Source organism: Phoenix dactylifera, chromosome 17, assembly GCF_009389715.1.
Source record: "Phoenix dactylifera cultivar Barhee BC4 chromosome 17, palm_55x_up_171113_PBpolish2nd_filt_p, whole genome shotgun sequence".
NCBI lineage: Eukaryota > Viridiplantae > Streptophyta > Magnoliopsida > Arecales > Arecaceae > Phoenix > Phoenix dactylifera.
In genome coordinates this window covers 6,278,097-6,349,993 of record NC_052408.1, presented here as the reverse complement: position 1 = coordinate 6,349,993, position 71,897 = coordinate 6,278,097, and the positions used below count along the sequence as shown (strand labels likewise).

At 39.0% G+C, this 71,897-nt stretch overlaps 3 protein-coding genes across 4 annotated transcripts in view; 2 read left to right on the top strand and 1 right to left on the bottom strand.

Moving 5' to 3' along the window:
- Nucleotides 1-12,920: 12,920 nt before the first annotated feature.
- On the top strand, nucleotides 12,921-43,540 carry LOC103704337 (B-box zinc finger protein 19-like). 2 transcript variants are annotated; one of them, XM_008787579.4, is made up of 5 exons: nucleotides 12,921-13,379; nucleotides 42,278-42,374; nucleotides 42,454-42,569; nucleotides 42,690-42,932; nucleotides 43,085-43,540. In XM_008787579.4, exons 1-5 carry the CDS (start codon nucleotides 13,287-13,289, stop codon nucleotides 43,169-43,171), a joined length of 636 nt encoding a protein of 211 aa, XP_008785801.1. In that variant the 5' UTR covers nucleotides 12,921-13,286; the 3' UTR covers nucleotides 43,172-43,540. The 2 variants fall into 2 exon arrangements, with proteins under 2 accessions (XP_008785801.1, XP_038970742.1); XM_039114814.1 differs by lacking the exon at nucleotides 12,921-13,379 and adding an exon at nucleotides 26,521-26,626.
- Nucleotides 32,507-36,500, bottom strand: LOC113462546. Its single transcript, XM_039114815.1, has 2 exons — nucleotides 33,937-36,500; nucleotides 32,507-33,838 (listed from the first exon to the last, which is right to left on the bottom strand). The coding sequence occupies exons 1-2, from the start codon at nucleotides 33,944-33,946 to the stop codon at nucleotides 33,213-33,215; spliced, it is 636 nt and encodes a 211-aa protein (XP_038970743.1). The 5' UTR covers nucleotides 33,947-36,500; the 3' UTR covers nucleotides 32,507-33,212.
- Nucleotides 43,541-68,907: 25,367 nt separating the features above from the next.
- LOC103704338 (endoglucanase 23-like) overlaps nucleotides 68,908-71,897 on the top strand; it is a 3,996-nt gene continuing 1,006 nt past the window's right edge. Inside the window, exons 1-4 of the mRNA XM_008787584.4 lie at nucleotides 68,908-69,366; nucleotides 69,472-69,771; nucleotides 71,441-71,602; nucleotides 71,757-71,897. The exon at nucleotides 71,757-71,897 is cut by the window's right edge and continues 135 nt beyond it. Coding sequence (XP_008785806.1) covers nucleotides 68,959-69,366; nucleotides 69,472-69,771; nucleotides 71,441-71,602; nucleotides 71,757-71,897 — 1,011 coding nt within the window. The 5' untranslated portion in view covers nucleotides 68,908-68,958. The remainder of the gene's footprint in view (nucleotides 69,367-69,471; nucleotides 69,772-71,440; nucleotides 71,603-71,756) is intronic.

Here is a 71,897-nt window from a genome sequence, read left to right as displayed (position 1 = left end):
CAAAACAAGAAATATGATAACTGAACCATTTGCCCATTTATAAATGCAAGGTTCCTCTTCATTCTTAATGAAGCCATATGATTTGATCACCTTATCAAATCATATGTTCCAACTCCGTGAAGCTTGCTTTAATCCATAAATGGACCTTTGTAGCTTGCACACCTTAGACTCATCTGTAGATGTAAAACCTTCAGGTTGTATCACATATACCTCCTCTTCTAAATCTCCATTTAGAAATGCGGTCTTTACATCCATTTGCCAGATTTCATAGTCTAAATGTGCTGCTATCGCAAGCACAATCCGAATGGACTTGAGCATTGCCACAGGAGAAAATGTCTCGTCATAGTCAATACCGTAACGTTGACGATATCCCTTGGCAACCAGACGGGCTTTATAGGTCTCTACCTTTCCGTCTGCACCCCGTTTCCTTTTGAATATCCACTTACATCCTATGGGTTTAATCCCTTCGGGTGGGTCAACTAATGTCCATACATCATTGACCTTCATGGATTCCATTTCGGATTGCATGGCTCCAAGCCATTTATCAGAGTCATACCTCTGCATTGCATCCATATATGTGATCGGATCCTCATCGTTTTCATCAAGTTCGATAGGATCCCTGTCCCGGACCAAGAAACCGTAGTATCTGTCCGGCTGACGTGGTACTCTACCCGATCGCCTTAATGGTGCATCTAATATGGATTTTGGATCTGATCTAATCAAATCCGACTCAACTAGTTCAGTAGATGGTGTCGAATCTTCTATATGTTGAACTTCCCTAAGCTCAACATTAGAGCTTTTAGTTCCTTCACTAAGGAATTCTTTCTCTAAGAAAACAGCTCTATTGCTTACGAACAACTTTTGTTCTTTAGCAAAGTCGAAGTAATATCCTTTAGTTTCTTTAGGATAACCAACAAAGAAATATTTGTCAGACTTGGGTTCAAGTTTGTCTGTCTTCAAACGTTTGACGTACGCTGGACATCCCCAAACCCTAAGGTGAGAGAGCATCGGCTTACGTCCAGTCCACATCTCATGTGGTGTTTTATTTGCAGACTTACTTGGAACCTTATTTAGAATGTAGCAGGCTGACTCAAGAGCATATCCCCAAGAGGATATGGGCAGATCAGCAAACCCCATCATGGATCGAACCATGTCTAACAGAGTTCGATTTCTCCTTTCTGATACACCGTTATACTGTGGTGTACCAGGAGGAGTCCATTGAGAGAGAATCCCATTTTCTCCTAGATATGTCAAAAACTCACTGGTGAGGTATTCACCTCCTCGATCTGATCGAAGAGTTTTAATACTCTTTTCAGTTTGTTTTTCTACTTCATTACGATATAATTTGAACATTTCAAATGATTCAGATTTATGTCTCATTAAATAGACATAACCATACCTAGAAAGGTCGTCTGTAAACGTAATGAAATATGAATACCCACCTCTAGCATTTGTGCTCATTGGCCCACATACATCAGAATGTACAAGGGTCAATAAGTCACTGGCTCGTTCCCCTTTTCCGGTAAAAGGTGATTTGGTCATTTTATCAAGAAGGCATGATTCACAGGTTGTCAATGATTCATAATCGTTAACATCGAGGATTCCCTCTTTACTTAACCTGTTCATCCTGTTCTTGTTAATATATCCTAGCCTATGATGCCAAAGGTAGACATCCGTGACATTATCTATTCTAGGGCGCTTATTGGACTTGTACATTACATGAACAGGCTGTGACAAAATGTAAATGCCATTTCTCGGAGTTCCATTCATTACAGCAGCACCATTCCAAATGATATTGCAATAATCCTTTTTTATTGATATTTCATAACCATTTTTGGCCAAAAGGCCTACAGAAATGACATTCAATAAAAAACTTGGACAATAGTGGCAATCACTAAGGACATTTCCAAGAGAGCTAAATTCAAGTTTAAGAATTTCTAAAGCTAGAACTGGAACTGATCTTCCATCTCCAACATTCAGGAACCTTTCTCCTTCTTCAAACCTCTCACTGACTTGTAGCCCCTGCAACGAATTGCAAATATTAAAAGGACTACCGGTATCCAATACCCAGGTCGAATTATCACAAATAGAAAAATTGCAAGGTGTTATCATATAAGTACCTTGATTGGCAACTGATTGCCCACTTTTCTTAAGCCGGTTCGGATCGAGAGATGCAATGTAAAGAGGACAGTTCCTCTTCCAATGTCCTTGCTTCTTGCAGAAGAAGCACTCCGCCTTGCTCTGATCAGCCTTTTTATTCTTTTTCTGACTAGGCTGAGCATGGTGCACTTGTTTCTTTTGGATTTTATTTTTCTTTTTTTCTTTCTTAAAGGGGCGACCCTTGGATGAACCTCCCACAAAGTTCACCGTCTTCTTAAGAAGTTGGTGATCATTCTCAAACATCTGTAGTAACCCCAACAATTGGTGATAATTCATTACAGGTTTCGTCATATGAAAATGAGTGAGAAAAGGACGGTATGATCCAGGCAATGAGTTTAGTATGGCATCCTTCCCCAATTAATCATGAAGGGGAAAACCAAGAGAGCTTAGACGCTCGATCAACTCAATCATGTACAGTACATGATCAGTTACCGAGGTCCCATCTTTTATTCGGACGCTGAAGATGACACAACTAGTTTTGTGCCTCTCAACATCGTCAGGAACACCGAATGATTTATTCAACACTTGAATAATATCTTCCGGCTGCGTATTCTCAAACGCCTACTAAACTCATCACTCATTGCTGCCAACATGATGCATCGAACAGTGATCCGGTCACTAAGCCACTTCTGATAAGTGTCTCTGGCCGATCTTGATGCATTAGCAGCAGGTTGCTCAGGTGCTGGATCCGTTATCACATAAAGGATCCTTTCATGCTCTAGCACTATTTTCAGTTTCCTATGCCAATTATTAAAATTTGGACCAGTCAACTTGTCATTGTCCAACAATGAGCGAAGTGACAAATTAGTGGCCATTTTTGCATAAAAAGAAAATTTGGCTATTAGTATATGAATTGACTAAACTCAATAGACTTGGACTTTAGTCTAAAAGTACTCTCACTATTTTATACAAATTGGTAGCCTCTATCTTCAATTCGAAAAATTACTCTTAATTCTTTAGTGAGCACTAGAACCCAATAGATCGCATATAGGCCCGAGTGTGGCTCGGCTAACCCATATGCACCTATTGGTAGGTTCTTAACCAATTGCTTCACCAAGCAACTTCTAGTGATAATTTTGCCCTAGGTTCTTCGACAGGCGTGTGGCGCCTCCACCGAATACCTTAGTCAGGTCCAACCATTAAAGGATAGGATTAAGTCTAATCAACTAATAGACGACCAAATCCGAGTGTGGCTCGGCTCACCTGACCGCCTATTGAAGGTATACTTAACTCATCATATATTGAATGACAATTCCAATGTTTGATAAGTACCAGGCGTGTCGCGCCTCCAATAATTATCAAAATATTGGACCCATTATCACCCAACTTAATGGGAGGCTATGACCTAGTTATCCCCATAACCATTTCATTTTAAGGACCTAATAATTTTAGAGGATTTCTTAATTAGAATAGATAAGAAGATCCGGTTAGTCTAATTTCTCCCACTGACTTCACCAAATCAGATTAGACTCAAACCGATTAAGGAGGCACCTAAATCAGTCAAACTGATTTTCTTTATAGGCATGGGCTAACTCGAATCATTAAGTGATCCAATCAAAATGTGATTGACCATGTCGGCCAGGTAAGTGAGATCGATGGAAGGGATATGCCATTAACTCGACAAAGACGAATCGGTGTGAGTAGCTCCCAATTAAAAACCACCGGTCAAAACTGCCAAACTTACCTTAGACACCGACTGGTTAATCAATTTCGATTTGATTACTCAAATGACTCGGGCTACACCTCTGAGCCTAAATCAAGTTTCATCTTGGTCTAATCAAAGATATGGACTTGATCCATCTACAACTATTGTAAATTGACCTAGAATTTTCTTGACTTAATCTAGTTACTACTTAATTAGATTTGATCAATTAATTCTATTTGTCCATGTATGATTCTAACCTTAGGTCTGACCCAATCCTAGGAACTTGATTCAAGCTAACCCATATGCCCAAATAATTATGCAATGTCAATTAATTGAGTTACAATTCTATTTCATAACACTTAATTCTCAATTAAGTTTAGACTTATGAAAGTTTTGATTATTGCATATTTCTTTTTAATTATATATTAATTACAATCTTTCAGTTCTTAAAATATATTTTAGATCTGAGTTTTTGTAATTAATCACATGTAATCAGATTTAATTCATGTTTAAGTCATTATGTTTTATGTTCATGCATCACATATAGACAACAACATGAATTAATTCAAATAACATACATCTTATGTATTTATTTTTTTACTTTTATTTTCAGATCTGATTTGTTCATTAAAATCAGAGATCATATAAATCATAAACTTTATTTAGATCTAATCTAAATAATATTATAATTTCAGATTTATTCATGTTACTAATCCTAACACAAACATGCATCATATGCATCCAAAATTTCAGATCTACTTAATCATGCATAATCAGCAATTAAATCAATCATAAAAAATACTTTAGATCTAATCTAAATATGTTAATGATTTTAGATTTAATTACAAGAATTAAAACATAAAAGTTTAAACATGAACCTGGCTCTGATACCTCTGAAAGTGAATCCTAGATTCTTCGGTGTTAAGCATGCTGATTTTTTTTTTTTTAAACTATGGCTGAACCTGATCGGGTTGCCTACGTACCCCTTCATAAGGGGAATCAAGCCATATATAGTTCTTTTTAAGTTTTAAAATGCAGCGAAAAAATCGAATTAAACAATTTAATTCATGCATGCTTACAAGATCAAATCTAGAAATCAGCACCTTAAGAACACATAGGATTATGCCGGAATCGTTTAAACAATTATGCTAAAACTTTCATGCATGATTAACTATCAGATCTGAAACTTAAGAACTCTATTCCGATTAATCTCCGAATATCCATCGAATGGATTCTAGAGATAACTCCGTGAGGAGCTCCAAAGGAGGGTTAAACCTCGGAGAATCAGACCTAGACCCTGACTCCAAAATAAAATATTGATGTGGGATTAATACCTTTTATGATGGAAGAAACTTATGGATCTAATCCTTGACTTCGCATCCACGCACACGAATGGCCTCTATGAGAAGTACATGCAAAGTCCTAGGTAGATCGTCTTCCGCGGGAGTGCTAGCTCGCGCAGGAACGCAGCAATGGCTGAAGCTTTCTCCTTCTAAATACTCAACCTTTGATTGTTCTTCAAGGAGATGGAAGATGGACGTGAGGAAGAAGGAAAAGAAGGGATGGAGGCCCTCAGAGAATTTTTTCAGAATTTTTTGAAACATCTGAATATGGTATCTCTTGAACCCAAGGCATGGGGGTCTTTTATAGCCAAAAGACCACCCCACGCCTCACACCTATTTTAGCCAACTAATTTGGCTGATAAAATTCCCAAAAAATTCTGGTGGTTTGGCAGCTAAGAGGAGATAAACATATCCAAATTTTGTGCATTTTAAATCCTAAAAGATAGGAATTCATGCATCCAAAGTTCAGCCGCAGACCACCCTATTTCATGCACCATGCAATCCCTACAAATTAGGAAATTCATCTAAATCTTTCTAGAAAGATTTAAGGCGCCATTTTTATAGAAAATATAGCCCCACGCCTCCTCTCTTCTCAGCCAATTTTTGGCCAAAAATAAAGAGGATAGGCATAGAAAATATTGGGAATAAATTAAGGTGTCATTCTTCTCCAAGAAGATAAGGATGGGTTCCTAAAATTTAGGGATTCTTCTCCTTATCCAATTCTAATTATTTGGACTCATAATCCTCATCAAATAAGGTCTTCTAATTGATTTGGATCAAGCCAAATCCAATTGGGTCAAGTCCCATCAATTGGGTCAAGCTCATCTACTTGGGTTAAACCCAATCCAATTAGGTCAAACCCTGATGCAGCCCAAATTGAATCCTATTCAATTTGGCTCAACCTAAGCTTAGTTACTCAATCAAATTGAGTTCATTAGCAATCTAATTGCTAATTAATCCTCAAATAATTCAATAATTATTTTAATGCAACTTTTGCTTAGGATAATTTATCAATCGAATTGACCAAATTATTCCTGAATGATTCTTAATCATCAATCAGCCATTTGATCAACCTAGAAACTTCTATGCATGTGACCTTATAGGTTCGAACCTAAGCCGGCAGTATAGAAATTGTTAGATGTATGCCTTAGAAGCCAATCTGGCTGACACATTGTTAATTCTAGGGATATAATTTTGTACTTGACTATTTATTATTGAATAAATAAAAGGCATCTTTTCATTCATATTATTTATGTGTCTATGAATCGTCCAAGAAATTAATAAGATGATGATGCATATTCTCAAAAGTTGAGAATTTGAGCCATATATCATTGGTGATAAATATCTAAATGCTCCTGATCAATGGATCATCACGAGGACGGTGATCGATCCGATCAGTGCACAGATCACTTTCCTTCTGGATGTACGAGACTTGAGTCCACAGTGTAGGGACACTGAAGTGATAGTGCAGGTGCTTGTTAGAGAACAAGGGTACTGAGCGTGACCAAGACAAGAAGTCACTTGGATGTCTATCCACTCGTCAGTGACTTGCTTGATGTTGCAGTAGTATGATTGGTCCTTTGACATGCGGTGCTTCAGCTACTCACAGTGAGGTTATTGTAGTTTGACTACACGTATACATGGTCTCTAGTCATATGGGTCCTTGTAGTATAGATTGGCTGCAGTAAGTTCACTGTAGGAGTAGGGTATGCACTTACATGGAATCTATCAACCTTGATAGAAGAGGAGTGATCCTATGTGATTTGTTAGACTGAGTTCTAAGACCTTGGCTAGGGCAGTAATATAAAGTGGAGAAAGAGTTTTCCACTATCGAACTCGAGTCAAATAAATCTTGACATATGACAGACGAAGGGGTTTGACGAGTTATCCATGACCTCCGTCCTTTAGGGATCCACGATAGTAGGACTGTATCACACGATAACTGCACCTAGAGGTTCATCATTCTATTCTGCTGGGTAGTCACTACATGCTGCTAGGTGTCACTGGTGGATGGTGGGACTCATAGGGATTATCTCGATGATCGATAAGCCTAATGAGTAGAGTTGGAATCATTCCGACCCATTGAAAGGAGTTTTCAATGATATTGTGATAGAGATCACAATATATCTCACTACCAGTCAGAGTAGAACCTATGGGGTCACACACACTAGAGGCATTGACCGATCCGATGGTTGAATCGTGATTAGGAATCACAAGTAATCAATTCGATTGATAATAAGCTGAAGAAGGAACAAAGAGAATTAATTAATTGGACTTAAAACAAGAGTCCTACTTGGAGTAGGATTCCTAGAGTCCTAATTGGATTAGGACTAGGAATCCTACTTGGACTGAGATTCCTACTTGGACTGGGATTCCTACTTGGACTGGGAATCCTATTTGGAGTAGGACTAGTATTCCTACTTGGAGTAGGATTCCTACAATCCTAATTAGATTAGGAGTTTTGAATTAAATTTGGATTCCTACTTGGAGTAGGATTCCTAGAGTCCTAATCGGATTAGGACTTCGAATTCAAATTAGAGTCCTAATTGGATTAGGACTAGAATTAAACAAGTCCTAATTGGATTAGGATTTCTTAAGTCCTAATTAATTATTAATCTAATGAATCAACATGACTCCTAATTGGATTAGGATTGAAGAGTTCAATTGAGTCATGGTTCATTCAAGTTCTAATTGGATTAGGACTAGCATAGATTGAACCCAATTGATTCATGATTTGGACTAAACCAAATAGGAGCCCTAGATGCCTTTATAAGGCTTTGAAAGGAGGTGCCCTAATGATAAGTGAAGCCCTCCTCCTCTCCATCACGTGGCCACCCTCCTCTCCTCTCTTTTCAGCCACCAACAACAAAGGGAAGAAAAGGATCTTGGTGGCCTCCTTCTTCCTCCACCGTTTGGTTCCAACGCAAGGAAGAAAAAGAAGGCTGCAGGGCTTCGTTCCTCTTCTTCTCTTCATCCTTCTTCTTCCTCCTCCCAAGCACAATCAAGGATTGATTGAAAGGGAGGATATCAGCCATCAAAGTTATCTCTGTAAGGGAGCTAGCACCCCGGGGAGATAGAAAGCTTGGATCGGTTTTCTGCTTCGTGTGGATACCCGTAGAGGCCGGGCACTTGAACGGCTTCAAGCGAACCTTCATCCTAAACCACGAACTTCAGTTTGCGGTGATCATCTACCCGCACAAGGTGAAGATCTGATCTTCTAATGTTTTAAAAAGTTTTTAATCCTTATCTATCTACGAACGGTTCATGAAACAACGTTCATGAGATGAACGTCGATCCCGTTTATGTCGATTCCGCTGCCATCTGAATTTTTTTGAAATTTTCTGCGGCATAGGCAGGTTTCCAACAGGAATGTCTTCCTATACTAATCGATGTGACCATCTAGCAATGGTATCCGACGTCCGGATAGGCCGAATATATGCGAAGCAAATATTCTGGAACCCTGGACTATGGTTACTATATAATTCAATCCCTTTGACTCCTAATGCCAGGATGACTTAGAGCTCACTAACAACCCTATAATTAGTACATCCATTATGTGATTAACTTTAGATATCCCGTGACTCCTCACTGGGATTACCCTGGCCAAGGTTTTGCTAAATTAATCACAAGACATTATCTTCTATTTTCAGGAGGCGTCAATTCCATCTCGACTCACAACTGACTACGCAAGTACTTGACTGCACCCAATGACCTTCCGTCACTGAACTAGAAATTCAGGTAGTCCGGTACCAAAGTACAGTGAGTTGCTTGCTAGTCACAGGTTGCGATCTCAGGTCAGAGGGCCAAACTTATACCCATATCCACTCGGAACATCTCTCGACAGTAGAGCATTCCGAAATTGGTCACGTTCAGTGAAATGTACTCCTACACTTCACCTGTATGGCATACCAGTGTCTCCACACTCCTTGGTTAAGAGGACAATCAACGTATATGTCACACAACGACCTAATCTCGATAATGTTGTCGTCCTAGTAACAACATATCATTTGGTCGCGAACAAGTTTAAGGACTCAAAGATAAATTCTCCTTTATCATAACATAAGTCCTGAGGACTTCATCAGATGAAATGATGAATAATGCCAAATAATACTTTATTAATTTGTCAATTCATTTAATCATCAACATGCTGACGATTGACATTTAGGATACAATTCCCAACAAGGTGTTCCTCTCTTCCCTCCTTCTTCTTCCGTGGTAAAGAAAAGAAGAAAGCGTTTCTCCTTCTCCTTCTTCCTCCTCTTTGAAGCAATCAAGAGTTGATTGCTTAGAAGAGTTCCAACCATCAAAAGGAATCTCTACAAAGAAGCTAGCACCCCGGTGAGATCACAACCTTGATCGAGCAAGATCTTCGTATGGATACTCGTACAAGCCGGACGCTTGTGCGGCTTCAAACGAACCCAATTTCCACGATCATTAGATAGCGGTGAAGATCTACCCGCTCAAAGATAAAGATTTAATCTTTACAATTATTTTTGTAGATTTGAAAATTAATCAAGTAATTAATTTTAATCTATCCTTTAGATTTTATAATCTTCTGAGTTAGAGAACTCAGAATTTTTTTGAAATCTACATTTCTAGGGACATTCATGAGATGAACGATCCCGCGCGTGTCTTTCTACTGTGATCGTCGCAACGCGTTCGGGGGTAACCTGACAGATCCTTGGTCTCTGAGCCTTTAGACCTCTTTCCTCGCCATCTCCCAGGAAAAAAAAACTCAAAAACAAGCTCGACTAGCTCATCAATAGTTTGCAGGAGGAGTAGAGTGATAAGCGAAAATTGGAGATTGCTCGTTCGCTAAAGTCCTATCTGCCTGTTGATTTAGTATGTTCCTATCCCCTTGGGAAGTTTGGGACACCCCTAATGGTTAGTATTGAGCAGCTAGGTCGGGCAGCTGTAAAATCCTTACTCTTCTTCTTTTTCTTAGCCTGTTACAAATCAGTTGCGAGTCTGGTTATGAATTATTATACACACTGGTCCCATCCTTCTTTGTGCTTGCTGCGCTTCTTATTATGGAGCTGTCCAGCAGGGGATGCTATCATTAGCAACATCAAAATCAGAAAATGAGCACTCCGTGATTTCATGATTAGGTGATTAATGCTCTATATGCCTAAGCAGTCTTTGGTTACCAATCCGCTTCTTTGATCCTTTCTGATAACAGTAAGGTTGAGTTCAGAAAGAAGATATTCGTGTACAGAGTTGGCTAGTTTTTTAGCTAGCTAAAAACAAAAGGGTTGTTTTTGGGCTCATGGAAGGATGCTTGCTTGAGCCGAGTTTATTGGTTTCGAGTGAGAGTTTCCATGCCATGACATAAGAAGAACAAGCATGTGATTGTTAGTCCTTCCTCACTCGGTAGTTTCCACTGCCTGTCCAGGGTTGAGCCCTAGTATTTGACGATGAACTTGAAAAGCCACCTACAATCTACCGATGCTTTATGCCCAATCATGTCAGATATCTGATTATTCCGTGTTTAGGAGGGGGAGTCTTTTCTAAAGAGTGAAGCTCCTCATTCATATAGGGCTTGGTAGTTATCGAGGTTTGCAAAGTCTAAAACTTCAGCATGCTGGAAGCAACCAAACCCCTCATTGAATGTGCCACATTGTTGGTTAGAGCATGCCACTTGAAGTTGGAAATTAAGTGTTACTAATTTTTCTAGGAGCCAAACACTTGAAATCGTGGAGTATTATTTACCTTTTTCTTTCTAGGCCTCCCACTTTTAGCACCTGAACTATCGGTTGCCTTGGCTTTTTGTCTAGAGGAAACTTCCCTCTTTTGGGCCACTTGTTTCCTAGGAGGTCTATCCTTTTTAGGACATTTATATGTTTTGGCATTGCGGCCCCACTCCAAGCAATTGCTATATATGAGAGGAGCCGCTTCTTTTGATTCTGTGTTGGTCCTGAATGTCATCCTCCTTCCTTCTACACTTCTTTGGCCTACTAGGAGATCTCCCTAGTGGGGGTGCATCTATTGGATCAAACTATAAGGGCTCCCAAAACTGAATACTAGGCACAGATGTAATAACTAACTCATAGGCTTTGAACAACATATCCTTGAAGTACCAATGGTCTACAATATCCTCTACCTCTTTCCTTGAAAACATGATAGCTGCAGCTACATGACAATAGGGGATTCTGATGAGATCAAACTTCCAACACCCATAGATTCTCCTCTCTAAGTCAACTGCAAACATGTCATTTGGATGATTAACCTTGAAACTGTCCCCACCGCCCCATGTAACATGGCAATCCATGTTATGCAGAACACCTAACTCTACCTTCTTCTAGATTTTATGACATCTGGTACCCCCATTTCTCTGCATAGCTTGTCTTTTAACCTAAAACTATTGCATAAGAAGCCTTCTTATAATCTCTAGCAAACTTATATGGATAAAGAGAAAGATAGTAGCTGGGGCTATAAGCCTATGCTAACAACTATGGGCTAGAGATAAACTAGGACAAAACAAAGTAATAGAGTAGATAAATAAAAATAAATACAAGGTAAAAAATAAGAATAAAGATAAATAAAATGATAGATATTTGATCGGTCAAAAAGTTTTTTTTTACAATTATATTCCAATATTTATATACAACATTTTAAAGATCAAGTAACGTCGGCTCCCAATATCAATAACTGTTTGGGTCTGTCCTTCACGTACCTCCAACAGTTCCCACAGTGATGTTCCATGATTTTCCCATTTTCTTATTTTGGCAACTCCTCATGTACTTCCCCATATCATCACAATTGTTATTAGGCCGAAGATTTTGTTTCCACACGTCATTAGACTGAGTTGACCTTAGGCCTATGATCTCCGTTCCTTTATTACAATCGAGAAAAAAAATAGTTAATTTAACAACAACTATGTAAATAGACCTATTGAGAATGATGTAAAATTTATCATGGATGTGTGTGCATTTTTGTTTTATTATTTTCTTTTTGAAATCTTCAAGATTTTTATCAAAATTGTTTGTTATATAATCCACTATTATTCTACAGTATTTTGCCAAGCATATTAGGACTCTTTCAATTTTCTTTTTCTTTCTTCTAGAAACACAAAAATATAAAATCCATCAACTATAAAATATATGCAAAAAAACTATGAAAACGACAGATATTGACTCATTCTCTTGACATATAGCCACGCCCGACTAATTTAGATTCGATCATCATGCAACTAAACTATATGTCAGACATGACAGCTCGGCTTTTTTAATGTCAGTTTCATTATATTTTTTTTACAAAATCTTCATAATTTTATCAAAATTACTAGTTATAAATCTACTATTATTCTATAGTTTTTGGCCAGCATATTTTCAATTTTTCTTTTTTTTTTTACTGAGTAAACAGAAATACAAAAATCATCTACTACAAAATACATGCAAAAAATTATGAAAACTATAATTATTGCCATGGTCTCTTTAATCTACAGGTCAGCCGTGACAGCTAGTTTTTTTTTTTTTTTGGAGCTTGTTTCTGGTGAAATAAGCTCCTAAAACGCATCCTCTCCCCGGTAATTATAATAAGACATATCAAGCGGAAAATTTTCAAACATGTCTACGAAGTCGCCACTCACCACCGGCATGAACCAGTAAGAAATATTATGATCTTCCAATGAGAGAATTTTGACCAGCCAGACTTAATAGATTTATTCGAGGCCACTCCCTTTTCTCCGCCCCAGACATTCTTCCTATTTTAGGTTGTGGCTGAGAGCGAAGCCTTCCTCCAAAATCCAAATCTAAATGGCATCCTCGCCCGGCGCCGCCAGTTAGCGCGCGCCACGCAACCGCGTGCAGGGACTCTTCTCGAAGCCCTTCTCCGGGCTTCGCCCCACCACCCCCTTCCTCCGGGCCCCACCATACCCGGCCCGAGGCCTCGAAATCTTATAAAACTGGCCGCCAAAGGCCGCCGCCGTACCACCACTGGACACCGCACCTGTCGCCAGTCGCCACTGACGTCTCCTCCTCTTCTCGCCGTCGTCGAGCTCTTGTTCTCTCGCCGCTGCTCCCGTGGGACGAGCACCGGTTGGTTCTACGAGGAGGAGGAGGAGGAGGAGGGAATCGGGGAGGGAGTAGATGGGTGGGGGAGGACAGTAGTGGTGAGAGGGGAATGAAAGGGAGGGCAACATGCGAACCATCTGCGACGTCTGCGAGAGTGCCCCCGCCGTCCTCTTCTGCGCCGCCGATGAGGCCTCCCTCTGTCGACCATGCGACGAAAAGGTCTCCCTTCTCGAACTCCCTCCCGCCTTCCTCTTTCTCTTTCTTAAACTGAATTCTTTGGGATTTTGTCGTTGTTGGAGCCATCAGTTTTGCTGATATGATAACTCGAGCAATTGGCTCTGTCACGATGGTAATTAACAGATTTTTTTTACATTATCTTCTTTGGCCGCTATTTCGAGTGTTTGAATGGATGCCAGTGGTTTGGTTATAAGAGAGAGAGAGGGAGGGCTTCGAAGGTGCGGGAGGGGATCTGAATGTGGCTATTTTGTTGCATGCTTGTTTATTTCCTGGTCTTCTATTCCATAACATCCTTCATTATATATATATATATATATATATATATATATCTGTGTGTGTGTGCGCGCGCGCGCGCCCCTCTTATAGGACACTTAATTATGTCAATGGATTGAATGAAAATCTTGTGGCCAGTTACTTGTGCAGTGCTCACCTTCTGGAATGTCAATCTTTCTCCCTTTACCGACTAAAATGAAGTTGTGAAACTTTATAGTGTAAACTTAATTCTTGTTCCTAGCAGTTAGTTAATTATTCTCTGCAGATTTTTGGAAGTAGAGGAACAAATTATATTCCTGATGGCCCATTATTTGTATTTTGCTCATAAGGTGTCGGTTATATTCAGTTGTGCATCAGATGTTTAAAAAGTTGGTACTTTTTAATTTTTTGAGGGATTAAGAACAATTTGAGGTTGCAACTAAAGGTTCTGATTCAAGTCCTGGGTGATGCATCCCAAGTATTTGAACTTGGTAATTATAGTGGGCTTGGTCTCCCTACCTCCCTTGAGAAAAAAAAGGAAAAAAAACAACAATTTGAGAATGCTATCAATGTTAAATTGTTTAACTTGTATGATACGTTTATTTAAATTATTTTACTATCTAAAGTAGTAATTGCTATTTATCAGGGATATAGTTCATTGACAATGCCTATAGACTAGGCTATTTTTCCACTTTAGGTGTTAATGTATAATTAAATTTTGTGTACGCTTACACTGTAAGCTCATTTCCTGTAGGTGATTGTTATATATCTGAGGCTGCTGCTTTCTAGAATATGTTTTACCATTGAACTTTCTCCTGGTTGTCTTGATTGTTTTTATGTAGCAGTCCAATGCGTCTTAAGTGAATAGGTATCTCAGTGGTTGTTGTATTCCAGCATACTAAGCAGCTTTGGATGTCTACTGTGAGAGATCGGCTTCTTCAAAGTGGATTGCAAAGATTGGCTTGGTCTTACTTTCACAAAGTAGGAATACAGTAAGAGTGGAATAGGGATTAAAATGGGGAATGTGATACTGGAACCAGAAATATTTAATCTTTTTTCAAGACAAGGTTTTAAAACTTGATTTCAGTTTTGATCATTCAGGTGGAGTTTTGGTTTTAGTAGTTTTGGTGGTTTGATGGTTTCACTTAAAGTTTTGGAAGGTTAAAAAATGTTTGTACAAAATTCAAAAAAAAGTGGAAAATAGAGATAATCATGGCAAGTTGTTTCACATCATTTTTGTTGGATTTCGAGTAATCTAGGACCATAACCTGTGTAGCTTAATTGATGAACTTCCATCCTCCTTTTCACTTTATCAATTCGATGGTTTGACACCCACCACACGTGCCTCAAACTAGTAAGTCATAAATTGAGCAACAGATAGAACATGTACAAGATTTTTTCTCCATTTTTGAATGCTTGGAAGAGTTGACAATGAAGAGAATGACTAGATGCTTCCTTGATAAGTATTTAGCACTTATTCTGAAGCATGGCCTTGATGGGTTCATGTTACTTTTTTGACCATCATCGATGAGTCATTAGAACCGAACTGATGTGGCCCTTCCTTTAGATCTGGTTATCAAAATGCAGTTGAAGCAGTTTCATTCACCATTAGTCTCCATTATGATGTGACACTATGTCCAACTTCCATAGGTTACTACATGCACTTAACCATATCAGTTATGCTGATCCTTTATTCAAATATTCTAACTTTCCTGTTCTCTTAGGGATTAATACCTAAAAACTCAGGACAGCAACATATTTGATCTTCTCAGTAGATATGAGACAACATGCTTACTGTTACTGATGTCCTAGACCAGTAAGACATAGATTAGAGGTTGCCCTTAATTTATGCATAGTACTCAGTTTTTTCAAAAGATTAGGGGTGCAAATGGGTTAGGTCGGATCGGGTCATGAATGACTCTGACCTAATTCGGTTTCTTGTTCGGGTCCTAATGTTCGACCCAAGGTTCGCGGTACCGACGTACCGACGTACCGGTCGGCTCCGGTAACGGTACGGTACGGGTGCCGAACCGAGCCGAATCGAGCCGAATCGAGCCGAACCGATACCGTACCGATAGGGCACATTCGGCCTGGTTTCGACCCCATCGTTGTTTTTTTTTTTGGAGTTCTTTCACTTTTGGATATTTTTTTGATGTTTTTATGTTTAGGTTTAAGGTTAAAAGTAGATGATGCAACTTATTACTTCCAAATGATTCAAATAATGAGATGAAGAATATAAATATTTTCAAATTAAGATACAATTAATTACATACACTTAAAGCACTCTCGGATATGTAAAATTGGGTCGAGTGACGATGCTTCTCGTCAATATCTGGATCATCAGTATAATATGGAGGCAGATCAACCTATCCCTCTAATCAAGCGGCATTGTAGTCTTGTATGCTCAATTCTCGAGGAATGCGCGTCGGGTCATAAGAACTCTCGGATCTCTCGCTGAAGCTCTGGCTCTGAGAGGTGTCTTGATAAGGGGCCCATCCGAATATGCCGGCACCAAAATCCGACCCGTAAGACCCTCTGGGCTGCGTAGGATAGTAGCCACCGAAAGATGACTCCGATACATCATATCCATAGGCTGGCTGAGGCCGCGGATAATAGGAAGACTCGGAACTTGATACATCAATGGATCCGACTCCACATGGGAGGTCATTTGCAGCTGCATCCTGGCCTCTTGAACGACCGCGAGGAGCTCTTCTTCGATATGCAATGGTATTCGACCGGCCTATATCAGACGGTCTACCGTGGTCCGTATCTTGTGTAGCATGCGTAAACTGAGACTCACCGGTGTATCGAAAATCTCCCTCCGGCTGTGTCTCATAAGTAGTACCATACTGTCCTCCATTTTCTCCATGGCTAGTAGATCCATCACCACCAGAACCTTCATCGCTGCTGGTCCAAGTCTCCTCCTCGACACTCTCCATTGGGGCTCTTTCCTTTCCTTTTCTTCTTTGCTGGGATTGACGCCATCCTGATCGAGTCGACTGGATACTAGAGCCTCCTCGTTCTCGCATGAGAGGATCATCTCTCTGAACGGGAGCATCGTACCAGTCATGCGGTGACTGGCTCCCCTCTAGCCACGTCATATCAGCTGTAGGAGTGCGTGGAATGTTGTGCTCAGCCTATTGCTGTGGATCGACCATAGCCTCGGTGGCTATGATGCTGGCTGGTCGTCGAGGCGATCCTGGCTCATCAAGCTCGGGCTCCTGCTGCTGGGCCGCAAGCCAGTTGAGCATAGGATTATCATCATCATCTGCAAAAGTCCTATAGATGGGATCTGCATACTTGAGCTCCACTTCCTCCTGAATGCATTTTAGCCTCAACCGTAGATTGTAGTGCACATAAACTAGGTCGTTGAGGTGCTTTTGTGTCAAACGGTTTCTCTATTTGTTGTAGATGAGGTCGAAGGGGGACCAGTTGCGCTCACAGCCACTCGAGGAGACCGTTTGGGAGAGGATCCGGATAGCTATTCGTTTAAGATTTTTTGCGGATCCGCCAAAATGAATCCACCATATAACTGCAAAAATATTGAAGATAATTACATTTTACATATATGATGGCCTCATAGTTGAAGATAATTCAGATGCAGAGGTATCTTGCAGATTTGTATTGTACCTGGATTCATAGTTGTCTTGCTCACGACAGCTGGTCGCTGTCCAAAGTCTCTAAATAATTTTGTTTGTGGAAAGAAGCTTGTTGTAGTATGTCAATAATATAAGATCCGATATATTTACATATGTTACTAAATCATAGTTACCTCTTCTATACATGACGAGGCGACTTCTGGATTAGGCTCCATCTTATAAATAACATTACGTAGAGCATAAAAAAGTTCATCATCCATACCAATTCCACTCTCGTACTGAAACCGGGGATTCAGATAGTATGCTACACATAGATGACACCATCTTAGTATAATTATACAAATATATCAATTAGTATAATTATCAATATTATCGCTTACCTGCTAGATGCAATTTTCTATCCGTTTGGGCATCCCACCGCTGCTCAATGATGTCGATGTACTCTGGGCATGGGCTACATCTGCCTCCATGATTTGAGCATTTGCCTTCTCCATCATATGATACAAAAAGCCCATCTGGGGGTACCTCTCGCTATCCACGGCCCACATCACTTCATATAATGGTTTGATAGCCTTGACTATCGCATTGGTCCGCTGCCAGAATGACTGCCTGTTTACCAAGTCTTCCATTATGCTTTCTTCAGTGCCAGCCTGGGCGTATCTACTTTCCTACCACTCGGGACTGACAAACATCTGACATAGGGCTCCTTTCTTTTCGATAAGGCTATCAAGTGCAATGTAATTCGTAGCAAACCGTGTGACTCCTGATCTAAGAATTTCTCCCCCTGCATACTTTCTCATTAATGAAAGAACCCAAGTATGGCTATAAATATACATGGTGATGCGTTGGGCTATCTCCATCGTATGTTGCACCCTACGGATCTTTCCAATGTCCATCAGGATGAGGTCGATGCAATGTGCAGCACATGAGGTCCAGAAAATTTGTGGTCGCCGCTCTATCAAGACCTGCTCGGCCAACTTATATTGCGGCCCGTTATCAGTGATGACCTGCACGATATTCTCCTCTCCAATCTGATCAATCACCTCCTCCATAAGTCTAAGGATGTATGAGGCGTTGTGCACCTTATCCGAAGTATCAACTGACTTGTGAAAGATCTTCGTATCACAGTATGTCAGAAAGTTGATGGCCCGCTTTGTCGGACCGATCCAACTATCACACATCAAAGTGAGCCCATATGTGGGCCACTTGCTCTTATATGAGCCAATCCAATTCTCTAGCTTCTTATTGTTGTCAAGAAGCTCACCGTAGATGTCCTTCGGGTCTGGAGGATCGACACCGGGACCGGCAGACTGTATGACAGAAATGGCAGACTTGTTGTATGTATTGTCTGCAGCATTCGCTGGAATGTGGCTGAAGTGGAACCAGGATCCAATAGCTCGCCATATATCCTTCTTTTTCTTCTTCTTCTTCCGCATTGTGCCTATCCTTTGCTGCTTGGAATCTCTCCTGGGGAAGGCATGCGGATATACATCATGGATTGACGCACCTGGTGGAATCCCTCCGGAAGATTTCTTTCGGCCACCAAAACCACTCAGGATAGATGCAATCCGGCTACGTCCTTTGCCCTCGCCTTCTCTGACTGAGGTTATCGTTTGAAACTCTGGATCTTGTCTGCTTCCACCAGAACCGACGCCCGACTCGAAAAACGAGGCCCCAAATCGAGCTCGATGCCTTGCCACCTCCTCCTGCTGCCACCGATCATCCAGACTAGCCCGCATGGCAGCCTGGATCTGTGCCTCCTCATCTGAACCCTCGACCTCCTGTGACTCCATCAAGTGATAGGAAGGTGCTTCTGCAGCTTGGCGTTCCACCTCCGCTTTCTGCTTGGCAGCCCTCTCCTTGGCTGCTTTGATCTCAGCGAGATTTTTCCTCATCAGCTGACGGGTGCTCGGTGGGCACTCCGAGCATGCAGACATCTCACGAGAATTACCGGCTAAGTGCTGCTTTAATCTGGTTACCCCTCCTCCTTTGAAGCACTTATGGCAATAATTGCACTGAAACTAGTGCCGTTCACCGAGCATCTCACCATGCTTCCAGCCAATATTACGCTCTTGGGGTTGCCCTCTTCTTGATGGCTTCATTCCTACGACCACATTAATTTTTTTCAATTTCTATTTTTTTTGTAATTAAAAATTAATTTTTTAATTTTTTTAATTAAATTATAAATTATATAAATTATGTAAAAATAAAAGTTAATGTCACCATTAACATCGTCCATATATCGACAACATATAAAAAATTCAAGACGAAATGGAATCATTGAATCATTTCTTATTTTTTGGCAATTTTTGACTTAATTTTTTTAAGCAATTTAAATGAAATATTAAAAAAACAATGTAGGGGAAAGAAATTTTATCTTATTTAGTTTTTGCTGGATTTTTCTTCAAGAAAAACGACGCTCTCCGACCCTTCTTATTTTTTTTCACGCCTTTATTTTTGCCTCTCTTCTTTTCCTCCTTTCTCTCTGCCTTTTCTTCACCTAAGCTGATGGATTTGGCTTTAGCATTCGGTCGGCTTTTATAGCCAACCGTTGAGGCACTGTGGCACTTTGAAAAGTGCCACATTTTGCCACAGATCGAAGTGCCGCACCGGCACTTTCGAAGTGCCGCCTCTGGCCAGCGCTGTGGCACTTTCAAAGTGCCATAGCGCTGGCACTAATATTTAGCAACAAACCGGTGCAAACCGGCTCGGTTCGCATCGGTTCGAGCTCATAGCTCGGTTCGCACCGGTTCGGGCATGTACCGGTGCGAACCGGCCCGGTTCGCACCAGTTCGATGCTCAAACCGACCGGTTCCGACCCAGATTTCCACCTCTGTACCGGACCGGTGCCAGTCGGTACCGGTCCCGTACGGGCTGAACCGACCTGTACAGGTCGGTTCAGCAGACCTTGGTTCGACCCAAACCTAATTTAATAGAAGATCAGGTTGGGTCAGATCGGGTCTATTGCTAAAATTTCTGACCCAACGGGTTATTCGAGTGGGATCGGATCTATGTATAACCCGGTCCCAACCCAAAAAATTCGGGTCCAAGTCGAATCTAGGTCGGATTCGAGTCGGATGTAGGTCGGATTCGAGTCAGATCTTTGTACTTGTCATTTCTTGTACTTGGTTCTTTTTGCAATGAGTAAAAATTACAGAAAGCAGGTTATGCAGGGCCATACAAGTGAAAGTGTCTAAGTATCAATGATTGATGTCATTACAGACTAACCTAATAATAATAGGCTTAACCTTGTTAGCTTCAAGAAAAATTTTCTGTTCATGTATGCAATATTTTTTTTTGAGTAGAAAAGAATTGCATCTATTTTTACTCAGCAGTGATATCTCCTTAATTTGTTAGAATGCATCTACTACTATTTTTCTAAATATACTATTATAAAAACATTTATGGGCCAAGATAAGAAATATAGTTTTGATAATGACACATGATAAAGTTCAATAATTGCAAAGGACTCATCATGAACCCATCTTCTTTCACATCGCAAAATTAACTCTATTTTGTCTTCATTAGTCCAAACTTCCTTCTTAAGGAAATAGTGTCCTATTTAATGTAACTAACCTAAGACTTAATATAAAATTAATGCCATTCGACAGTACACAATAGACAATCTCTTCCATTCCTCTCGTCCTCAAACACAAGAAGAGATTATAGAAATAAAGAGTTAGAGACCCTTAAGACCCTTGCAGGCTCTAACGGTGCACCGGGTTTGGGTTGGGTCACAGCATAGGAAACTCAAAATTGCCCAAAAATCAAACGGGTCAGGTCAGAATTTAGTAAACCTAGACTCGACCCAGAAAATGGAACGGGTCCAATTTTAGAACCCAACCCGACCCCATGTATCATTTAAATCGGGTCGAATTGGGTCTAAGTGGGTCAGGCCGGGTCAAGTCACGGATCAACTCGACCCATTTGCAGCCTTATCAGTGATAATGAGATTAGTAAAATCTTTAAAAATCAGATGGGCTTTTGTTGCTCAGCTATGCAGCCCAAGAGAGGGGGAATTGGATTTTTCAAAAACTTTTAGCTAATAATGCAGTGGAATAAAATTTGATAGAAGAATATAGATTTTTGCAGCAAACTAATAAGTAAACATGCTGAAGATAAATGCATGTAAAAAAATTAATGTAAACACAAAAATTTATAATAGTTTGGTGCCAACTTTGTACCTACGTCTACTCTTTAAGACTTTGTTCTTGAAAATTTTACTATAATCTTTCCTAAATTATAGCCCGATTGTTTTACATGGTATCACAATCAATCTAGTTGATTTTTTTAGAAAATCAACCAAAACTATATCTGTTGTTTTACTCGAGCTCACAATCAATCTAGTTTATTTTCTCAGAAAATCAAATAAAACCTTCTCTGAGCCTATTCCAGCCTCAACACAATCCAATTCAAGGTTTGAATTTACTCGGGCTCACAATCAGCCCAGTTTATTTTCTTAAAAAATTAACCAAAATCTTCTCCGAGCCTATCCCAGCCTCAACACAATTCAATTCAGGGTTTGTATGGACTTTTTTTGAAGTTTCAATTCTTGAAACTTGTTATAGTAGAGTATAGAAAGAATTAAGTGCAAATACAATGAAAACAACTCCAAGACAATAAATACAAAACAATAAATGGAGCTTGACTATGTTGGTTGGCTTTAATTGCTCTTGAAGGTGCTTCACAAACTTTCGGATGTTGAAGATGCTATCTTTCAGCTCATATTAAAAGCTTTTGAATGATGTTCTCTTTGGAGTAAGGTCAGTGAAATCGTTTCGAATCGGGCGGTTCCGGCCGCTTCGAGCCATACTGGTGGTTCATCGGTACGATTCCGGTAACGAAAAAGAGACCCATTGCCGGAGCCAGAGAAGGAAAGAGAGAGCAAGCAGGGGAGGGAGGGAGAGTGAGAGGTCAGGAGGGCCGGCGGAGACCGTGGCAGGCAAGGTTGAAGCCGGTTCTCCTGTTTCGAACAAAACAGGGTTCGACTGCAACTTAAAAAATTTCGCAATTTGTCGACTTTACGTAAAAATTGCAAAATTTTTTAAGCTGCGGTCGGACTCTTATTTCGAACGAAATAGGAGAACTGGCTGCGACCTCGCCAGCCATGGCCTTCGCTGGCCCTCCGCCAACCTCCCTCTCTCTCTCCCCCTTCTCTCTCTCTTATTCTCTTCCACAGTACCGTGCCCTCTGTCGTTACAGGCCCGGCATGGCCCGTACCAACTCGTGCTGCTGAAGAACTGGTATGGTGCCCGGTACCGGTTTCTCTGATCTTGCTTTGAAGTTCTTTCTTTTTGCTTTCTTTTTCTTGATTTTGTGGATTTTTCTTTGTAGTGCTTGAGCTCTCTTATTCTTTGGGTGTTCCCATGTATTTATACTATTTGGAAGAGCTTGGAACACTATCCTAGCCGTTAAACAGGTAAAAGAGCCGTTGTGACATGAAAACAACCATTCTGATTCACAGAAAAATTAGTTGTTACTGTTGTCAAGCATAGAGGGGTCGAGTCGCCATTTTCTATGGTCGAGTCAATATTTTCATGAGTTGATTCGTGATCTTCTGGGGTCGACTCTTTAATGGACTAAAGTTTGCAAATCTCAGTCTTTCCACTATGGCTATTTAGGGTCGACTCATTATTTTCTGGGGTTGATTCTTATTTGACTAAAGTCGGCTCGTGATTTTTATGGGTCAACTCGCCAATGTGATGAATTGTTCAGCTTTCTGTCTTTTCTCTATGGCCATCTAGAGGTCGACTTATTTGTTTCTGGGGTGGACTCTTGTTGGACTGGAGTTGGCTCGTATTCTTCAGGTGTCGACTCATCAATATGATGAAAACCACAACTTTATGTTTGTCTTCTGAGAATGATCTGGAGTCGACTCGCAATCTACTGGAGTCGGTTCGTAAAGGCGTATCAGTCAACGATAGTGTGCTATGGTTGACTTGTTGCAAACTTGTGGTCAACTCTTGAGTTAGCTTAGAATGAAATTCTGTCTTTGCAAGTGAGCTTCCAAGGATTGTTTTTATGTTCTTTTGGAGTAGTTCTTCTTGATATGAAGCTTTATATAGGTGATCCTTTTTCGAGAGTAACTGAAAGCTTTCTTATTTGTTTTCTGAAATCAATCAATTAAACTCAAAGCAATAGATTAGTTAACTTTTCACTCAACTGTTTCATATCATCGAAATCAATCCTTTAGGGTCAATAGGTTTGTAACAATACTCCTATCACAAGAAAAAAGAACTAACAATTCTAGTAGGACCAAAAATTTGAAAAATTTGAAACTGGCTGAAATTGAATAGAATTGGCTGAAACCGACTGAATCTCAGTGAAATCAAAAAAAATTGGTCGTTTTAGAATTGGTCTAGATCATAACTGATCTGCTTCAATTGAAACTTAAAACCTTGGTATAAGAGGAACAGGAGACTATGATAGATGAGAAGAAAGTAGGAAAAGGGAGAGTTCCAGTGGAATCCACAAGTAGATTCAAAAAACTACAGAAAGCAGGTTATGTAGGACCAAGTCGGATCTAGGTCGGATTCGAGTCGGATTTTTGTACTTGTCATTTTTTGTACTAGGTTCCTTTTACAACAAGTAAAAACTACAAAAAGCAGGTTATGCAGGACCATACAAGTGAAAGTGTCTAAGTATCAATGATTGATGTCATTATAGACTAACCTAATAATAATAGGCTCAACCTTATTAGCTTCAAAAAAAAATTTATGTTCATATATGCAATATTTTTTTTGAGTAGAAAAGAGTTGTATCTATTTTTACTCAGCAGTGATATTTCCTGAATTTGTTAGAATGCATCTATTACTATTTTTCTAATTATACTATTATAAAAATATTCATGGGCCAAGATAAGGAATATAGTTTTGATAATGACACATGATAAAGTTCAACAACTGCAAAGGATTCATCATGACCCCATCTTCTTTCACATCGCAAAATTAACTCTATTTTGTCTTCATTAGTTTAAACTTCCTTCTTAAGGGAATAGTGTTCCCATTTAATGTAACTAACCTAAGATTTAATATAAAATTCATGCCATTTGACAGTACACAAAAGACAATCTCGTCCATTCCTCTCATCCTCAAACACAAGAAGAGATTAAAGGAATAAAGAGTTAAAGACCTTTAAGCACCCTTGCAGGCTCTAACGGTGCACGGGTTTGGGTCAGGTCACAGCGTAGGAAACTCAAAATTGCCCCAAAAATCAAACGGATCAGGTCAGAATTTAGTAAACCTAGATCCGACCCAGAAAATAGAACGAGTCCAATTTTAAAACCCAACCCGACCCTATGTATCCTTTAAATCGGGTCAAGTCACGGGTCAACTCGATCCATTTGCAGCCTTATTAGTGATAATGAGATTAGCAAAATCTTTAAAAATCAGATGGGATTTGTTGCCCAGCTATGCAACCCAAGAGAGGGGGTGAATTAAATTTTTCAAAAACTTTTAGCTAATAATGCAGTGGAATAAAATTTGATAGAAGAATATAGATTTTTCCAGCAAACAAATAAGTAAATATGCTAAAGATAAATGCATGTAAAAAAATTAACACAAACACAAGAAATTTATAATGGTTTGGTGCTAACTCTGCACCTACGTCTACTCTCTAAGACTTTCTTCTTGAAAATTTTACTATAATCTTTTCTAGATTACAGCCCGATTGTTTTACACGGGACACAATCAACCTGGTTGATTTTTTTAGAAAATCAACGAAAATCTATATCTATTGTTTTACTCGGGCTTACAATCAATCTAGTTTATTTTATCAGAAAATCAAGTAAAACCTTCTCCGAGCGTATCCCAGCCTCAATACAATCCAATTCAAGGTTTGGATTTACTCGGGCTCACAATCAACCCAGTTTATTTTCTCAGAAAATTAACCAAAACCTTTTTCGAGCTTATCCCAGTTTCAACACAATCCAATTCAAGGTTTGTATGGACCTTTTCTGAAGTTTCAATTCCTGAAACTTGTTGTAGTAGAGTATAGAAAGAATTAAGTGCAAATACAATGAAAATAACTCCAAGACAATAAATACAAAACAATAAATGGAGCTTGACTGTGTTGGTTGGCTTTGATTGCTCTTGAAGGTGCTTTACCAACTTTCAGATGTTGAAGATGTTATCTTTCAGCTCACAATAAAAGTTTTTGAATGATGTTCTCTTTGAAGTAAGGTCAACGAAATCGTTTCGAATCGGACAATTTCGGCCGTTTTGAGTCATACTGGTGGCTCACCAGTACGGTTTCGGCAACGAAAATAAGATCCATTGCCAAAGCCAGAGAAGAAGGAAAGAAAGAGCAAGCAGGGGAGGGAGGGAGAGGTCGGGACGCCGGCGGAGGCCGCGACAGGTAAGGTCGCGGCTGGTTCTCCTGTTTCGAACAAAACAGGGGTCCGACTGCGACTTAAAAATTTTTGCAATTTGCCGACTTTACTTAAAAATTGCAAATTTTTTAAGTCGCGGTCGGACCCCTGTTTTGAACAAAATAGGAGAACTGGTCGTGGCCTCGCCTGCCGCAGCCTCCACCGGCCCTTCGTCAGCCTCCCTCTCTCTCTCCTCTCTCTCTTCCTCTCTTCCACAATACCGTGCCCTTTGTTGGTAGAGGCCCAACACGGCCCGTACCGACTCGTGCTGTCGGAGAACTAGTATGGTGCTCGGTACCGGTTTCTCTGATCTTGCTTTGAAGTTTTTTTTTTTTGCTTTATTTTTTTTTTGCTTTTGTGGATTTTTCTTTGTAGTGCTTGAGCTCTCTTGTTCTTTGGGTGTTCTCATGTATTTATACTATTTGGAAGAGGTTAGAACACTATCTTAGTCGTTAGACAGGTAAAAGAGTCGTTGTGACATGAAAACAACTATTCTGATTTACAGAAAAACTAGCTGTTATTGTTGTCAGGCATAGAGAGGTCGACTCGCCGTTTTTTGTGGTTGACTCGAAATTTTTATGAGTTGATTTGTGATCTTCAGGGGTCGACTCTTCAACAGACTAAAGTTTGCAAATTTCAGTTTTTCCACTGTGGCTATTCTAGGGCCGACTCATTGTTTTCTGGGGTTGACTCTTATTTGACTAAAGTCGGCTCGTAATTTTTATGGTTTAACTCGCCTATGTGATGAATTGTTCAGCTTTCTGTCTTTTCTCTGTGGCCATCTAGGGGTCGAATTATTTGTTTCTGGGGTGGACTCTTATTGGACTGGAGTCGGCTCATATTTTTCAGGTGTCGACTCATCAATATGATGAAAACCACAGCTTTATGTTTGTCTTCTGAGAATGATTTGGAGTCGACTCGAGATCTACTGGAATCGGCTCGTGAAGGCGTATCAGTCAACGACAGTGTGACAAGGCTGACTCATTGCAAACTTAGGGTCGACTCTTGAGGTAGCTCAGAATGAAATTCAGCTTCCAAGGATTGTTTTTATGTTCTTTTTGGAGTAGTTCTTTTGATGTAGAGCTTCATATAGGTGATCCTTTTTTAAGAGTAACTGAAGGTTTTCTTATTTGTTTTCTGAAATCAATCAATTAAACTTAAAAGTAATAGATTAGATAACTTTTCACTCAACTGTTTTTTATCATCGAAATCAATCCTTTAGGGTCAACAACTTTGTAACAACACTCCTATCACAAGAAAAAAGAACTAGCAGTTCTAGTAGGACCAAAAATTTGAAAAATTTGAAACTGGCTGAAATTGAATGGAACCAGCTGAAACCGACTGAATCTCAGCGAAACCAAAAAAATTTGATCGTTTTAGAATTGGTCTAGATCATAGTCTGCCGTACCGGTCCGGGCCGCCACCGGTACGCCGACCGGCACCGGTACGCCGACCGGCACCGGTACAGCGGATCTTGGTCTAGATCATAACTGATCTGCTTCAATTGAAACTTAAAACCTTGGTATAAGAGGAACAAGAGACTATGATAGATGAGAAGAAAGTAGGAAATGGGAGATTTCCAGTGGAATCCACAAGTAGATTCAAAAAAGACATTAGCTCAAACTATCAATTCTTTTGTTGCTTTCTTTTTCTATTACATGGTTTTATATAAAGTTATAAACGCTATATGACTCTTAATGTTCTTATTTTAGTACATCTCAACATTCTAAAAAGCAAAAATTACTACTTTTATAAAATCTAGGAGAACTATGCATGAATCATGTTAATAAATCCTAGTAATTCTAAGTGCATATATCCACATTCATGGACGCATCTAAAGCTTAATAACCAACAATGGAATGCCTATTAAATACTATTTGGCTGCTACTTAATTTAGACTAAGACATAGGGCTACTCTAAAATGACTAGGTACATTGCTCCTATGTCAGAATGTCCATTTATGTGACATTTTCTTAAATGTGCCTTAGAAATGTTCCAACAGCTTGTAGATCCATTATCTTGCCCTGTATAGTGATTGATTGAATATGTTAATGTCAATGAACAAGGATCATAAAGCCAAACCTTGGTGGATTAGTCATAACGTGACAACTCCACCATCATATTATATATATGTCAATGATCAAGGATCATGAAGCCAAACTTGGTGGATCAGTCATAGTGTGACAACTCCACCATCATATTATATGTATCAGAAGAAGACATTTTTTTAACATAATTTGGAGCCAAGATCTATGCAGCAGAAACAAGTTGGTGTAAATATATCTTTTCTGGATGAGGGTTTTAGGGCTTATATTTTCGTTGTTAATGCATGATTGTAATTCAAGAGCTGTTGTTTTTTAATTTATTCAGTTTAAAGCCTTTGTGTGGTGAACAAATTTAAAAAGTTTTCCTTTAGTTATAACTTGTGAGGACTGTGGAAGAATAACTTGATTTACAAGCAATCATTCCAAAAGTGATTTCTAGCCCATAGCTGTTGTTTTCTGAACTTTAGCTGATTTGGTCAATTAGATGCAATGAGGTTGGGCCAAAAGTTCAAGATAAGTATAGTAAATTCCAATGTCATTTGTCCCTTCAACTTTGACATGAGTTTAGTTGGTTTATCATAGTTTTAACAGGATCATGTTAGATAATTTTGATCTTACCAACTGTATAAAACTGGGATTCCCGAGTTTTTCTCAGAAATACCCCTACCTTTAGAAAACAACAGACCTAGGAATCTTGTATTGATTGGGATACTGTTACCAGTCCTACTTGGATCAAAACTCTTTACGAACCTCACTTGTTAAATGCGCAAGTCCATCAGTGTGCCATGAAGAGATTTTGAAACTCTCGACAGAATGAGTTACTCTTAAGCTCAATTGACACTGCTGTACTTTTAGATCTATGTCCAAAAGCATCCCATTCCACGAACTCTGTCATGCACTATGCCCACTAATCTCCTTAAGAAGACTCTACATGATCTGGTTCTAATACGAATCTCAAGATCTTATTGGCCATTGGTTCCAAATTTGATGCCCGGTCATCTTTTTCCATCCCACTCTATTCCATGGATGTTTCCCCAGTCCTGGAACTTCTCTCCCCCTGTCTCAGCATCTTTCTCAACCGTCCCATAAACACCACTTGTGGTCATGCCCTTCATAACGTATTTCTGTGGTAGATTGATATGAAGCGAGAAGTGATGATGTTTTTTTTTTATTTTTATTTTTATAATTAATGTGGCTTCTAGTGATGGATGTCTTTTAAAGATTGACGTATACTTGATGATGAGTGACTAGAGCTAAGCTAGTAATAGTACAAAACTATCATGCATGGATTTAAGTACTGGTCATTCTGTCCATTATTGGATGGAAAGGTATCAGTACTGCTATTCAACCCAGACCAATATTGTACCTGAGACATTTTTATTATCCTCATTTTTGTTGTGTTATCCCAAGAGGCGTATTGTGTGTTGGTATAGTACAATACCTTATTGGTTCATACCGTGCTACCAATATGAGTACCGTACTGGTACTTTAAACCTTTCCATTATGTTTTAATAAACAATAGAGTTAACAGTGCTTAGGAGATTAGCAAGCCATTAAAGAGCAAAGGATTCTATATAATAATTCTAAAGTGACTTATATGTTGTAAATAGAATTATTGAATGTATACCTAATATTTATGAACTTCATGTACCTATTCTTTGAATTGTTATTGCCTATTGGTCACTCTGAATTTCTTTTATGTATTATTATTTTTCTATTTTTTCTTAGTCATTGTTAAGAATGAACAGCTTTATAATCAATTTTTTCCTCCAACATGTGCACTTGTATGTGCATATTTGCTAGTGGCCTTAAATGTGGGATGTATCTGAATCAATGGATATTTGTTGTTCCATAAATGTGTTAGATTTGTTTGCACTCATTATTTTTTGTTATTTTGAGTATTTAAGAGTATATTATATAATGGATGGTGACTTGGCTAGATCATCCATAATCTTTTCTTTTTCTTGATATTCGAAATTAAATTTTAGATGTGGATAAATAATCCTGAAAATATATTGCATCTTCAAGGCTTATGTTTTCCTGGTTGGTCCTAAGTTTTCCCTTTTACCACTTTTGTACTTTTCCGATGTTGGAGGCGATCAATCATCAGATTCAAATGTTAACATTTCCTCAGAATTATCTAAACCATTCCGCTCTCTATCTAGACAGTCAGCAGGTTGTGGCATTTCATGTTCTAAAGCTCTCTCACCTTTTGACATGTCGATATTATCTAGAACATTTTTAACATTACCTCAAAATCTATTATCTATCCTCATGCATGCATAAAAATGTTTATAGCTCTTGACTATTCTCATTTGGAACTATATTGAGTACTTTTTGGCCTTTCTTTTTTTCTGATTTTTTGATCATTTCAGAGCTCTTATACTTCTCAAATTATGGATGCATTTTTTTAACGCCTTGTTATTACTCGTTTTTTTTCCTTTAGCAAAACCGTGGTACAAGCTCACCACACATTTCATTGAGCGATGAAATGAGAATACAAGGGCCAAGGAGGCCCAAGAGGAAGATTATATAGGAAGATTACATATTCCAGGGAACCTCTTTCCAACTGAACATAGGTAGAACAAATGGCATACCCCTAAGGCTCATGAAAGTGTAGATCAAAATGTGAGCAGGTGTAGACATCAGGTCGAAGAGTTTGTTTATTTTTTTTACCTTGTATGCTGCTTATGGTTTCCATTTTGATAGGTATATGGCACCTGCTTCCTTCTGGCTGTTTCCTTTAGAAAGCCTATTTTGACTTCATGTTGACCATTTCATGATGTTGTGCTTGCCTTATTGTGAAAATTCGAGATCAATTTGAGCAACTATATTTTGGTTATTCACTCTCTATTTTTATCTTGGGGGTCATGATCTGTGAGGCCTTTGTGGGTGGCTTCAATGTGTTACTTATCTCTTCACCCTTAACATGCATGACATCTGGTGCATGGTCCCTTACGGCATATTTTTCATTTGATTCAGGAACCAAATCGATAAAGATTTTTTTTTTAATAATTGGAGTTCTGCTTCTGTAATTTGTCATAGATCCCTGTTATCTAGAAGTCCGCTAATGCATGTGAATACCTTTTTAGGTATTTGCAGCTAAGTCAAGCCATATCAATTTCTCCAATATTTGTACTTAAAGAGGATGAGCAATCCATTCCAGAGTAGCATGCCATGACCTGTAGGAACTAGCAGAAGCTCATGCATATGATTTCACCATCCATATATATGAGTGTGAAGATCTTGGAAACATCAGTTTTTTGTGCTGATGTGATCTTGCTGTTTTTGTGTTGCTCCGAAGTCCTTTTTTTGATAGTGACCCCCTCATCTGGAGGTTACACGAGCTAATCCCATTTTTTTTTGACTTTTTACCTTGATTGTCCATTATGATCCTATAGCTGCCCACAAGACTGTATATGTTGCTTTTCATACAACTGTAAACTTTAAGGGTTTCTTTTTCCGGTAGGTCTTTTTGATATATTTATTGCAAACATTTGTCATTACGAAGAACCCTTAATGTTGACCAGTTCATGATGTTGTTGGCATGGTATGTGTTAGTTATTCCATGCCAATACTTGGTATGCATGTGATGGCTATGTGCCAAGCACTAGCACACATCCAGTATCATGGCAGTGCCACATATTAGTAAGGTACTAGCTTGGTGTATAATATGCTATGTTTTTACTCGAAAGAACATAACATGCTGTATCATGCATTCCAACCAGCACTTTGATCCATGTAAGGCCCTAGTTATTTGAAAAGAAAAGTACAATTCCTGTAAAGATTACCATCATAAATAATGCTTTATCACTACAACTTATCAAAGATCATCAGAGAATCAGATTAATGTGGTCTTTAGACTAAGCTTATTACGTTAAACTATTTTTGATCCCTGCAACATTTGAGTTTGTCCAAATCCTCTTCAATAGCACTTGAGTCTTAAAGAGATGTTTCAGAGTACAAGATCATTACAATAGAATACCAAGGTTAGGCTTGTAGCGGGCTGTGTGTTAGGTTCAATTGGCCTTACCATTATTTTGAAGCATTGAGTCAACTTATGCATTTGTGGCTTAAACTATGCAATCAAGGCAAGGAGTAAATATGCTAGTGGGTTCAAGTACATCTGTACTAAATCATGGTAGGTTGGGTTGTGTTTAGTTTAGGTCAAGTTTTTTACTTTGCTCCCTGATCCAAAATAGCGAGAAATCATATATCAAGTTGCAACAAGGATGCAGATCTATCCCTACAAAAGCCATAGTCTCTGGATAGTAATCAATCCAAATGGATAAAAAAATTTGTGGAAAAATAAGAGATTAACTTCTCTTTGTTGAAAAATTAATGGAATTTTTGTTACATGATATGGAAACAAACTTGCATCAAGATTAATACAGTTTTAAAATGGGTTTCCCATTATTTGATGTATGGTTGAAGTCAAATGAGTGTCTTTATTTGTGTGTGTGTGTGTGTGTGTGAGAGAGAGAGAGAGATGAAGAAGGATAGGGAGAGGGGGGGAGGGGGAGAGCTTGGCATCATAAATTATATGCAATCCTTAGTTGAGCTAAAGATCCTGGTGGGTAGCAAAAAGTATAGAGGTCTAGAATTGCTTCAAAACCTTAGACTTGTGATCAAGGTTCGCGGTACCGATCGTACCGACGTACCGGTCGGCTCCGGTAACGGTACGGTACGGTACGGGTGCCGAACCGTGCCGAACCGATACCGTACCGATAGGGCACATTCGGCCTGGTTTCGACCCCATCGTCGTTTTTTTTTTTGAGTTCTTTTACTTTTGGATTTTTTTTTGATGTTTTTATGTTTAGGTTTAAGGTTAAAAGTAGATGATGCAACTTATTACTTCCAAATGATTCAAATAATGAGATGAAGAACATAAAATATTTTTAAATTAAGATACAGTCAATTACATACATTTAAAGCACTCTCGGATATCTAAAATCGGGTCGAGTGGCGATGCTTCTCGTCAATATCTGGATCATCAGCATAATATGGAAGCAGATCAACCCATCCCTCTAACCAAGCGGCATTGTAGTCTTGTATGCTCAATCCTCGAGGAATGCGCGTCGGATCATAAGAACTCTCGGATCTCTCGCTGAAGCTCTAGCTCTAAGAGGTGTCTTGATAAGGGGCCCATCCGAATATGTTGGCACCAAAATCCGACCCGTAAGATCCTCCGAGCTGCGCAGGGTAGTAGCCACCGGAAGATGACTCCGATGCACCATATTCATAGGCTGGCTGAGGTCGCAAATAATAGGAAGACTCGGAACTTGATACATCAATGGATCCGACTCCACATGGGAGTTTATCTGCAGCTGCATCCTGGCCTCTTGAACGACCTCGAGGAGCTCTTCTTCGATATGCAATGGTATCCGACCGGCTTATATCAGACGGCCTACCGTGGTCCGTATCTTGTGTAGCATGCGTAAACTGAGACTCACCGGTGTATCGAAAATCTTCCTCCGGCTGTGTCTCATAAGTAGTACCATACTGTCCTCCACTTCCTCCATGGCTAGTAGATTCATTACAACCAGAACCTTCATCGCTGCTGGTCCAAGTCTCCTCGACACTCTCCATTGGGGCCCTTTCTTTTTCTTTTTTGCTGGGATTGACGCCCTCCTGATCGAGTCGACTGGGTACTAGAGCGTCCTCGTCCTCGCATGAGAGGATCATCTCTCTGAACGGGAGCATCGTACCAGTCATGCGGTGACTGGCTCCCCTCTAGCCACGTCATTTCAGCTGTAGGAGTGCGTGGAATGTTGCGCTCAGCCCATTGCTGTGGATCGACCATAGCCTCGGTGGCTATGATGCTGGCTGGTCGTGAAGGCGATCCTGGCTCATCAAGCTCGAGCTCCTGCTGCTGGGCCGCAAGCCAGTTGAGCATAGGATTATCATCATCATCTGTAAAAGTCCTATAGATGGGATCTGCATACTTGAGCTCCACTTCTTTCTGAATGCATTTTAGCCTCAACCGTAGATTGTAGTGCACATAAACTATGTCGTTGAGGCGTTTTTGTGTCAAACGGTTCATCTGTTTGCTGTAGATGAGGCCGAAGGTGGACCAGTTGCGCTCACAGCCACTCGAGGAGACCGTTTGGGAGAGGATCCGAATAGCTATCCGTTTAAGATTTTTTGCGGATCCGCCAAAATGAATCCACCATTCAGCTGCAAAAATATTGAAGATAATTACATTTTACATATATGATGGCCTCATAGTTAAAGATAATTCAAATGCAGAGGTGTCTTGCAGATTTGTATTGTACCTGGATTCATAGTTGTCTTGCTCACGACAGCTGGTCGCTGTCCAAAGCTGTGGCTGCCCTCTTTAAATAATTTTGTCTGTGGAAAGAAGCTTGTTGTAGTATGTCAATAATATAAGATCCGATATGTTTACATATATTACTAAATCATAGTTACCTCTTTTATACATGACGTGGCGACTTCTGGATCAGGCTCCATCTTATAAATAACATTACGCAGAGCATGAAGAAGTTCATCATCCATACCAATTCCACTCTTGTACTGAAATCAGGGATTCAGTTAGTATGCTGCACATAGATGACACCATCTTAGTATAATTATACAAATATATCAATCAGTATAATTATCAATATTATCGCTTACCTGCTAGATGCAATTTTCTATCCATTTGGGCTTTCCACCGCTGCTCAATGATGTCGATGTACTCCTAGGCATGGGCTACATCTGCCTCCATGATTTGAGCCTTTGCCTTCTCCATCATGTGATACAAAAAGTCCATCTCGAGGTATCTCTCGCTATCCACGGCCTGCAACATTTCATATAATGGTTTGATAGCCTTGACTATCGCATTGGCCCGCTGCCAGAATGACTGCCTGTTTACCAAGTCTTCCATTCTACTTCCTTCAGTGCCGGCCTGGGCATGTCTACTTTCCTGCCACTCGGAACTGACAAACATCTGACGTAGGGTTCCTTTCTTCTCGATAAGGCTATCAAGTGCAATGTAATTCGTAGCAAACCGTGTGACTCCTGGTCTAAGAATTTCTCCCCCTGCATACTTTCTCATTAATGAAAGAACCCAAGTATGGCTATAAATATACCTGGTGATGCGTTGGGCTATCTCCACCGTATGTTGCACCCTACGAATCTTTCTAATGTCCATCAGGATGAGGTCGATGCAATGTGCAGCACATAGGGTTCAGAAAATTTGTGGTCGCCGCTCCATCAAGACCTGCCCAGCCAACTTATATTGCGGCCCGTTATCAGTGACGACCTGTACGATATTCTCCTCTCCAATCTGATCAATCACCTCCTCCATAAGTCTGAGGATGTATGAGGCGTTGTGCATCTTATCCAAAGCATCAACTGACTTGTGGAAGGTCTTCGTATCACAGTATGTCAGAAAGTTGATGATGGCCCGCTTTGTCGGACCGGTCCAACCATCACACATCAGAGTGAGCCTATATGTGGGCCACTTGCTCTTATATGAGCCAATTCAATTCTCTAGCTCCTCCTTATTGTTGTCAAGAAGCTCACCGTAGATGTCCTTCGGGTCTGGAGGATCGACACCGGGACCGGCAGACTGTATGGCAGAAATGGCAGACTTGTAGTATGTATTGTCTGCAGCATTCACTGGAATGTGGCTGAAGTGGAATTAGGATCCAATAGCTCGCCACATATCCTTCTTTTTCTCCTTCCACATTGTGTCTACCCTTTGCTGCTTCGAATCTCTTCTGGGGAAGGCATGCGGATCTACATCATGGATTGACGCACCTGGTGGAATCCCTTTGGAAGACTTCTTTCGGCCACCAAAACCACCCAGGATAGATGCAATCCGGCTACGTCATCTGCCCTCGCCCTCCCTGACTGAGGTTGTCCTTTGAAACTCTGGATCTTGTCTGTTTCCACCAGAACCGGCGCCCGACTCGAAAAACGAGGGCCCAAATCGATCTCGATGCCTCGCCACCTCCTCTTGCTGCCACCGATTATCCAGACTCGCCCGCATGGCAGCCTGGATCTGTGCCTCCTCATCTGGACCCTCGACCTCCTGTGACTCCATCAAGTGATAGGAAGGTGCTTCTGCAGCTTGGCGTTCCACCTCCGCTTTCTGCTTGGCAGCCCTCTCCTTGGCTACTTTGATCTCAGCGAGATTTTTTCTCATCAGCTGACGGGTGCTCGGTGGGCACTCCGAGCATGCAGATATCTCACGAGAATTACCGGCTAAGTGCTGCTTTAATCTGGTTATCCCTTCTTCTTTGAAGCACTTGTAGCAATAATTGCACTGAAACTGGTGCCGTTCACCGAGCATCTTCCCATGCTCCCAGCCAATATTACGCTCTTGGGGTTGCCCTCTCCTTGATGGCTCCATTCCTACGACCATATTAATTTTTTTCAATTTCTATTTTTTTGTAATTAAAAATTAATTTTTTAATTTTTTAATTAAATTATAAATTATATAAATTCTGTAAAAACAAAAGTTAATGTCACCATTAACATCGTCCATATATCGACAACATATAAAAACTTCAAGACGAAATGGAATCATTGAATCATTTTCTATTTTTTGGCAATTTTTGACTTAATTTTTTTAAGCAATTTAAATAAAATATTAAAAAAACAATGTAGGGGAAAGAAATTTTACCTTATTTAGTTTTTGCTGGATTTTTCTTCAAGAAAAACGACGCTCGCCGACCCTTCTAATTTTTCTTTACGCTTTTGTCTTTGCCTTTCTCTTCTTTTCCTCCTTTCTCTCTGTCTTTCCTTCACCTAAGCTGACGGATTTGGCTTTAGCATTCGGTCGGCTTTTATAGCCAACCATTGAGGCACTGTGGCACTTTGAAAAATGACACATTTTGCCACAGATCGAAGTGCCGCACCAACACTTTCGAAGTGCCCCAGTGTGGCACTTCCAAAGTGCCTCTGGCTGGCCAGAGGCACTTTCCAGCGCTGGCACTAATATTTAGCAACGAACCGGTGCGAACCGAGCCGGTTCGCACCGGTTTGGGCATGTACCGGTGCGAACCGAGCCGGTTCGATGCTCAAACCGACCGGTTCCGACCGAAATTGTACCGGACCGGTGCTAGTCGGTACCGGTTCGGTACCGGCTGAACCGACCGGTACACCTTGCTTGTGATGGATGTCCAAGAAGAGTTGTAAAGAGGAGAATTTTAGTCAAATTCACAAAAATATTAAAAAAAGTTTTGGCCATTGAATGGATAGCCAACAGCCAAGATTAAATATTTCTTCTTAGCTAGTTGGCCTGGACCTTCAAGCAAATTATTAAACTGCTAGGAGATTATCTAGACATCTTTTTAGACATGCCCTAGCTATCGTAGGAGATAGCTTCCTCCTTCAATTGTGTGGCTATTACCCTCGTCTTGTTATCCTACCCATCAATCCTACCTTTCCAACATCCTATAACCCAATTCCTCATAAATTTTAATTCTCCAATTTTCCTTTTCTTTTTGCCCCTTCTCTAGAACCATGCTAGCTGCTCTCTAACCAACTGCCTCAGGTACCTATATGCACACACCCATACTCCAGTAAGTCTACACTTGCAGAAAATTGCACTTTGTCTTGTTATATTTTCCACTGGTTATTTTAGTCATTGTTACATATTGGTATCCATCCTAATTGCACCCTTGCACTCACTATACATTCCTCTAATCGATACACACACCATTTAATTTATAGCACATAAATTTTACGCATGTTCTGTCACTTGCTATTCTCATCTTCTCTTCCCTTATTTTCACTGCCCTTTTTGGAAACCTCATCTTCGCATGTACACCTTAGGGCACTTGGCATACTAGCAATTGGATACTACACGATTGTCTAGAAGCATCCTAGTCTCTCACTCTCATACACTCACCTTATGGAGTAACATGCACATCCCCCAAAGATTACAACACATGACATCTTCATATTTACTCTCTGAAAATATGTAGGAGCACCTCCACATGTAACTATAACAACCAAGATTCCCTATCCTCTCCTTGTGCTGCATGTGTAAAATGCACAACCCCATTCTAGTTTGCCATCCCTACACCATTTCTTCTCCCTTAACTTTTATATTAATGGGAGAGGTTTGTCTCCTTGTTGTTGCTATACTCTCAGTCGTAGCTGATGTTTTCTTAAAAGGTAAAATAAAGGATGATGGGAAAATATGCATAAAGGGATCATATGTTTTGTATTAGAGACCACGGGGCACTCCGAATAGAAGTGGGAAAACCATTGATCTTGATGATGATTCACTTCTCTATATCTCATGTTTTCATATTACTCCCCCTCATCAAGGAATCCCAAATATCCCTTCACCTCTTTCCATGTTATTCGAGGTTCACTACATGGAGCAGCCAAAAACAAATTCTTTGGATTTTAAAACCATCAATAATTTTTGATCTTTTCTTTCTCGCCTAATCCAATTTCATTTGCAGCTGGACTCTCTTCCCTGTTTTTTTCTCAAGCATAATTAACTTTCATATTACATTCTAATGCTAATCACCTTAAATCAAGATGAGCATGTCCATCTCCTAAGGCATCCATGCAGTTTATTTCTCTCCTATCTATGCATGTTGTGTTTCTCTTCAATGTGCACTAGATGTGCTTTATTCTAGTAAGATGCAAAAGCTTTCTCATTCAAAAGCTTAACGGTAGGAAACTTCTACCCAGTGTTTCTTACAGGCTTTCGAAACTCTGCAGAAACTTGAACTTGCATGTGCTTTTAGAGTGCTTCCTTGGTTCATGTGTTCTTAATATACCTGCTTCACCGGAACTACACATGTACTTGTTCCCGGTTCCAACAGCTAAGTTCAAATGTGTGCTTAGGAACTATATGAATAAAAGGCATTTTTAATAGAGAAAATTGCTTTCTATATGTCATAAGTAATAGATTGACCAAGGGGACAACATATCTGAAAGTGAAGAAAATTTATGAAAAATAATTCATTTCATTGATTATATGAAACCATATTTGCTGCTTGTTAGCTAGCTTTGTTCATTCTAGTGAGGCAAGCATACCAATGTTCACATTGTTAGCCCCTTGCTCTGCTACATTTCTCCACCTTCGTCTCAACACTAAATCTACGGGGGAAGCTTCTTAGTTCCTCCATGCATACTTCAAAAAATACATTTCTCCACCTTCCGCTCTTCCTTTTCAGCCTCTTCCCTTACTGCTGTTCTTCACCTACTCAACAGCTTACCTCCACCTTCTTTGCTATAGTTCTTGCACCACCTCCCATGAGTCCTTTAGTTGCTGCTCCTTTGCCCCTCCACTTACTATTTTCCCTCCAGTTGTGCTCCTTTCTCCTTGCTTAAGTTGTGGGAGTGTAGAATGGTCAATTTGATGGACACACGAAACAAGGAAGAAGGGCAGCTGGCGGGAGGTGCTTCAACATGTCACTTGGTGGCAACTTGTTGGCATATGTCATGCGACATGCGATCAAAAGTAGGAGGTTAAAACTAGTGAGATGGAAGGGTTGGAGTTCTGTTGGATGGATTGTGTGCTTTGGAAGAAATGAAGGAGTTACATGAAGGAAAGTAAAAGTTGATGGGAGCCTGGTTATGTCATGCTGCAAAACTAGGACATAGCTAACTGTCTGGATCTCAGTTTCTGTTGTCTCGTTCACTACTTATTATATGAATTTCCAAGAATTTTATGCATGCATTGTTGATCATTTGGGGCTAGGATGGCTAATGTCGTTGCGAACTCTACGACAATACTTTTGGCTTGATAATATCTGTGCCTGAGGCCATAAGCTTATGTTAGGGCATGATCAAGTTGAGACAATCTTGGTTCATTTAGTATCCTGTTGATAGTTAATGAGCCTAGTACGTCACTTCTAAGTTGTAGTGGAATCCATGTGATATTATTTAACATTTTGGTGTGGAATGCTAGGAACAAATTGCACAAATAATTTTCCAACATACATCATTAAAAATCAAAGGCAACTCATTGATCTATAATTAAATTTAACAAAGAATCAAGTCTTTTAAAAGATAAGGCTGATGCTAATGATATTTCATACAGTTTAATTGATGTACATTGATTTTATCTTCTACAGTTCTTTTGCAAACCACATGCTAATTTTGTGAATAATTTTCCAACATACATATCTAAAGTATGAAGATTAGCTATTTTATATTTTCCATGATTTGTTAACTTGTTGGTGTTGTATGTGTTATGTGTTCATAGAATTCATTAACTTATGATTTATAGATAAAACCACTTAGCAACTAAAAAAAAAAAAAAAAAAACTAATACACAATACAATACCTTCTAAGGCACTAGCAGAGCTTGGATTCCGATAACAGAAAGTTACATAGGAAAATCATAGATACGGGAAAATACCACGTAGTTTTTAGAATTTTGAAGCCAAGTGAAACCTTAAAACTGATTATAATATTCAGAAAAATGATCGAATCAAAACATAAATTCGAGGGCATGCAGAAAGTTACTTCATGATCCAAAACAAATCCTATTTCTCCTTATCTAATTTTCCTTCACCAGCACCATCATCTTCGTTTTCTATTCTAAAGGCCCCAGCAACCCTTAATTTTTCCTCCCTGACCAGCTCCATTGGTTTCTTAGGCTTGATATTACAGTCTAGGAGGTAGGACCCACTAGATTGGTTCCCCTAAGTAGGTTGAACTGCTTGGTCAGTTGACAGGTCAGTTGGTTAAGTGGCTCTGTAGGAAGGCTACTAAAGACAGACAGGTAGGCAAGCTGAGTTCTTTAAGACATTACATGTAAATAAAGTAGTATGCGCTATTTGAATTCAAAGAAGTTGCTTAAAAAAATTAAATTCCTCAAGGATAAAATGGTGATTTCCCAACTTCAGTTCAAAATCTCTATTTTTGGTTCCAAGTCAAAATTTGAACTTCTGAAATGTTAAAGAATTTGTTAAATTCTAAAGTTTCATCAATTATGTTAACCTAAATATTACTAAAACGTAGAAGTCCAGTAGAAAAAGTTTTATAGATCAGTCTCTAAGGCACATCACCTATTTCAGTACTATTCAGCACTTGGCACATTGATAGAAGGTTCATTTCAATCTTACATATATCCATGCATAGGAGGGATGTTACATTTCCTCTAAATTTGTGTATCATATGACTCCAATTAATAATTTCTAGCTAGCTTTTCTCATTGGTTGAGGTACTACGTTGTTACATGCGGGCTACTATAACGCGAGGTCATGGGTCCTCCACTGATCAAGCTAGGTAAGGACCAGTTATGAGGCATGAATGAAGACAAGCGGCTTCACAAGGCTGTCATGACAATATTCGAGATAAAGAGACTTGGAGAGTGAGGAGGAGAGATGAAGAGGAATGGATGGCCGGAGAGTAGAGAACATGGGGAGGAGAGAATAGAGGCAGGGGATTGGACATGAGGTGAGGAAAGATGGGATTGGACTGATTTGTTGCTGGATTATTTTTTATTATTTTTAAGGTTAAAGGCTTAGAGTTCAAGTAATTAAATGATATTGATAAATAGTATAACTTATTCATACATATGAAATTCTGACATATCAGGTCAGAACCCTTTGACCAGCTAGTGCATCAAGTTTATGGAGCCATACCTAAAAGGGATCAGGTGGGGTAACTTGAGCCTAGGATAGGTTGATTTGGATATCTAGGTGCAGTCATGATTGCTGTCTTCGCATAATTATGATTTTTTTTACTTAGAAATTAAATTATTTGAGTTATAATTTTACTATTCCATGTTGCTATACATATCTATGCTAACTATATCAATGTTGCTAGATGTATTCTATGTTTTGTTTCATTTTAGAAAGGTGAATAATGATATCTTATGTGCATAAATTCCAATAGTTTTTTTTATTTTTGTAACCATGCATGCATACACATTTTCTTACATATACATTGTACAGAGGGACATTATGTACTCTTTGTGTGTCATCTTACTTATGTTCTCTATTTTGATAAATATCCTTTGATATGTCTCTTTTATATCGATAAATATCCTTGTCTGTATGCATTTCTATGCTGACAGATTCCTATTAATAGGATTGAGGTTGCAATCCTATCTGTCCGATACCGAAGATGGTTGTTTTAGATTATCGATGCATAGAATTGGTCATGATATGTTATACAAAGGACCTAAAATTGAAAATCATGCTTCTCGAGAGTCATTTATCTTTGCATCAATTGGCCCAAAAATATTCTTTGGCTCCTATACTCTTTCAATATGATTTATGGTTTAAGGACACCAAAGTTAATTGACTTTTGGTTCATACATTTTTTATGGTGTGGGGGTTGCAATCAGTGGTATGGATCCAAAATCATCTGTATTTCCATCTATTTTGACATGATAGGGCTATTGGTACTGTCTGTCTGTGTCCACTTGATGTATAGAATACGACCCCCACAACACATAATTTTTAGTTCCTAGGTATTCTGTATGCCCTCAATCTAAAACAACCTTCAAAGGTTTTGCAGATGGGTTGAATCCTCAATCCTTCAGGAAGGAGAGTATTCCTAAAATTAGAAGAGGAGATTAAAAATGAAAGTCTATTCAAATCTAGAAAAGCTGAGTTGATTAAGTGCTCGGATCATGATGTACCTCTTAATCCTTATTTTTCATAATCTTCAAATTTGGTGCAGGTCCACATGTGCAACAAGCTTGCTAGCCGACATGTACGAGTAGGACTGGCTGACCCTAGTGAAGTTCCCCGCTGTGACATATGTGAAAATACACCTGGTATGCATCTCCTCATTTTGTCTACTTTCTGTTTACTTGTACTTAAAAATTAAAGATTTTCTTTGGGATCTGGATGTAGCTTTCTTTTACTGCGAGATCGATGGAACTTCTCTATGCTTGCAATGCGATATGATAGTGCATGTTGGAGGAAAAAGAACCCATGAAAGATATCTCCTATTAAGGCAAAGGGTTGAGGTTGGTTCACCATATTGAAGTACTCATTCAGACTTCACAATAATGCATCAAACTTGCAATAGTTGGTAGTTTTTTATACTGTATGAACCCCTGAGGTAACTATCAGTTGTTTGTTTGTAGTTTCCAGGCGATAAGACGACCCACATCGAAGATCTATCCATGCAACCCAAGGACCAACTTGAAAAACAGAGGGATTATAATCACGGTCCTAAAATGACGTCGAGAGAAAAACTGCCAAATCACAAGCTTTCTACTGATCCTGCAATAAATGCTAATAGTGATGATCATGGAAAAATTAATTCGAAAATGATTGATCTAAACACAAGACCTATACGAACTCATGGGCAGGCATCAAATACCCAGGTATGCACATTTTGTTTTCTTGAAGTTACTTTACCGGTAAGAGCTTGGATGCAGTAGTCTACCATCAAATTATGGCCATGATTATTTTCTAAAACCAGAGCCCAATGTTGCTCTACTGATTCATTGTTTCATCGTCCTCATTATAAATGAAGACTCAAGAAGTGGATCATTTGAGTAATAGCAACCACGATGCTGCGGGTGTGGCTCCTTTGGGGCCTTTCCATAGAGATGCAGAGTAGCAGCATGGTGTATCCAATGCTCATCTCCGTGTATTTGCTCTGTTTTTTGCTGATCATTACTTTGGAAATGGACAGCCCTGATTAGCCATGTTTAGGCTGCATGGAAGGCACCCATAATTTATGTTGCAAGGAGTGGAATGTAAAGCATTGCTTGGATAATTAATTGTTCATGGGTCCAGTTGTGCAATTGTGAGAAATTTCTAGTTTGCTGAGCTGTATAGCCACATCTTACTTCCATGATGAGTGTGATACAGTCCAAATCATAATAAGTTTTAAAAAGTACAAATAGATTGCAGCTGTAAATTGTATCAGTATATTGTCATCTTTTCTTCTATAATTTCTGCTGGAGCCTTCTCATTGTCTTCAGAAGTTTGAAATGTAGTTTTGAAAATTTCAGCAAATATTTATATGGCATTTAGAGATGCTAGTGCTATGCTTGTGTTGCCTTGCCTGCACCAACATGGTACACATGGATTACACCAGCAAAACTGTTTTTGCTTTACATGCAAATCAAATATATGCTCTAAATTAGTTTCATTTAATATGCTCTTACACAGCATTTAAGGGATGGAAATGCTTCTTCGCACTCTAGAGTTGCATTGAGTTCGGTGCTGTAGGGTCCTGCATCTTTCTCCTGTCTTGGCTGATGAGTTCGGACTGAGCTCAGGATGGATAACTAGGACATAATCCTATGTCCGATATCTGCAACTGTGAAGTTCGGTTGTTGTTTTAAATCACCCGAGTGGTTTTAACTTTGGGCACTCCTGTTGATCAACTTACGTAAGTTTGGAAGATTAAGAAGGACCAGTAAGCTCCCGAGAAAAATTAAAACTTTGCTTGAAATTCTGATCCTGTTGATAAGCCTGCCCATGGTTAGACTGCTACATCATGTAATTACATAAATTGTTTAAATCTTTTCTCTGTATTCTGAATGTTCAACTTACCTATATTCTTTGTTGAAAGTCTTGAATTGTTGGCTACCTATAATTTGCTAGCCAATTTACTACTCGATTAGGATTGGCAATTTCTAACATGAACCAACCAATCGATCCAAAGCCATAAAAGACACGTGGGTTTTGAGTGTGGCATTTAGATAATTGGATCGGATTTAGATAAGTGAACATGAACCTAATTAGAAAGGGGTCTGGTTTTTAGCTGGGATCCAGAGTCCTACGGTTCAGCGAAGGGCTTCATAGATCCTCAAAACCTAGTGCTATGTCATTAAAACATTATTAATAGTTCAGGGGCTCATAAGATTGCCAAGGTTTGGTTCAAATGATGATGAAAGTGATACAATGGATTTGTTTTCCATTCCACTAGTACTAGGCTTGGCTGATTGCTTCCCCCTCTCTTCTTTCCCCTTGTTTCTTTCCTTTCTTCTTTTCTTCTTTCTCTTTGCTCTCTCCTCCTTTCTTCATCTTTTTTTGGTGGGTTGTTGTTTTCCCTTGGGCTGGAGGTGGTGGTTGGTGGTGGGAGATGGGTTTTCTACCTTCTGCTGTCACTGGTGTCTATCGTTCGGTGGACCAAAAGATGATGGTGGTGTTTCGAGGTTAGTTATGTTTTTTTTGATTGGTGGGGGCTCTATCTAGCAATCATTTTAGAAGTGCAAACCCTTTTCTTTATGCTTCTTTTCTTGTTTATTTTATTTTTTTTTTCCCTCTCCCCTTAAGGCATATAACTGATGAATGAAGACATGCAAATGGATTGATGGGTATGTAAAAATAAATGGATTGAGTATGAGTTTACCTTCTAAGTTTGATTATAAAAGGTCAGGGAGCAGTATAGGATTTTGTTGTCTTTCTTAAGTTGCATCCAATTGGAACTCAACTTGACACTTTTCATGCCCACCATTGATCCATAGGTACTCGAATCTTTCGACCGCATAAATGATCTTGTTACAAGCAGCAGTCAGCTCTGCCAGTGAAATCAAGTTAAAGTAGTTGAGCTCCAGGAGGACATGTTGCTCTTCAGCATTTCTAATAATTGATTCGAACTTTGAAACAAACTCATTTCTTAAGAAACACGCTACTTTGCATTTGCTAATCCTTTGCACTACCATCGAAACCTTAACTATTTTAATGCATTCTCCTTTTGCCAAATAACAGGCTAGTTGTTCGGCGATAAATTGCAATCAATTCTCTCTTCCATTGTAATCAATTCTATTGGAGAATTCTCTTGGCTGTGAGTGATGGCTCGTCTTATTGCTTTCATTTTTTTATGTAATTCTCGTTCTAATATTGTTGTGATGGTCCTCTCGCCGAGGCAATATTGAACCTTATATCATGATTCAACCAAACTTCTTGATCGATCCACTCCATTTGGCATGCTAACAACGCTATTAGCCATAGTTTAGTTTTCTCTGGAAACATTTTTTGGCACTCTCAATGGCGTGAGATAGGATATGAAGGAAAGCCTCTAAGTAAGTTAGGATCCTTTGCACTACTTATCGACCCTTCAATTAATGAACCTGAGGATCCTCTTTATGATGACCTCGTGGTGATAGACAAAAGTGGTGATGAAAAACAAGACCGTGAAGTGGCTGAAGAGTCTGGCCAGAATATGGTTAATGACAAAGATAATGTTCCTGAATTGGATCATGATGGCCAAAAGGAATGGTCCCGATAAAGGACAACTCAATGAGGCCTTAGTAAAAGAAACTGCAACTGTCATTGCGCAAGCACTATAGCCCTTTCTTCAAGCCATTCTTGATTCTCAAAAAAACCTTCAGAAGATAGCAAGGGCAAATGTAGAGAGAGAGCTAAAACAGAATGCATGTGCTTCTCAGCAGCCGGTCCCTAAGATCAATAGAAATGAGATTGCATACACGCACAGCTTGGCCAAGAAGGCAAAGGCTAGACAATTTCAATTTTGAGGATGAAGAAATTGATTATCTTGTTCAATACAACAAGATCTACAAGATGAAAGACCATTAGAAAATAAATTAAAAGCGACCTTAAATCAAAATGTGTTTAGATGATATTTGAACCATGGAAGGGGCTGAATAAAGAACATGTGATTCAGCTATTAATTGAATTAATTGGAAATACCCCAAGAAGATTTGATCATCCCTTGTTTTTTTGCTACATTGGACGACTCATACAAGTTTAATATGAATAAATCCAAAAAAGTAAAATATAAAAAGTCAGGGAGCGCCATAGGCTGCTCCCCCTCACCAATCCAGAGAAGCCCTCCGGAATGATTAGCCACAAAGAAGCCATCTAATCCGTAGCTCCATTAGCCTCCCTATATATGTGCTTTGCCCGAAAGGTAATGTCACCGCTAGCTATGTCCCAGATGTCCCGGAGCAGAGGGTGGTGGTGGACTCCAGTATCACTGTGGCCAAGTCACCTTTGAGTAGGATAGTATTGAGCCGTAGCACACGCCGAGCATAACACAAACCAGCCCAAGCCGCTCTCAACTCCGCTCTAGAGACCGAGATGTCAAAGATTGGGCTCCCTCTAGCTGCCATCACTCTAGAGTCTAGGCCTCTAATCATGAAACCTACACCACTCCTCTCACCACAATCAAAAACACATACATCAAAGTTGATCTTAAAGAAGCTCGGGGGTGGGGGCTCACAGGTTACGTATACCGTCTAAAACACTGCAAGAGCAAAGGTAGTGTGAGGACCCGTGCGAATGTGTGTTTAGTCCCACATCGATTATTTGCTGGATAGATCTTGGGTATTTATATAAGATCAAGAAACCTAAATAATACCTTCCGGCTAACCATTTTGGGTGAGATCTTGGGTTGTGACAATATGGTATCAGAGCTTAGATTTAAGATCATTAGAGATTGTAACAAAATTAGAATCAGAGCATAGGTTTAAGACCAATAGAGAATGTGACAAAAATGTATGAGAGCTTATGGTTTAAGATCATCAGAGATTGTGATAGAAATGTAACAAATCTTGAGGTTATGATCACTTGGAATAGGACAAAAGTAGCAAGAAAAAAGGTATAAGTTCACTAGGCATCGTGATAAAATTTATGTATTAGGTTTGGTATTCGATGAATACAGAAGGATTGATGATCATGATTAGAGAGGGTTGACCTAAGGTTAGTGTAAGAAGTTTAACCATGGCATATTGTATTAGTGGGTTATACCGTATTATATTCATATGTTGTTTAAATGACTTGAAAGTTCAAATTTGATATGGATATAGATGTGATAGCACTTTTAGTCTTACTGCTAATTATTATAGTAAAATTTGTACATGAATTTTATAGTAGAATTTGTACATGGATCTTTCATAGTATTGGAGTGAGCTAAGAAAGATTTTTTATAGTATTATAAAGTAAAATATTTTTCAATGTTTGTGGATTATATTTGGAATTGGAATTTTTAGTTGCTACAAATAGGTGTATTTTCTATTGGTGGATTTAATTTTATATTTAACGCCATACAGAATTTATATTGGTGGGAAATTCTAGTAATTTGAATTTTCATACTTGGATCAGGCTAATAGATCTTTCTCAAAATTGTAAGAGATTATTGGATGTGTTAATTTAAACTCAAGTCTAGATTCATAATTTGAGCAAGGATCTTTTGTCATTGTTGATAAAGCCACTAGTAAAATATAAAATTGAGTAGAGACTTCGATCATGAGATGTTTATATGAATTATCACATGTAGTATTAATGATAGATTTTAAGAATCTTGGTGAAGTTTTGGGGGTTAATGGAGTTAATTCTACTCATAGTGATATTGGCTTGGAGACTTCTAACCCATTGAGTTTGGAGTAAATCTCGTTGGAAAAAAGATCAACCTAGTTTATCTAATTATCAAATTGCTAAGAAATTCTAGGGTTAACCCACTTTAAATTAATCCTCTAAAGAACCTCTCTTGGGGCAATGGTCATCCTGGTGCTACACATTGATTTGTTAATTCAGAAACATTTTCCCTGATGGATAAAGAATTATATCTAGTTAAAACTAAAACCATATGCGTCATGCATGATATATGTTATGCCTTAGATCTGAGGTGCCTCAAATATGCAAGAAGTTTAAAATGCTAGTATTTAAAGTCTTGCTGTTGTGGTATTGCTGAGCTGGTTTTTCATATGATACTAACGAAGCTGCACTAGGAGATGCTTTTGGTCATCATGGTGAAATTACAGAAGGTATTCTTGTTCAATTTCTAGATTTATTTTTCCTAGCATTCTTTGATGATATGTGGACTTAAATTGAATGAATCATGCATGTAATGTCATAGAATAATTGAGAAGTCAAAATAGGGCTTTGTCCAATTTTGTATGGAAAATTAAGCTACCAATGCACTAGAAAAGATGGATCATCAGGTCTAGCCTTTGTGTTGGATAATATTGCTAATATAGCAGTTATGGTCATTGAAAATCAAGGAAGTAGAATCTGATTTGAATATTAATCTTGCTAATAACCTGAAGGATCTATCTTGAATAGTCATAGTTTCATCTTGCTCAATGGCTACTAATCATCCATGGCATATCATTGAAGCATGAAGAGCAAATTACCTAATTGCACCTAGTCATCTTAAAGGCATTTGTTGTATGAGGTTCCAAGAGGTTTTAAAATTCTTAAAATTTGGAGCAAAACTCACATGAAAGGGCCAGGTTTTTGGGTTTGGCTCTTAGTTGAAGCTAAAAAGCCGGTACTATTAGCTGCATTTATATAGTGGTAGGATACATACATAGTCTTCCATAGTCAATCTTTAACAAATATATGACTAGGGGTGGGGGGGACCATTACTTAAAGAAAAGTATATTTTTTAAAAAAGCAAATTATATTTAATAAATGTGATTAACCCATGCATTAATCCATATAGTGTTTATATGCATATGAAAATTGTTTTCAAAGCATACACTACTCTAACAGTTTGGTCGGAAAAAGCATGCATTAAGTGGTTAAATACTTATGTGGTTATATGATCCAAAAAATGTAACATTACAGAATGGTAAAAGGTTAGGGATAAAGGGTAAAACAAGAGAAAAATGAGGAAAGGAGCTTAGCCAGGTGGTTAAAGTTACTTCTTCCTAGCCAGGTAAATGGATGTTCATTGGCTAAGTTTAGTTGGCCAAACAGTGGTAGCATTTGGCTGGCTAAAAGGGTAGCCGCCACTTTGCGAGTGATTATCTAGGTATTATCCAATCTATATTGGATATATATGCAACTTGGATATGTATTGGATATTTAGATATTTTCAAAGTTCTTTAGTAGCCACTTATATATAATGGAAGACGAGAGTCACACTATTCCAATAATGAGTTAGTTAAATTATTCCAATAATGGGTTTGGTCCTCAAACTTGATATTAGGAGTGAGTAGATGTCTTTTTTTCAGTTGTGTTAAAATTGTAGGTATAAGAATAACTTTGTAGTATATTATTTTGCTAACATCCTTAAGTTAATTGAGAAATTTGAATGAGAAACATGTATATTGAAAGATCTTTAGAAACAATATCTTCTTAATATTTTTTGATATTTAAACAGATATTGTTTAAATAATTGAGTTAAATTTATATGTTATCCTACATATTCCCATCTTTCCTTTTATCTCTTGTCGAGTTAGATGCTTGGATACATGTCCAAATCCGATTCTTGTATCCATATCTATATCCATACAATAGTGTATATAGAAAACAAATTGGACCTTAAAGTCTAAATCAAATCATCTAACCAAAAATAGTATGCGTATATGGAAGCAATGTCAATTATCATATCTTTTCTCCACAATTCTACAAGTAACTCATCCATCCTAATCTACATGTGTGCTTGTTTGATTGAATCCTTGGAACATTTTCTTAAAACATGAGCATGCATGCATGCATTCTCTTTGTTACTTTACAAGATAAGCTGAAGTTCTTGTGGATATATGCTTGTTAGGAACCCAAGCTAAAGCCAAGGCTATAATGTTACATCTATGTACTCTATCTTGTTGTACGTTGAGATTCTACTTCACTATGTTGCTAGCTAAAAAAAAAAAGGGGCAGCCTAGTGCAAGAGGCTTCTACCATTATAGAGTCTGAGAGGGTTAGTTGTACGCAGGCGAGCTTAATTGAACAAGCTAAGAGATTGTTTATGTTTTGAATCCATGACTTTTAGGTTATATTGGAGCGATGTTACTGTTGCGCCAAGGCTAAATTGTATTGCTAGCTACTCCCACAACAATATCAAAGAACAACAAACCATGTGCTTTTGTCCACTAACAACAAAGTCATCGGATTGTTCCATGTAAGCCTCTTCCTCTAGATTTTTGTTGAGAAAAGTCGTTCTCACATCCATTTGATGTAGCTCTAAACAAAAATAAGCTATTAAGGCTATGACAATCCGGAGAGAGTCCTTTGATGAAATTGAATAATAGTCTTTAAAGTCCATTCCTTCCTTTTGTGTAAATCTTTTTACCATAAGTCTAGCTTTATACCATTCAACCTTACCATCAAAGTTTCTTTTAGTCTTATAGAATCATTTGCAACTTACTAGTCACACCCCTTCGGGTAGGTTAACTAAATCCCAAATATGGTTATTATCCATAGGGCTTAGCTCTTCTTTTAGGGTATCCAACTATTATAAGGAGTTATCACTTTTCATGGCTTATAAGAACATCTCAGGGTCATCATCCTTTTCACCCTTGTCAGTTAGATACACCACAAATCTAGAGGTATAGCAGATTTTCTTATTCTAGTAGATCTCCAAAAACTTGTCCCTTGATTCGCTTGTGGTGATGGTTGGATAATTGATTTTTCAGCAATAGAAACCTTATAAGGTGGATCTTGATGAAGTGATGGTCCCTCCTGAGTGTTATCTCAAAGGATAACAATATGAACATCACTTCAATTTGCTTTTTAGGTATAGAGATTGTTTCATGTATCTCCTCAAAGATGATGATATCTTGAGATTCTCCACTCCTACTTAAACTCTATCCTCTAGAAATCTAGCTTTAGGCCCTGTTTGGGGGAGCTGTTGGCAGTAGAGCTGTTGGAAGTAGAGCTGTTAGAAGTGGAACTGTTGGAAGTAGAGCTTTTATAAAAAGCTGTTTGCTGTTTGGTAACTACATTTCTAAAGTGCTGTGGCACTTTAATATTTGTTTGGTAAACAAACTGAGAAAGTACTTTTGTATGACAAAATGACCATAAAGGACATTACTAGTATTATACAATAGTGCATAATAAAATATAATATATATTAATACATAAATAGATGATATAGTATAATATTAATGTAATGTAACATAATATTATTATAATATAGTACTATAACATTGTATACTATAGGATAATAATTTAATATAATATTAAATTATTTAACATAACATAATATTATATTATATTATATTTATAGTATAATACAATAATAAATGTATAAAATATTATAATTATTAGTATAAATTAATTTTTTACTCTTTTGATGACCATTTATTTCTCTAACAAATTTTCTAACTAGGTGAAAAAATTGATTAAATAATTACTGATATTTTTATTTATTTATTTATTTATTATTTTATTTCATTGAAATATATTTATTTATTATTTTATTTATTTATTTATTCGTTCATTTATATACATATTTATTTATTTATTTATTTTTCTTTTTTTCTTTTTCTTTCCTTTTCTTTTTTTTTCTTTTTTTCTTTCCTTTTCTTCTTTTTTTTTCTTTTCTTTTTTCTTCTCTTCTTCTCCTTCCTCTCTTTCCTTCTTCTCCTTTCTTATTCTCCCGCGAAGCCGGCGGCGCCGGAAGGGGGGCCGGGCCGCGGCGGCCGCGGGAGGGGGGCCGGGATGGCGTGCCGCGGCGGCCGCGGGAGGAGGGGGGCTCGGGAGGGGGCCGGGACGGCGGGCCCCGACGACCGCGGGGGGTGGGGGCCGGGACGGCGTGCCGCAGCGACCGCGGGAGAGGAGGGGCTCGGAGGGGGCCGGGACGGCGTGCCGCGGCGACCGCGGGGGAGGGGGGGCCTCGGGAGGGGGCCGAGACGGCGGGCCGGCCGGGGAGGCAGCGGCCATGGCGGCCCCTTCCTCCCCTTCCTTTTTTTTTTGTTGTGTGGTGGGTCGCAGCGGCGGGGGGCTCGGGTGGGGGCTGGAGGGCGCGGCCACGGGTGGCCGGCGTGGTGGCTGCCTCCCAAAAAAAAAAAAGAGGAGGGCCGGCGGCATTGAGGAGAAGGAGATAGAGAGGGAGAGAGAGAGAGGGGGGATGGTGAGAGAGAAAGAGGCGGTGCGATTGAGATTTTTGGGAGGAAAAAGAAACTTTTAAATAGAGGTATTTTGGTCAAAAATACAGCTTTCCGACAAAGCTGAAAACAGCGTTTTCGAAAAGCTCCAAAATTGAGCTTCTGCCAAAAAGCTGTTTTCAGCTTCCCGCAAAAGTTGAAACAGCTTCTTGGAAATTTTACCAAACACACTTTTTTACCTAAAAGTACTTTTGGAGGGCCAGAAAGTGCTTTTTGGCCCTCCAAAAGCTCCCCCAAACAAGGCCTTAATAGTTTCTACTATTTGTGGTGTACGAGATGGAAAGTAAAATCTATATCTTTTGACCTCTCTAGATAACTAATGCAAAAACCACTAGTCATATGAGGTCAAATGCCTTTTCTTTTGAGTTGTAAACCTCCCGGATCTGATGAAATAGGATGAATTGAGACAGTATTTTATAAATACGTAATTATCTTGAATATATCAACAATTTCTTTATTTTTCGATCGCCTGGAAGGGACAAAAGAAATATCTTGTTTTTTCTTCAAAAATTTCTGATCTCTAGTGGACCTCTTAGTAGGATTCGAACCCAGATGAAGTTCTAACCATCTGTCAGAGAAAAAAGAACGAATTGATCTTGTAGGATTTCCAAGAAATTCTTCGATTTCTTCCGGAAGCAGATGATTAGGCTTCAGCTTGACATCCTTATACACATATATATCCCAAACTAGATTTCTTACCAGTCCATAGCTTGTAAGGAGTCCTTTGAACTGCCTTAAGAGTGACCCTATTTGAAATATGTGTAGTTGTCTTTACTACCTCACCACATAAGGAAATAGATAGAGAGAGTAACTTATCATAGCCCAAACTATTTCTTTAAGTGTTTGGTTCCTTCTTTTAGCTACACCACTTTAATCTGGTATGCCTAACATTGTGTTTTGTGGTATAATATCTTGTTTCTTTAGAAATTTTGCCAATGGTCTTGGCCTTTGTCCCATCTCTATGTGTTTACTATAATACTCGCCACCTCTATCCGATTTGACCACTTTAATCACTTTTTCTAATTATCTCTCTACCTTTATCTTGAATTTCTTAAAGGCCTCAAAAATGTCAACCATATCAAATAGAAGGTACATGCATACAAATCGTGAATAGTCATTAATAAAGGTGACAAAAAAATTTTCACTTGTTATACATGGAGAAAAAAAAATCCATATATATCAGTGTGAATAATTTCCAAAATTTCTTCACTCCTTCTGGCACCTTTCTTAGATGTGCATATCTACTTTGCCTTTAGCAGTCAACAGAGGTCATAAATTAGTGAAGTTTAATGATCCTAAGATCCCATTCTTCACTTACCTTTTGACCCTTTCTTTAGAGTATATACCCTAGTCTTTGATGTTATAATATAGAGGAGTTTTCATGAATTCTATCTCTTTTATTGCCAGAAGAAGAGTTTGCAAAAAATAGTTGCTCAAAAAAATGATTCAAGAAAAGTTTGTAAAAACTATCATATAGCAAACCAAAACCAACAACTATAGAATCTTTTATTAAATTAAATCTAGAATTCCAAAAGAAACATAAAAACCAACTTTATCTAAAGTAGGAACAAAAACTAAATTCTAGAAAAAGAAAATATATAAAAGGTCATATCCAAATCTAAGACAAATTCAGAATCCAAGGCTATCTTATGGCATCCAACTGCCTTGACATGTGAACTTGCTTGATTTCTAGTGATAATTCTTCGTTCGCTTTCAATTGGATGCCTTCTTGATAGGAAGCATTGCAAGTGGTTGGCAATGTGCATAAATGCACTAGTGTTAACCCACCAAGTAGAATTTGAAATATTTACTAAGTTGGATTCAAAACACATATAACAATAGTAAAAGGTGTCTTTCTTTTGCAACCACTTTTGATGCTTTATATGGTTCTTCTTTTGGGACCCCTTTTTTTTCTTACAGAAGAAGCAACTGATAATTTTACTGCTAGCTACACCTGATGCCACAATTAATGCTTTCTTCCTTTTTGCTTTGACTGCATCTTTTCTTTACCTACTCTTCCATAACTAGATGTGAAGCAAGCTTCACATTCTCTATCTTCTCCTCTCTAAATCTTCTCCTCTTGCACATAGTTAATAATTCATTAACTATGCAATCCTCATTATGTGTATTATAGGAGACCTTAACGAGATCATACTCGAATGAGAGAAGTAAGAAATAAATAGATAAAAAATACATCAGATATGAAAATCTTAATATCATTTAGTTGTGCTGCAATATCTCTCATCTCCATAAAATTCTCACATAGGTTGATCCATTTTGATAACTTGAACCCAAAGTTTTTATGTAGACTTTGCACTTTGTTGCCCAGTAGGCAGCCCAAGAGAGGGGGGGGGGGGGGGGGTGAATTGGGGCTTAATTAAAAATGCGGAAATTCAATTTGTGCTTAATCTAAAGTGTTAGTTAACGATATGAAGACAATGAGACAATGAAAAAGCAAAGCACAAAGGCACAGGATTTATAGCGGTTCGGAGCTACCCTTGCTCCTACGTCCACTCCCCAAGTTCCACTTGAGATTTTCACTATAATCCTAGAATTACAGCACGGTTGTTTTACAAGCTCACAACCTAACTTGTTGTTTTTACGAGATCACAACGAACTCGGTTGGTTTTCACAGGCTCACCAACTAGAACTTATCTGACTGTTTTCACGGGCTCACAATCCAACCCAGTTGGTTTTTCCGAATTACCAACTACAACCTAAACCCTTCTGATTCAATCCCTTGATTGAATCAAGCACCCAAATATGAGAATAAATGTATAAGTACAAGCTTCTAGGAAAGCAGATAAAAACAGTTTTAAATGAATAAGGGAAAAGAAGCTTCTCAGATGATTTTAGCCGATCGAGATGCTGCTTCTTTTCTTCTGAATCCTTTCCCAGATCAAACAGCAATAAAGGAGTCTTCTATTATTGCTCTGGTGTGGAGAAAGAATGGATTCTCGATGAAGACTTGCTTTCTTTCGATTTTTCTTTGAATATCCTTTGAGCCCTTGTTTCAAACTGATTTGCTTTTTCTCTTTGTTTGGATTTTTCGTTCTTATTTTTGTTTCATTCTGAATGGGTCTTTTTATAGCTTAGTTTAGAAAAAAAACTAGCCGTTATACACAAAAACTAGCCGTTCTATCGCGCCTGTCATTTCTAACAAAAAGCCCCGTTGAAGCTGGAGACAGTTCGCCCATTCAGGAGTCGGCTCGACTAAAGTGGGAGACGTCTCGTATGAGTCTGGAGTCGGTTCTTGCTGGGAATCCTTCTGTCGGGTTATCGATCAACTTTTCGTTGGAGTCAGCTCGTGTGGTTCGGAAGTCGTCTCGCAACTCGTCCGCTGAAAACAAGTTTTCTATCTTTGTCTGAGAGAGTCGTCTTGAACTAGTGAAGAGGCGACTCGCGCTTCGTCCATGGGTAGGAGACAACTCGCGCTTGATTCGAGTCGACTCGCACTTTGCGAACGGAAATCTCTCTTTCCGTCTTTCTGAGAGAGTCGACTCGCGCTTTGTGGAGACGGCTCGAAGGTGTGTCAATATTCTATGCTTGTGCCAGAGTCGATTCGAACTTCCTGGGAGTCGACTCGAATTCTGAAAAGTTCTTGTGTGGTTCCAAAGCTTAACTCTAAGATCCATGAACCATTTCTAAGTTATTCTTTTGAAGTTGTAGCATCGTTATCCGGAAGATACTTGTTTAAAACTGTTAGTCCAACAAAGAATCCACTCAAAATGTTTTGGTACATCAAAACCAAGTCAGGGATTAATCAATTACTCAGCACACTTGTTCCACCAAAAAAAGGCTCTGACCTTTGATCACTCAACGACTTCTTAGGTAGTAACAAAAGTTGCATTTGGGTGCATCCAACATGCTAAAGTTTTAGACTTTGCAAGCCTCGATAACCACCCGCCCCTTTTTGAATGAGGAGTTACTATTTTTGCCTGAAAATCTCATGAAGACTAATATCATCATTAGAGTGTTGGCTTTAGCCTTGTCATAGCTTACAAATTTCTACTCCACAGCATCCAAAACATCATGTGCATTGTCACATGAAGGGATGGATCCCCTAATATACCTAGCCACATTAGATTCATTAGCAGCAAACTGAAGTGATTGGAATGCTCGTATTTCTCAAAAGAACTCTTTTTTTCTAGTCTACTTTCATCTGTAAGTGGTGAAGGTTCATCCACTCGAAATATCAAGTCAAGATTAGCACATCCTAATACGAGCATCATTCTTTCTTTCCATTCCGAAAAATTTGATCCATTGAGAAAAGAAATTTTTCCTATGCTATTATCAAAGTTGTGAGAATTAATGATGCAAATAATATATGCTCATATTATCATCAAGAAATAAGACTAAATAACAAATTAAACTTTACCAAATAGATTAAATTTTTTATATTTAACTTTAGTGGGCAACCAGGTGTATCATTATGTTTCTTCTTTGGACAAGTGTCATAAGATGGTAGTGGTTATACCCGATTAATAATATATCATCACTAGTCAACCTAGCAAGGTATACACATCGAGTACAGGTAAGTACCACACCATTTGGCATGAAAGTGTCATTTAATCCAATGCACACTCTTTTCAGTTCATCATCTAAGCATTGAACATGAAGATGCTCCTTTTGAAACGACTTAACATTTCAATAGCCTAAATACAATTATGATATTATTAAAAATTTATTGGGTTATTATATTCATCCAGAATTATATACTATAGAAAGTTTTAGGTTTTCATGTCTGAGGTCACTTTGGTGATAACATCGAGCAATTAAACTAAAACTTTCCATCCTCTAAAAATAGTATCAATCAGCTTTACATGCAAAATATTGCATGAATACATAAATAATTAATTATGAAGAACATGATTCTGGGCCTATAGTACTTTATTTGCATATAAACAAATTGTGGAGTGATTGATTATACCCCCATTTGATTTTGATGAGCTCAAAGCATTTGAGTATATTTTATGTTGTACTAATGAATTCAATCTAGTGTTTCAGGTAAATATATGTGAATTTCTATTTAAGTGCCTCGAGACTTGGTTCAAAGTAATTTGGCTAAGTGTTGAACTCAATTTGAACCAAAGTCTGAAGCTCGAGTCGACTCCGAAAGATTACGAGTCGACTCCATGTGTTTCAAAGGTTCTCGCACAAGCTCGAGTCAACTCCGACTGAGAACAGACAGAAAGAAGAATTTCGGACCCTGTCACCGAGTCGACTCCAATAGGTTTCGAGTCGACTCCGATGCTTGCCGAGTCGACTCCCGACGGTTCTGAGTCGACTCCAAAGGGTAACAGACAGAAAGACAGAACGTTGGATCTTAGACCCTGTTACCGAGTCGACTCCAGAAGGTACGAGTCGACTCCGAAGTTTGGCGAGTCGACTCCTAGTTATGTCGGAGTCGACTCCCAGAGGAAAGCAGTCTGAAAGGCAGAGAACCAATCTGAGAGATCCTGTGAACGAGTCGACTCCAAGAGTTCCAGAGTCGACCCCCAAGTCAGCCGAGTCGACTCCAACAAGGCGCGAGTCGACTCCGAGGCAGTTCAGTTTAAAAGACAGAGAATCAGTTTTTCGGCCTCTAAGAGCGAGACATCTCCAGAAGATCTCGAGTCGCCTCTCAAGACAGCCGAGTCGACTCCAAGAAAACTCGAGTCGACTCGAGGATGAAAAACAGAAAGATGGGTTTCTGGAACCCTGAGAACGAGCCGACTCCTAAGTGCCCAAGTCATCTCCAGAAGTTGGCAAGTCGACTCCAGTTTGGTCCGAGTCGACTCCAGGACGGGACAAGCACTTTAATTCAAATCCTGAACAGTGGGTGAGTCGTCTCCTGTAATGAGCGAGTCGACTCCAGCAACAGCCGAGTCGACTCCAGCAACAGCCGAGTCGACTCCAGATCGCACGAGTCGACTCCGATCCCAATAGATACATTGTCAGGATGTGCAGACGGGATAGAACGGCTATGAATCAGTCTCTAATGGCTATTTTTCAAAGGGAACCACTTAAATAGCCAGAATGAATAGTAGTAGACAAGAAGAGAGCTATTCCATTCAAGCAAAAAGGCATTTCCACCTACCAAGAGCTTCTTAAGAGTAAATGCATGAAAAAGAAGGAAGAGGTGCATTCAACTCAATCTGAGAAGTACTTCCTTCGCATTCAAGGCTCTACTACTGTCCTCCAATCTTCAGTCCTTTCAAAAGGAGACTCAGAAATCGAGAAGCCCCTACTTTTCTATCTAAAATCTGTTTGAGGGCTTCTAACTTTACTTTGCATTTATTGTTTTCACATCTGCTTTTTTAGAAGCTTTCTTTGTGAAATCCCAAACCTTGTTTTTTTCTTACTTGATTCAATCAGGGGATTGAATCAAGGGTTGTAAGGTTGTTGGTGAGCCAAAGGAAAAACCAACGGTGTAAGGTTGTGGTTGGTGAACCGGGAAAAAACCAACTGGGTTTGATTGTGAACCCGAAAAATATCGGTTGGTTCTAGTCGGTGAGCCTGTGAAAACCGACCGAGTTCGTTGTGATCTCGTGAAAACAACAAGTTAGGTTGTGAGCTTGTAAAACAACCGGCTGTAATCCTAGGGCTTGTGTGAACTCCCAAGTGCGGCTTGGGGAGTGGACGTAGGAGCAAGAGTTGGCTCCGAACCACTATAAACTTTACTGTGTTTGTATTGGCTAATTGTTTCTTTCTCTCAATTCACTCACTGCATCTAGTAATCTAACTATTCTGCTTGCATTAGATGTAGTTAATTACTCATTATACTTTTAATTGGTCAAGATTTAATTAAAACCGAATTCACCCCCCTCTTGGGTTGTCTCCTTGGGCAACACAAATTATATTGGACATAAATTAAAAATATAATGTGCAAAATGAATATAATTAAGCATTCTATTACATGTAGGTTGCTTCTGTCCTTAATTATAAACAAAAATTTATAAACAAATTTCTAAAAACTATTCAAAGGTTGTTGTATGCTTTATTCTATTAAAAATTAATGAGTTTTTTTGCATAAATATCCTTCTAAATATCAGATTTTGCATGAATACCCTTCCAAAAATGCTATTTACATGTATACCCTCGTAAAACTCTGTTATTGTACAAATATCCCTAATATAACGGTTGTTCTAACGGTGTTAAAAAAAAATCATATTTATGTTAATTAAAAATAAAATTAAAATTTGAAATGAAGTTATTACCCTTACTCTCCTTCACCTCCACCCAACCCCCGCGAGCTCCACCCACCCCCCCCCCCCCCCCCCCGCGCCCGGCTTTGCCATCCCCTGCACCCCCCCGGTGGTGGCGGCTTCCCCAACCCCAACGAGCCCCCCGCGAGCTCCCCCCATCTCCCCCCCTGGAAGCTTCCCCGCCCCCCGCGGTCCCCCCCCCCGTGGCGGCTTCCCCCCCGGCGCCTGCCCCCCGCGTATCGGGATCCCGATCGCAGGCCCAAGCCCGGAGCCGAGAACTGGTTAGAGACGAGAGAAAGAGAGAGAGAGAGAGAGAGGGGAGGGAGAGAAGAGGCGGAGGAGAAGAGGAAGGGATGGAGTGCTGGTGGGATCGGGTGGTGATTCCGATGAGGCGAGTCGGGATCAACGTGGCTACTTACATTGGCAATCGGAAAACCAGTATTTTTTTTTTTGATGATGCTTGTCGAACGAGTCGATCAGAACCATTCCGGTGGGAGGTTAATTAGATTAGATTTATTTCATTCCTATTTTTCGCTATGAACCTATATTGAAACTCTATTGTTTGGTTTCCAGCCGCATATCATATACTTTATTTGAAGGTAAGAAAGACGAAATATCATCCATTTTTGATTGATTGTTGAAACATAATATGGTTGTATATTTTTTTTTTTCTTTTATTTTGTTAGAATAGGTTTGGTTGATAAGCACTCTCTCTTACAATTTATATCGTATATATTTATTTATTCAATGTACAGGTTCTTAAATGGAGCAACAACTATTCAAATTAAAGGTAAAATTTGGAGGATATTATAAGAAGGTTAAGAATTCTACAAGACTTAAAGTACACTTTGGAAGACAAAAGAGCTGGTTTGTTGATGTTGACTGCTATAAAGAATTATAAAGGTTATTACATTAATTCATGTATCTAAATTCTTTCCATCTACTACGATTTTTTTTTGCGTATATACCCTTCTAAATATAGAAAATTGTATGAATATCCTTGTAAAGTTACTATTTGCTTGTATACCCTTGTATAAATTTCTATTTGCACGCCTACCCATTAAAGGTATTTTAGTCATTTTAATTTAAAACCGTTAATCTTTTAACGGTGTTAGATAACATGGGTATATATATAAAAATAAGAATAAAAAAGGATAGAATAGCAAAACAAGTATTTTACGAGGGTATACATACAAATATCAATTTTGGAAGGGCATTCACGCAAAATCTAATATTTAGAAGGGTATCCATGCAGAAAACCCAAAATTAATCTTTCTGATTTAGATGAACCCAAGCTAGATTGGTTCACATAGACCGTAGTCAAATTAAATCAATAATGTGTCTATTTTGGTCTAATTAGACAGAATTAATCAACTGTTATGCAAACAAACATTAAAAAAAACCAGAAAACAATTCCAAATTAGACTAATTAAGTTTGATTCAAACAATTAGATGCAAGCAACAGTGAACTAAAATAGATCAGCTCAACTTGATTTGGTTCAGCCATAATAGGTTAATGGGTCAGGATTTATTGGGTCCGGTCAGATGTCTTTATTGGGTAATCCATTACTACGTAAGCATATCCAAAGTTAGGTTTGAAACCTAAAATCAGCCTGCATCCCCTTCCTTCTTCCTCCCTTCGATCGAGGACAGACCCACCTTAGTGGATCTAGATTGGCAGACCACTGGGTGTCTTTATCGATGGACCACTAGCATATATTGACCTCTCAACTCCCAATGATTGGTCCTTTTGTTAGGAGATCAGTGCACAAAAGAAGGTTTTCAATGATCCTTTTCCACACAATGGCTGGGCGATACACCGATAATCAGAAAGGACGGTGAACCTAGGAAAGCTGCCGATAGGTTGGCACACTATAGGTGGTGATCTAGGCGTGCATTGGCTTGCCACTGTGCTATATCAAGATTGGACGCCATCATCTACCTCAACGGTTTGTTAGATGCGACCGACCAGCCCAAGCATCACCATCGGTGACACAACAGAAAAAGTGATCTTTTCCAACATTTTTTACATTCTTTACCGACGCTTATAATCCGCCTGACACTACCTGAGTGAAAAAGTTTTTTCTGATGCTTTTGAAAAGTATTGTAAAAGGTTAGTTTTTAGCGACGCTTTATGGTAACGTGTAAAAGCGTTGCTAAAAGCCTCAAAGTCGATGCTTATAAGCGTCGGCTTTAGCCTTAAATTTTTTTAAAATAATTATTTTTCCTGATTTAGGGCAAGAGGGAAGAGGGAAGAGGCCCGCCGGATCTCCGACCACATTTATTACCGAAGAATCAGAAAATAATCAAAGATCACAATAACTAAAATAGCGAAGAAGGCTCTAAATCTACAGGCATGCCAAGAACATAGCCAAAAGGGGAAAGGCTTTGCTGCTAGATCTCTAATAAATTGGAGCAAGAGTCTTGTCTTTTTAAAAAAATGATTTTTTTATGAAATGAAGAAGTTTGCAGGCACAGAGAAAACAAATTGATCCAATAAGTTGAGTAATATCTCATGTTTCCTAAACAATACCCAAGCTTTGGTTATTGTGATGGCTTTTGTCCCCAAAAGGACCACAGTAAGAGATCAAATCCCTAAAATTCATCAAAGAAACCATGGAAAATCCATGAAAGATCCCGCCTTTCTTGACAATATCCAACACAAAGGGTCCACTTGAGAAAAGGCGAAAAAGGTGAGGGGGAGACGAAACTTACAAGATCGATGGGGGCCTTGATGTGTTTGACGAGAGTGGAGCTGCACTGGTTCTCTGTCGGCTGGTGGCGTTGGTATCACCTCACGAACTCGGCCTCCATCTGCTTGCATCAATGGCCGCTGATCTCGTCGGACCATAGCTCTCCTGCCGCCACCGCCGTATCCCCGCCCCTCCCTCTCTCCCCAAGCATTCCCCCTCTCCCAAAGCTCGCTCTTGATCGAGAAAGAAGAAGAACAGAAAGAACAAGAACGCTGACATCGAAGAGCTCCTCAGATGAGGGCGAGGAGAAGAGAGATTTTTAAGGGATTGATGTCGGCGCAGCGGCAGCTAGGGCATCGATCGAGAGGCCTAGGGGGGCGAGCAGTTGTGAAGAAATTTGGCCTACGACGGTATTTATAAGCGTCTTCTTAGGTACAGGCTTTCAACAATGCTTTTTAAGCGTCGTCGATTCTAAAGATTTACCGACGCTTTTTAGAAGCGTCGGCAAAGTTAGGCGCTGAACCAAAATTTCTCGATGCTTCCTCCTAGCGTCAGAAAAAAAGCGTCGGAAAATCTCGCTTTTCTTGTAGTATGAGAAAGCTATGACGGCTAGTCGATGCATCTCCCAAGCATCTCTATTCGAGGGGGTGCGGCGATGGACAATCTATGGATTGTGGCTCCACAATCATCTATCCTCTCTTCACCTTTCTCTTTATTTTATTTTATTTTATTTTATTTTAGGTTCTCTACTGTGGCCATAGAGTCCGACAGAGATCTAACTCCTTGGACAGGTCATGATGGCTAGTTGCTGATCACTAGCAACCGACCTAGGTTGGTCGGCACAAATCTATTTCATGGGATCTTGATGGGCAATATCTAATATAACAATAAATTAAAAAGCTTCAATTTTCATGCCTAATAGTCTGCTCTGATACCATAATATTGAACTATATAGGATAGTAAAACTTACATAAAGATGAATCCATTGATCTTAGGATATTTGATGCCAGCGTTACCGTACTGCAATACGAAAAGAAGATCCGGATGTGCTCCTCTGCACCCACAAGTAGCACCTTAGTTTTTCAAACCTAATTCCGACTATCATATTATAGATACGAAGGACCTCATAAGCACTCTCAGATGAGTTGAGAACCAAGTCGGTAGGATATCCCTTCATAATGTGCCCACTTATTAGAGGTAGTTAGAAAGATTAAGATGGATGTTATCTCCAATAAAGTTACGTAGAAATGACCCTAGAAAATTTGGCCTAACAAATAGCCTATAGTTTTGCTTGTTGAAGAAACAACATATCAAATAGATGAATGACGAAAGTGAACCCCCCATAATTGCCTAGGCTGCATTAGATTCCTTAAGCTACTGTATGTTGGCCCCATAGTTGCTATTGAACTCAAAAGAACTGTCCAATAAACAAATTTCTCATTAATCATGTATAATACTTTTAGGAACTTTGATTGATGCTAGATGATAAACAGAGAATCTTGCCTTTGCCTTGGATGGTGGTTCTCCATGTCCAACATGAGCAATAAACCCCAATCTTACTAAAGTACACTAAGATTCCTCTACTTGAAGATTCTAAAGACCATTTTGACTTCTTTTTCCAACAGTTTGTTCACCTATCTTTTCTTGGATCTGCAATCAGAAGAGTTAATTGAAGAGCACGGCATTCTTGCTTCTCCATGCATAAAGCTCCAGTGCAGTTGTACCCACATCTCACTCCTTTAGTCTCTTCCACTAGATCTGGGTAGAGTTAGGAGCAGCATCTCATGCTTTTAATTCACTCAAGCAACGGCTTTTGTTAAACCATAAAGGGCATGAGGGGAGACAGTTGATAAAAAGTGGGAAGCAGTGAGTTGGCCTTCTTCCTTCATACGGCTCTGCATTCCCTTAAAATTTTTCACCTTCCACTAACAACAACAAACCCCACAACATTGAAAGCCAGACTCTCCACCACCCAAGAAAAAAGATCCAAAGTGGACCTCTTTTGCCTTTACCGTTGGAAGTTAATGCGTCCACATCTAGGGATCCGAATTCCTATTGAAAAAGAGCAAATGGGGATGGATGGCCTTCTGCTAATAAGTAAAATGGTGTTATTAATTCATTTGGTTGCTCACATGTTGCTAAGTTTCGACTCACAGGATACATGAGTTTCCATGCAGCACTTATTGTCAGTTTATTCTTATTAAACCAGCTTTTCATGATGAGGATAAATCTATGATCAAGAGATTAGCTTAGTCAAGTGGATCTTCTAGGAGCTTTTTTCATACATACCCTTACAAATATCTGAATTATGTAATATACTCACACAAATTTACAATCTGTATGCATACCATTATATCTTTTTTTTTTTGCATGACTACCCTGCTGTCCCCATGCCATCTAACATTGTGAAAAAACGAGCTGTTTAAAATTGAAGTGATTGAATACACTTAATAAGGGTAGATGTATAAAGGTAAACATATAAATACTAAACTTGCAAGGATGGATGTACACGCAATATTCAGTTGATAAGGGTATACATGTGAAAAACCCTTTAATTAAATGCTAGATAAACTAACACCATCAAGTATACATGTAAATAATGCGCAAGGATAAATATGCAATTTCAAATGTTTATAAGTATATACATCCAGAAAAACTTGCCTAAACAAACCTTGGGGAAGGTAGCGGCATCCATTTTCTTACTGATATTTCTAATCTTATCTTTACTAGATATATCTCTAATAGTATAATTATGAATTTTTATTTTCAGAGAGCACCAATATTTCAAAAAGAAAAAAAAAAGTGGAAATTGTATTGTGATCAAGTTACATAGCATACATGTCTAAACCAAGCCTTACTGAATGTTGAGGTAGCTTCAAATCATCCAAGTCGATCGTAGACTGAACAAAACTACATTGAGAGTTGAGATTCTGTTAGCCTAAATGGCATAAAGGGAGATGGTGCAAGCTGAGTCTGGAAACTGAAGGACCAGATAAACAACGGACACTGATCTCACTTTGATCCAGGGTCCGACAATACCGAATTTAACGACCCCAGTCCCACTGATGTGGTCCAACCTTGCAACTAAAACTGATAGCAGGTATATAACTGCTCAATCTAAACTGACGGAAACATAACTGTCATCTAATTATTGTAACTAACAGTATGTTCAGAATAGCTTTCAGAATTGTTTCTTTCATAAGTTTTATAGTCCTAAAAATTTCCATAGGTTTTCTATGTTCTCGTTACTGTAAGGGCTTTGGAACCTGTCAGCATTTTTATATTATAAATTTATTATGATAGAAATAATAAAATTTTATTTCTAAGTTTATTTTGGATGTTCCCTCGGCCTCAGTGTTTTTGTACGGGCTTAGATGAATTCTGTAACAATGCTAGGAGAGCCACGAGCAACATTTGAAGGTGCTGACAAATTCCAATTTCTATCAAAAACCTTCAGTAGCATGATATGGCTAATAGTAATCCTTCTTTTATTTTTAAAATTTCTCTGATAGAGTTATCCTTCTTTTATCTTTTAATTCTTTTCTTTTTAAAAAAAATTTAATTTGCTTTCTTTAAAGAACAAGTAACTCCATTTAGTAATACAAACCTATTTGAGCTCCTAAGCCCATAAAAGTGCATGCCAATGCTTCCACAACACTCTCATCTTGTGCTTGCAAGTAACTACTTATGTTCTCAAATGAGAAACACTTGCCAAAATTTCCAAGCAGTCTCCAATACATGCGTTGCATAATAATGTAAAAGAAAAATCCAATAACTTTGGACATAGTAGCATCCCCTTTGTAAAGCTTAATGAATGATAAGCTTATTCCTGGCTGCATATTGTTGTCCAGCCGTAAGGATTAGTATAACCTCCTAGAAAATTAAAACTAAAAGAATTTATTTGATCATTCCCATCCATGCGTGAAGACCAACTTTTAAAAGCAGTGAGTGACAAATGTTCCACTGTTGCTTGAATAGGAAGAGGAGGGAGGGATGAAAAGCGAGCCACAAATTAAGAAACAACATTTCATAAATAATATTCGAAACTAAATGACAGATGATTGCTCGAAAAACTTTATATGAAATGTATTTTATCTTGTGTTACCCTTCATGTAAGACATATTATCATAGGCAGACCGAGCTGTTCATAAAACCAAAGCCTAGTATAATCCGCATCCAAGCGGGGGAGCTGATGCCTTGTGAAATCAAACCCTTATCGATCTCTTGCCTAAAGCAAAAAAAATATTTTCTCAATAAAATTATTAATTAATTTTGAACTAGGTGCCCAAGCAGTGCATCTAACCTACGACATGGAGGGTGGCACATAAGTGATACATGCAGTATAATTTTATTACAAATTAATCAAACTTATCTTCATAAAGGACAAGAGTTGTATTTTTCGAGCGAAAAAAGCATTCACTTTTTTTTGCATGAATTTACTATTTAATCATGCAATGATGGATTGGAAATCTGTACAGATGAATGAATTAATATAAAATTTTGGAGTTCTTTGAGATCTATGTAAAATGTGATCCGGTAGTCAACATTGTAAAAAAAAAAAAAAATCAATCATCCTCTCAAATGAAAAATACAACCGAAGCATTCATGAAACCAAATTTGCGTTGAATCAAGAGCTGATGCCTTGCAAAATCAAACCCTTATCTCTTGCCTAAAGCAAAAAAAATATTTTCTCAATAAAATTATTAATTAACTTTGAACTAGGTGCTCAAGCAGTGCATCTAACCTACGACATGGAGGGTGGCACGTAAGTGATACATGCAGTATAATTTTATTACAAATTAACCAAACTTCTCTTCATAAAGGACAGGAGTTGTATTTTTGGCATGAAAAAAGTATTTTCTTTTCTTTGCATGAATCTATTATTTGATCATGATTGCTCCAAGATTTATAGGGGTGAATAAATATAAAATTTGGAGTACTTTATGATCTGTGCAAAATATGATACAGCGGTTAATAACGTAAAAAAAAAAAAAATCAATCATCCTTTGGAAAGAAAAATACAACTAAACCATCCATGAAACCAAAGCCGTAATTTGCGTTGAATCAAGAGCTGATGCCTTGCAAAATCGAACCTTTGCCTCTTGCCAAAAGTGCCAAGGGTCGTACCATCATGTCAAACTTCAGTTGTCATAACTCAGAAAAAGTGCTTCAATGGAGTCATTAATTATCTTTCTCGGGCAATGCATCTAATATTCAACAATTTAAGTAGCACATAAGCAATGTATGTGGTATAATTTTATTACAACAACAAAAGTGTGTCACATGAGCAATACTGTTGTCTTTGGAGAGTGATGGTTAATATAAGCACTATATACCTTCTCATATTTTAAAGCAAGATTTCTCCAAAACAAAGCATGGAAAAGAAAAAGGAAATCCTACTGCCATATTCTTTTGATCTTTTGTGGTAACCTCTAAGATTCTGATCCAAAAGTAGGAAGCTATTGGCTTATCTCAGAAGGTTGATGTGATCCCTTGGGCAGTACAAAAGTGCTGCTCTGACCGTGACGATCGGTGACAATTGTTAATGAATCCGAATTGCCCCATCCTCAAGGTGAAAGCCAACCAACCCCAAAATGCTTACAAACTGTGTCTACGACCAAGTGTTACAACCCTTCATAAATTTGGACAATCGTATTACACAACTGAAACCCAACTCAATCCAATCCAACATCATCCAACGAATTCAGAATTAAGAAATAGCAACATAGTTTAGTAATACCTAGAGTTATGCCTGAAAGCCCAAAACATGGCCAAAATTGATGGTTCGGATCGGAATCAGAATCAGAATCGAAATAAACTAGAATGAAAATCGGAATGGCCGTATTCCCTATGCATTTGGTTCGTGACTGGAATCAGATTGAAATATTTTTAAATAAAATTTTCAAAAAAATCAATCAAATAAAAAATGTTTTTAAAAAGTCAATTTTGTAAGAAAACTAGAAAAAGAGCTGGGACTGAGGCATTCCTTTTTCCTCCTAAAATAGAAAAAGGAATAGAACTTCTTCCGGGCATTCCATAATGCAACTCCTGGCCCCAACCAAAAATACCTTAAGTTGGTCTGTGTTATATATATATATATATATATATATATATATATATATATATATATATATATATATATATATATATATATATATATATATATATATATATATATATATATATATATATATCCTCCTTAAATAATTAGTGCAGTTGTTTAGTGTCACTAGAATCGAGAGTTGAATCAAAAGAGCACCAGTCAAAACTTAATTTCCTCCTAGTTCCAGTCCCGAGCTTAAAATGTGGTTAATTCTGGATTAAGTTATCCTCCCTCGTTCCAAAATACATGGACCCATCTCAATCATGATGCAGCTCTATTCCATGCTTGACCGAATTCTGAAGCCATCCCCTCTCATGTACCATCACAGCATAAGAGCCAAGCTAACCTGCATCCACCTTTGCACTTTAGCTTCTCTCACTCAACGTGCCCCCTGGACCCACTCCCTGTGGCATTTCATGCACAGCGCTGCATGTGATCCAACTGACACCACCAGTACCAGTCGTGTCGGCAGCCCCATCTCTCCTTTCTATTGTCTCCCTACTTCCCGTGATCCCCTCCTTCCCTCTTTCCTCCCTCATGTAAATATATAAGGCTAGGCTTCCAATTTCCGAAGACCCAACATAAGAACACTAGCCTCAACTCGCTTAAATATGCCAATTGTGAGGCTCTTGTTTCACATCTCACTACTTCTCTTAGTTCAGTCACCTCCGGCCTCCACCCATAACTACCATGATGCACTGACCAAATCCATCTTCTTCTTCGAGGGGCAGCGGTCCGGCCGGCTCCCGCCCGCCCAGCGGGCAACTTGGCGGGGGGACTCCGGGCTGTCCGACGGCTCGGAGGCCGGCGTCGACCTCGAAGGTGGCTACTACGACGCCGGGGACAATGTCAAGTTCGGCTTCCCGATGGCCTTCACCGCCACAATGCTGTCGTGGAGCGTGATCGAGTTCGCCGACGCCATGCCGCCCGACGAACTCCGCAATGCCGCCGTCGCCATCCGGTGGGCCACCGACTACCTCCTTAAAACCATCTCTCAGCCCGGCCGTATCTTTGTTCAGGCAAGCAAGTGCAGTAGTAGCACCAAGGAAGTGTTTTCTTGTATTAATTAAGAAGGCTTAGCTTGTTATCTACAACTAATATATACGTGTGTGTGTGTTGGCTAGGTAGGTAATCCGATAAGCGATCATAACTGTTGGGAGAGGCCGGAGGACATGGACACGGCGAGGACGGTGTACAACGTGAGCGCGGACAGGCCGGGGTCGGAGGTGGCCGGCGAGACGGCGGCGGCATTAGCGGCGGCGTCGATGGTTTTCCGGTCTCTTGACCCGGGCTACTCGCAGAAGCTGTTGGAGAACGCAATGCGGGTGTTCGAGTTCGCGGACAACTACAAAGGAGCATACAGCGATGACCCGGGTCTCCGAGCTGGTGTCTGCCCTTTCTACTGTGATTTTGATGGGTATCAGGCAAGTCCTCGCTCTCTCTCTCTCTTTCTTCTTTTTTCTTCTTTGCTTCTCGCTGCTTTGCTTTCTGATTGGATAATTAACAGCGGTCTTAATATCCAGTTTTTGGTTTAACAGCTATGTTATAATTAATTTTTTACAACAGCAATTAGTGGGTGGTGAGAAATCTTTGATTAGTACTCTTGTTTTTTTGGGAAACGTGACATATGTTGGGCTCTTTAATGTAGTTAGAAAATTAAGTTTTGGGAACATGACACTGACTTAATGGCTAGGTGATGGGGAATTTATTCATGTAGCTATCCGTGAACATTTTTTTGGTCTGTTGTCTACCTTGGGTGAGCAAAACAAGGGCATATGGAAGACTATTTTTATGGAGAGGAATTATGGAAAGCGACATGGCCTCGGTCCACACGGCTGTGCTTTAGTCCTAGTTAGCTGCTGATGGGAACAAGTTAGGCGGTGAATGGGTCTTGTGTGGCTCCCGTGATACGAAATTTTATAAATGAGTAGGCACCAAATATTTTATGACCCATATTTTTTTTACTAAGCAGACATCTCTCCGTCTGCTAATGAATTCCAATAGAAATGGTGAAGCTTTCATCCACAAGCGACTCATTAAAGGCATACCTCTCTTACTGGATTTTGTGGATAGAGCTGTGAGAAGAATTTTACCTTCTAGGTGTTCTTAGACATTGGATAATTACTTCAAAGTGATGCATAAAAAATAAGGTTCATTCCATCCCCAGCGGCCTCAAGCTGATCCATATATGTGAAGCTGAAGCCCATTCTTGGCATGTATCAGAAATTCACTTCTCCCAATCTCCAATCATGCCGGATATTGATCTTTAAAAAATGGGACTTGTTCGACCGGAATTTAACCTGATTCATATATGAAGTTAAAGCCCATCCTTGGCATGCATCAGAAATTCACTTCTTTCAATCTCCAATCAAGTCGGTTATCGATCTCAAAAAAAAGAAAAAGGAAAAAAATGGACTTGTTCAATCAAAACTGAGCCTGATTCCACGTATAATTAAAAGTTAATTTAACAATCCAACTCCTTATGCTATGATCTTTCCTTGTCCCTGAATTTAGGTTTGGGATTGGAGTGAAGAAGTTTCAGATTCACTGCAATCCTAATTATCCTGTATTAAATGAAAGATTGAACAATTCCATTGTTCTCATTCCCGTGTTCGGTGGAAATCGGTGGAAACATGCATGTGATTTACTCGATAGGTACAAAAGCACAAGAAATAAATGAACTTATTGGTGTCTTAGCAGCACAAACACGGCATGCCCACATGCTCGGTCTGTCGTCTATAGTTTGTCCTCAGTGTGATCACAACAATATATACCAATCTTGGTTTTCAAAAGTCTGCACGTCCTTAATTAGATAATGCAGTCTATTTTTGTTCGAAAACATCGTAGTTTTTATTGCTACCTGATACTTTAATCGGAGAGGTGTCAACCAGCTGAGCTAATGCAGTACAACATGAGCTTATCCAAATGTAGTGGAAAAGAGCATGATAGGCTTAGCAATACCATCAATAGATTACATGCATGATCTTAGGGTAAGGGAAAAGCTAGATCTTTTATTACCTTTTCTTTCAAGTAGCAACTTGTGACGATGCCTGGTGATGCTTACTAACTATTGACTGGTAATCATTGGCATAGGATGAGTTACTGTGGGGAGCAGCATGGCTAAGGAGAGCCTCACAAAATGATTCCTTCCTTGATTACATACAAGATAACGGCAAAACACTTGGAGCAGATGACAACATCAATGAATTCGGATGGGATAACAAGCATGCCGGCCTCAATGTTCTTGTCTCCAAGGTTTTATATCTCCTATAGTCTCATGGCATACTTTTTTCGTTTTTTTAATTTTGAGATAATTACTCATTGCAAACATATTAAACCTACAAAACGGGACTACATTCCTCTAAGTTAATTTTGGCTCTTGTTTTTTGGTTGGTCTAATGAATTATAGGAATATATGGAAGGACAAATACTCTCTCTCGAGTCCTATAAGGAGTCTGCAGACAGTTTCATGTGCACGCTAATACCAGAATCCTCATCCTCACACATCCAATACACACCTGGAGGTCTCATATACAAACCAGGAGGGAGC

Coding starts and splice junctions, on each gene's coding strand:
- LOC103704337 (XM_008787579.4), top strand. CDS start 13,287: ATGCGAACCATCTGCGACGTCTGCGAGAGTGCCCCCGCCGTCCTCTTC. Junction 13,380..42,277: donor GTCGACCATGCGACGAAAAG/GTCTCCCTTCTC, acceptor AATTTGGTGCAG/GTCCACATGTGCAACAAGCT. Junction 42,570..42,689: donor TATTAAGGCAAAGGGTTGAG/GTTGGTTCACCA, acceptor GTTTGTTTGTAG/TTTCCAGGCGATAAGACGAC.